At 35.9% G+C, this 72,089-nt stretch overlaps 3 long non-coding RNA genes across 7 annotated transcripts; all 3 read right to left on the minus strand.

The window, feature by feature from the left end:
• Positions 1-11,006: 11,006 nt before the first annotated feature.
• Positions 11,007-14,623, minus strand: LOC111019507 (uncharacterized). 2 transcript variants are annotated; one of them, XR_015789643.1, is made up of 4 exons: positions 14,424-14,623; positions 12,242-12,393; positions 12,074-12,171; positions 11,007-11,505 (listed from the first exon to the last, which is right to left on the minus strand). It is a non-coding gene; the product is annotated as an uncharacterized LOC111019507 (long non-coding RNA). The 2 variants fall into 2 exon arrangements; XR_002602553.2 differs by having other exon boundaries at positions 12,074-12,393.
• Positions 14,624-31,412: 16,789 nt separating this feature from the next.
• Positions 31,413-37,074, minus strand: LOC111019511 (uncharacterized). Of its 4 annotated transcripts, none has more exons than XR_015789635.1 (4): positions 33,903-37,074; positions 33,612-33,793; positions 33,486-33,520; positions 31,413-32,286 (listed from the first exon to the last, which is right to left on the minus strand). It is a non-coding gene; the product is annotated as an uncharacterized LOC111019511 (long non-coding RNA). The 4 variants fall into 4 exon arrangements; XR_015789636.1 differs by having other exon boundaries at positions 31,413-33,520; positions 33,903-36,546; positions 36,655-37,070; XR_015789633.1 differs by having other exon boundaries at positions 31,413-33,520.
• Positions 37,075-37,705: 631 nt separating this feature from the next.
• LOC148212369 (uncharacterized) lies at positions 37,706-55,165 on the minus strand. The gene is made up of 4 exons (XR_015789925.1): positions 54,973-55,165; positions 49,991-53,283; positions 49,550-49,880; positions 37,706-42,471 (listed from the first exon to the last, which is right to left on the minus strand). It is a non-coding gene; the product is annotated as an uncharacterized LOC148212369 (long non-coding RNA).
• Positions 55,166-72,089: the final 16,924 nt, after the last annotated feature.

Here is a 72,089-nt window from a genome sequence, read left to right on the forward strand (position 1 = left end):
TGTTTTAGGCAGGACACCGCACCGACGTCGAGGTTTCTGGTTTCAGGTCCGTTGGGTTTGAAGCAGGACTGTTCGTTTGTTAACCACGTGACCCTTTATCGAAATTCGCTGTCGATGTATATATATATATAACATCTATATCACTTGCATCATATATACTAATCTCAAAGATATATACAAATTATATCATGTGCATCATATTGATCTCAAATGTATACAAAAATTATACCATGTACATCATACATTATGAAATATATACACAAGTATAGATCACATAAGGTATATATTAGTCGTTAAATTTAATAATATAGAAAAACCTACGAGGCAAATTATGAATATAAACAAATTTGCCAAAGTGAGCATAGCTCAGCAGTAATTGACATATATTTCCAACCAAGAGATTGTGAGTTTGAACCCCTACCCCCACATGTACTAAAAAAATGAACATAAACACATTTTTCTTGTGAAACATAAAAAAGAATCATTTAATTGAGAGAATATGTTGAAATTATTTAGGAAGGGAAGTATGCCCATATAACGTCGAAAACCAAAGAAATCCTACTCGAATGGGAAAAACAAAAATTTAAACACAAACTGTCGGAAAAGAACGTCCAAAAAATCGAATTGGAAACACTAAATAAAGTAAAAAAAAATAACGTCAACGATGGTATTCGGTAATTGTCTAGAAAGAAATGATAAATAAATATAGTAATGATTATTTTTGAAAAATGAATGAATGATGATTTGTATATAAAATATAGAATCTAAAAAAGAATGATGTTTGTCGACAAAATAAATAGAAAAAAATGGGCTAATACGGAAATCCATGGAATTAATTTTCATTGTTCTATTAGGAAAGCTGAGTGAGCTCTTACCATATTAAGCCACCACTTGCATCAAATAAAAATGCAAATGTCCTCGTTCAAATACTCTATCTAGTCCTTTGTCCACCTTTTATGCTGCAAGGATGTATGAAGGGGGTAAACTGTAGACACCATATTTTGTCCGGACCATTTTTAATTTAACAAAAATATAAATATAACAAAAACTAACAAAATTAATAGTTGAAATTTCAAATTTCAAATTTAGAATTTAGAAATGAGATTTGAGGAAAGGGAAATAATTTTTAAAAAATATAAAATATATTTTCAAAATTTCTCTTCATACGTGTCTTCCGCTAACCTTCTTCCATTTATTTTTTCCTCTCATTCTCTCTCTTCACTCCCCGATTCTATGTAATTTTCTCCTTTCCTTCCAACAATTTCTCTCTCTCTCACACATTCCCTCTCCTCCCACCGATTGCTCTCTTTTATTCCTCTCTACATTCTACCTCACTCTCACTAATGTCTCACTTTTCCTCTCTAACCTCTCTCACACGTACAGTAATTAATTTTCATTTCGTCTCTCCAAATTTCTTTTTGTGTATATTAATTGATTGATTCTTCTTTTAAAGGGGGGAGGGTGAACACACAGGAGAATAACATAGATAATGAGAGATTCTTTACAAAATCTCTGCATTTTTTTTTGTTACCTTCACACACATAAGAGATTCTATTCAACATCTCTTTTCTACAATAATATTGTCCCTGCCACATTTTCTTTTTTTGCCCTACAACAGGCGATTTGAAATTTCTATTGCTATTTTTATTTGATATTGCTAAAATTTTATAGCAAACTGTTTGTGGCATTTTAAAAAAGAATTCTACATGATGTTCTCTTCCACCTTCCCATGATTCCTACTTTGAATATTAGTTTATTATTTCAAATTTATTTATTTATTAATTTCTTTAATTTAATTTGATAGTAATCGCATGACATGTTCACATATTAGTTGTTTGGTTTAATTTGATTAAAGGATTACTGTGTTTATCCTTATTTTTAGACGGCATGGGCAAACTAATTTATCTTTAACTTAGTGATTTTTTAGGAAGAGAAACTTATTTTATTATTAAAAATTGAGTAACTTGTAATTTTATTTCCATAAATCTATTGAATTTCCATGTATTAAAAAATTAAAATTAAAAGAATGAAAATGGGAATTAAACTAAGATGTTTTCTAAAGTTAAAAAGAAATGATGTAGATATCATGTAGAATAATAAAAATTAATAATAAATCTTTTTGATCTCTAGCTCCCATGCAAGTATATGGTTTTATTTGAAATAAGTAAATAATAATAATAATAATAATAATAAAATTATTTCTCAATAATAAATGCCTACTCAATTTTATATTATATATTATATGATTTCAACTTTTAATTAAATTTGTTAAATGAAATTAGAATTGAGTAAAATATGATTTATAGCTTATATGGCTTATTATTGTATGAAATGGTGGTTAAAAAAAAAAAAGAAGATAAGAAAACCTAAAAAACAAAATATTTATATTATGGTTTTATTCAATTTAATTACAATTAAATTTTGAAAAAATGGTCAAAAGATATTGCTTTCCAAAATAATATAATAATTAAAATGACTTTCTTTAATAATAATTTTATTTTAAGGACTAAACAGTGCACTTTCGTGGAGTTTCAGCTCCCGACAGGTGCATGAAAATTCTTAGTAGTGTGCGTTCGTGGAGTTCCAACTCTCATGTAGGTGCATTGAAATTATCATAGTTTTTCATAAAACTAAGTAGATTTTTTTAAAAAAAGAATTACAACGATGTCATGTAAATTTCTATGACGGCGTTGAAATTATATAATTTTGCAAATTCTTGAGGTAAAAGCTTTCTTTTATTTAAAAGATAACTTAAATATTATATTAAATTAATTATCCTAACACCACTCATTGTATCAAATAAATTTTTATAAAATATTTGGATAATTAACTAAAACATTGATCATGAGTGAACTTTGTCTAAGGCAGGTCCTGACTAGGATGAGGTATTTAATTTGCCTGGGAGGGAATACGTCAACCTAGGGACCTACCTAGGAATTGAATGAATCATTGTTGAGTTTTTATCCAAATAATATATTTTTAAAATAAAAACAAGTTCTATAATTAAATTCTTATTTGCCAAAATAAATGACATTTTTTATAATAAGATACTTGGATAATATAAGATAAAATACGGTAGCCGTTTTTTAAATGGGAGTTTTCTGGTGCTAATACATTCCCTACACACAAGCGACTCACGAACCTAACTTAGTTTATGCATATTAATTATTAAATATTATAATTAGGTGTCCAATCACAACTTCAATATGATTGGTGGCGACTCCGAAATTCATTATTTAAATAATAGCCTTAATAGAGAATGTGAACCGCACCGCGTCGCGATCACGTTGCGACACGGGTGTTGTAGGGTGCGAATATCTTCCCTACACTCAATCGACTCCCGAACCAAAAATATGTTTTCTGCAGATCGTTTTTATATCTATCTGACCAATCATACCTCGTGGATAGTTGATGGCGACTTCGAACCCTTATCTTGAAAGACAACGTTTAGGGGATGACGTCGGCCGCTCTACGTCGCGATAATGTTGCGACACTGCCAAAACTATGTTATTTGGTTTCATACCCTCTCTTTTAATAATTACTTCTTCTACACGTATTTTTTTATATTAATTGCTTCGTTTGAAAAACATCAGCATCCAAACTATTTTATATTATCTCTTAGATAAAGCCCAAAAGATAAGCTTCCATGAGATAACTCATCTTGGCATCTAAATACTTAGAAACTACTCTAGTTATAGCCCAAATGATGACATCTACAAGGAAACCACCCTAAGTAAAGCCCAAATTATGAACTACAAATAGATAGCTCACCACGATATTCAAACATGTATAGAATGCCATAGGTGAAATCAAAAGGTAGAGATGTCACGAGAGAACTCATCTCAACATCGAAACACTTAAAGACCACTTTAAGTGAAACCAAAATGATAAACTCCGATGAGAGAGCTCACTTTGACATCTAAATACTTATTAAGAACTCTAATTGAAGCCCAAACACTAAATGGTCACCTAGGTGGAATCCTAAAGGGCTCTTCACATAAGAGCTCACCTCAATATCCAATCATCTACTGATCACCCTATTTGAAGCCCAAAGGATGAGATATGAATAAAGAGCTCAACTTGACATCTAAGCACGTAAAATGCTAGGCTAAGCCCAAAGGGTGACCTCTCATGGAAGATTTGAACTTGTAATTTAAACCCTTAGGGTGTTCTTTGCGAAACCCAAAATATGAGTTAAAATAAAGAGTTTACTTTTTTATCTAAACACTTAGCCATCCTAAATGAAGCTGAAAGAATGAGCTCCTACAAAGAGTTAACCTCAATATCCAAATACAATGACACCACATAATGTGAAGCTCAATGGGGTTAGCTTTCTCATCTAATCACTTACATATCACCCTACTTGAAGCCCAAATGATGAAATTCGATGCGAGAGTTCAACTTGACATCTAAAAACTTAAGGCGATAGGCTAAGCCCAAATGGTGAGCTCTCATGATAGAGCTGGACTTGGAATTTAAACCCTTAAGGGATGTTTGGCCTACGAGTTCGGCATCGTTAACGTGGGTTTGTTAAGCCTAGTGTGTGGATGTTAAGGTGTTGTGTAGCTTGGGTTTGGGTAGCTTGTGTTTGGGGTGTAGGGTTGTGGACACTAAGTTTAGCTAGCCTGTGTTTCGGGTGCGTGTGTTAAGGTAGCCTGTGTTTAGGTTGTAGCCTAGCGGTTTCGCTAGGCTGTGTTTGGTGTGTAAGGATTGGCTAGATTTTTGTAGTTGTAGCTGTTTTTTCTTCTATTGTTTAGGGAGATGTTCAATGCTTGATGTAACCTAGTTTAATTTGTAGACAATTTTGTGGGAGATAATTAATCCATCTATTTTGAATTTTGTATTTCTTAGTTTTGTAGAAAGAAAAAAGGATTTTATACGATTTTTGTGTTCTCATACTTTTAAATCCATGTGAGATTAGTCTCAATTGACTCTCTCGTCTATCCCTACACACTCCCATCACTTTTTATTCTATTTCTCGATTTCACTTTTTCTTATAAAAATAATTATTGAAACAAATTTTTACAAGTTTTTAAAATTTTTATATTAAATATTTAAATATGTCTACTCATATATTTATATTAAATTTATTTCTTGTAGAAGGATGCTGGAAACTCAACATTTCCTCGATATCAACATTTTAAATCTTGCTTAAATATGTTTTATTATAACATAATTAATAACCTAAATAAGCCACAATTAAACTCTCAATTCAATGCTTGACATAATCTAGTTTAATTTGAAGACAATTTTGCGGGAGATAATTAATCTACCTATTTTGAATTTTGTATTTCTTAATTTTGTAGAAAGAAAAAAGGATTTTATAGGATTTCTATGTTCTCATACTTTTAAATGGATGTGAGATTAGTCTCAATTGACTCTCTCCTCTATCCCTACACACCCCCATTACTTTTTATTCTATTTCTCGATTTCACTTTTTCTTATTAAAATAATTATTGAAACAAATTTTACAAGTTTTTAAAATTCTTATATTAAATATTTAAATATTTCTACTCATATGTTTATATTAAATTTATTTCTTGTAGAAGAATGCTGGAAACTCAACATTTCTCTCGATATCAACATTTTAAATCTTGGTTAAATATGTTTTATTATAACTTAATTAATAACCTAAATAAGCCACAATTAAACTCTCAATTGCAAATTAAAATAATTTTCACCAATTTTTACGTATCCATGGTTTTTTATGGAAATTTAATTTATATAGATATTTCAATATAAATATTAGTCACATCATCTGCTAAAGGGTCTGTTTTGATAGAAGGGTTTGGAGTCCCCATCAACTATCCACAAGGTGTGATTAGTCACCTAAAAATTGCGTGCGAGGCAGGTGTTACCACTGTATGACACTCGTTCGAAAAAAGACTCTTCATAGTTGTTAATTCACACATCCCTTGCCATCGTTGCAACACCGAAAGATACAAACTTGATTGTTTTTAAAAACAAAAAGTATCTTTCAATTATTTTCTAAACCTTTATTTTAAAAACAAAATCTTATTTTCTTTAACACTTTCTATTTACTTTTTCTTAAAAACTTTAAAGACTTTCCTTAATACTTTTTCCCTTTTTAAAAACACTCAACTTCACCCATTGACAGAAGTTCATTTTAAATCTTTTACTCTTTAAAAGTAAAAGATAGCTGGAAAGGCACGTCGGATTTGCTGCACTGCTCGAATCTACTGCCCGTTCGTGCCATTCACGCTGAAGTTTGTGGTCACCAAAACTCTGCTGCCTTAGATCTGAGTTCGTGGTTGTCATTCCTGCCTAACTTTGTGTGCTGCCGTGGTTGCCAAAGATTTGCTGATCTTGCTGGAATGTTGATGCAATTGATTTGAATAGCATAGGAGAAACTTATGCAATTTTGAACCAGTGCTGAGATTGGAGGTTTGAAATTAGGTAAGATCTAGAGCTTGAGAATCCCTAAATTATAGAACTTCTTGTTATTGTTGTATTGTGGGTATTACGAAATAAAGGGTCCTTCGAGATTTATGGGTTTTCTTGATAGTAAGAAGTGAGAACATTTGTTATTTTTGGCTAAGATGAAGGATGGCTTAGGATAATCAGTTATGTGGGGAATCTGTGAGTTTGTTATTTGGGTTTCCAATGGAAATTTGTAAGATAAATGATGAAGCAAGTTTTAAATGTTTACTGTGGCTATTGAGGAAGAAAGAGGAAATAGTAGGTTCAGTCTATGGGAATAGATGATAGAACACAATGCTGGAGAAAGGGGGCACATTGACTTAGAAAAGAAAAAGGAAAAAATGGAGAGGAGAGGAAGGAAGAAGGCGATGAAAAAGAAAAAAAGGGATAGTGGGGGTCCACCTTAAATGAGAAGGTTTTTGTGAATAAAAATAAATAAGAAAAGAAAAAAGAACGAATCGGTTACAAGAAAAATCGGCCATCACGTTGGAAATTGAAAGAAATATAAATTATTTGGTTATGGCCCAAGGTGTAAGTAATTTGACTGGGAAGAGAAGTGATTTTAATGATGAGAGACAATGAATTGTGAATTGAATATTTTGGATTTTTTGAAGATAAAAAGGTTTATAATGGAATTAAGTTTGCCTTGAATTTATGTTGGATTAAGTATGAACTGGTTCCATATTGGATTATCTTTTCACGTAAAACGAAAATTGGAAAAGTGTACAACCCAAGTTTATGACCCGGTTTGAAGGATTTGTGAGTGGTTTATTTTATGAAATGTTTTTAAGATACCTAATATTATAGAATTTCAAGAAATTATATATTACCTATGATTTAGAATTAAAGTAATTATGTTCCTTTGAGAATTTTAGAAATGTATTATGATTTACAGAAATGTTTTATGATATTAAAGAAATGTTTAAAGCTTATTAAAGGTATTTAGAAAGTGATTTCAGAAAATCATTTTAGAATTTCATGAAATGTATTTAGAAAGAAATATTTGAGAATTTGATTTGAGAAATTTTAAAAAAGCTCTTAGAAAGAAGAAAAGAAGAATTTTAGAACAGTTTATGAGATTTAAGAATTTTATACAGAAAAAAGTTTCCAAACCACCATGTTATTGTATATTCCAGGTGATTACTCGTATGCTATATGAATTTGTTTCTATAGTATACCTAGAAATAGAAAAGTCTTTGAGACCATTTTACTCCGTGCGTTGAGAGAATTATTTTGCTGTGTGATTGATATTACTACACGCTAGAATATGGGTACATGTGTGGTGTTGAGTTTTTCATAGCATGTTTTATGTTTGAAGAAGAATGTTTTACATATATTTTTTTAATGTGCTTTCAGAGCATATTGAGAAATTGGTGTAACCAAGTTGGAGGGGACACAGGGAAATGTCAGGGCCATTAAGGCCAAATCCGAATTCCAAATACTGGTCCGAATCTTGGGCTTGGAAGCTTTGCTTATTGGTTGTTCTAAAAGTAATGTTGCAAATTTATTATGAGAAAGTTCACTGAGTTTTTATGAAGTTTTTAACATTACTTCATTTTATAATGTTTCTAAGAGCTTGAATTCCAGTTGTCTATGAAAGAAGTTTTATGAGATTCTTTTCCTATTAACTTACCACTCACTGAGCTTCCCAACTCACACTTTATCCTATGTTTTTCCACCAAGTTGTATATGAGTTTGAAGGAGAAAGTAGATTAGCTTCTGCTACCTGAAGTAGTTCAAGAGTTGCATGACACTCTCTATGCAGTTGTGGTTTGTTTGGATCAAGTTTTATTTGTATCATTTTGTTGGAAAATAATGTTTCGAATGGATGTAAGAATGGTTGTTCTGTAAAGTTTATTATTTTATTGCACATCCATTCAGAGCTTGTTAGTCAAAGTTCAAGTACGAGTTAAGAAGAAAAAATTTACCATGGACTCCATAGTTAGTCGGGGTCTGTGGTCGGCGCGACTTGTTCTTGGACTAGTAGGTGCTTTGGGATAGGTCGTGTCAATTTGGTATCAGAGCATAAAGGTCATTCATTAGATGAGAAGTATATGTACTACATTATAGAAAGTTTGCATTAGATGAGAAGTATATGTATTACATTATAAAAAGTCATGCATCGAGGTGGCAGAATGCGTAAGTTTTAAGAATTTGAAACTCAGGGTACTGCTGGCAAGCAAAACATAAGGGACGAAGAAGAAGTTAGTAAAACCAGTCATAAGAAAAAGAGACCGTGAGGTTAAGAACATAACTGCAAAAGTTAATTGATGAGGGTTATATTTGTTTAGAAAAAGCAATTGTTGTAGTTGGTTATTTATGCAGGAAGTCTAATTGTTCAAGAATTTCGCATACTTCAATTAGTTCATCATTGTTGAGTAGGTTAAGACATTGGAATGCGTAAGTAAAAGTTGTTGATTATGGAGCTTTATTGACCCAATCCCAGATAAGATTTATTTTCACAAATAGAATTGTGGAAGCTCAACTAGGGTAATCGTTGATTAAGATAAAGAAAGATGTAAAAGTGGTCAGTAAACAGATTATATAGTGTTAAATGATGAAGTTTTGGTTATAGAGCACTCATATGTATCCAGTATTGGAAAAATAAAACAACATTATTGGTGGGTCAGCATAAAGAAAGTCGAACTCTGATTTGTTGGAATGTATTTAAAGAAAGTTAATGAGGTTATTAACTAGAGTAGGTACTGCAGAAAAGGTTACGATAAGTAAGGCAGGCTTCATTTGAGTCAGGAAAATGCAATCCCCCTTTCGTCTCGAGCTAACCAGTCACCACCAACCAAAAACCACTCATCCTTCCAATGCTTCACTGAGGAAGGATCCATGACAAGGACTTGGTTTCAGGAGCTAACATAGAAATGGAAGTTATCGTCAGGGCTATGCTTAAGGTGATATAGTGACATAAAGGTTGCAGCAGACAAAGGTTGATCACCCCTGAGATAAGACAACAAGATAAAACAACTGATTAATGTAGATCATCCATTAGGAACAATTTGGGAATGAGCTACTTGATTGAAAGCTAAAAGTTTTGAAGGAATAAAGGCACCGGTAAGCGGACTCCAAATTAGAACATGGCCGCATAAAAGATGACCTCTCCAGGGAAAGATCCATCAATACTTTCTCCCGGGTTTGGAAGATGAAGGCTAACTGAATCTGGAATGTGGTATTTCAGACGTAAACGACGCAAATCCCTTGTCGTAAGGGTAGAATTGTCAAACCAAGATGGACGGAAGGGCACAGACCCGAAGGAGGAATTTGATGACGACCCATCATCCGAGGAAGTCCACTCAAAATTAAGACCATCACCGGACGCCATGAGAATAAGGCAACTCAGAAAAGGGAGGATAAAACAGAAAATTTACCTTGAAGGACATGAGTGATTGAAATTGGAATGTGTTGGGGGGTTTATATAACCCCCGAATGAAAGAAGAGTGCTCGAACCAGTGGTCTTTAACCACTAGGCCGAGAACTGCTCGACTCGTCTCCCGGAGTGACTGTCGATCCGAGACCGGCTTGACACAATCTCTGAGAGACACGTGACCTTCACGATCACGGGTACGATTTGACACAACAAAAGAGTGAAGCCAAAAGCTACTTGACACGCTGCACGAGACACCCATGATCTCCTCGGTCAAGGGGAAGATTGACTGGCGTTTTGCTGAACGCACGCACTAAGCGTGGTAACAATTATATAGATACAAGCGCACACCTGTCAGAGTAATATAAAATGGATGGAGTATCCAAGTATCGATCCTCAAGGACTTCTAAATAATTTCCAAACTCTAAAGTTTTAAAGAATAGTGAATGTTGGAATGAGTGATTCTTGTAAAATGGGAAGTGGTCACAAATAATGGTTTTGGATTTGGGATTTGGACTTATAATGATAAAACCTAGCCCGAATTACTTCAAGTTAGCCAACAAAGAATCAAGGACATGCTAAGGACAATATGCATTTTACTTTAGAAACCAACGACTACGCTTCTCACTTGACTTATGTCTAAGCAAGTTCAATGTCCTAAGACATTCCTTAATATGTCTATTATGAGATATATCTTAGTTTTAGGATGGAAATAGTCGCAACCTCGGGTTAAGGTCCTATGTCTAGGCTACTTAAGCGGAACCCTTATGTCTAAGGCGCTCCTCTCCTCGGTTTAACCACTCAACAATGCAAATAAGCAACCTTTTCAGTATTGACTTGTTAAGACTTACAGTGGCCTTCTCTAAATCCTATCTTTTTGGGAAAACATGTTGAGCAATGAATGGAAAGCAAAAACACTACTTCTTAACAACCCTTTTTAGACATAAAAGGCTAACTATCCATAACCGGGCTAGAGACGGGAATTTAGAAAGACATATTGAAGAAAATACAGCAAGTAAAATGGTTGAATGTGGAATGCATGTGTGAAAAACAAAAGTTAACTAACGGAGAGTTTTTATCGGGATTGAGAGCTTCGCCCTTCTCTTTCAAGCAAGGGGGAGTGTCACGTGCTCTTTTCTCCAAAAACACAACTCTCTTAACTAAAAATAAAGTAAAGGCAAAGGGAAGATAAGCAAAGTGCTGGATTTTTATATATTTGAATAAGTAGAAAATAACTAAGTACAAATGGAAACAAAACAAAGCTCACTAAAGGAATGTAAAGTACTCGGGATTTAAAAACCAAAAGCAACTAATGAAAGCAACTCAAAAGTACTTAGAAAGCAACAAAGAAACACTAAAAATGATCAAGAGAAGGAAGCAAGGCTTGATGAATTTGGTGGAGAAGTTGCTGGAATTTATAGCTGTGCAGAATTGGTTAGGTAGGTCCTAAAACGATGGTGAATCACCCATTTCCAACTCCTTTGACTGACTAAATCGTGCTCAAACTGATAGTGGAACACTTCTTCTACACGTATGCATCGGTTGGAACCACCAAAACGCATTGGAAGACGCGTTTCATTAAGGGCAAAGTTGGAAGAAAACCAGTTTTTCTGCAGGCACGCTGGCGCCTCCCATGATGTTTTTTCGTCTTTTTGCTTCCTTTGATTAATTTCCACTCCCAAATGGTCCTAAAATGTCATAAATACAATATAAGCCAACCACAAACCATAATATATGAATTTTGCATGAATTGGAACTCAAACGACCAAGAAAAATCTGAAACAAAGCTGAAACATAGTAAAAACAGCATCTAAAACCTTCTTTTTACTGATGTAAACAAGCGTAATCAAAGATTTGACACAACAAATGACTAAAGCCAAAAGTCGGTCGGCACACTGCTCGAAGAACCTATGACCTTCTTGGTCAAAGGGCAAAAAATGAAGACCTCTTTTTGTTTTTGGTCTCGGGCTAAGAAACACATGGGAAACCATGAGTTGATGTGACAACACCTACACAGAAACCCATACTGTTTGACTCGGCGGTCGAGGAGGGTAAGTATTATTGTCAAAAATCTAACCAATATGGGATAGTTACATAATAATTGAGGCATGTTTTTCATAGGTTAACTATGTTTCAAACACTCTTACTCTCAAAGAGATAAAGATAAAAGTTAAAAAAGCATAACCTTGATAGTACGGGGCAACTATTATAGGAGGAAAAAAACGACAGGCAAACAGAGATGACGAAGTGGCGTACCCAAATTGGGCCAGGCCGAGTCTGGTTCGGCCCATGGGCCAAGCCCGACGCTCCCTATTCCCTCCGTCATCTGTTACAAGCCTTCTTTCCTCCGCCATCTGTTACAAGCCACGTGGTGAAGAAATCCTAGAAAAGCTCGAACGACTATAAGTAAAGAGGAAAGCAAACCCTAGAGGTAGGCAAAAACGAGACTAGCTACTTCACACTAAGTTGCTTCGTTAATTGAGCTGACTTTGGCATCGGAGCCCATGTGACTAAGGTCGCACCGGTTTAGACTAATCTGATTTTGTAGGTCCCTGATCATCGAGTTGTTGCAGATCCTGAGGCAATTTGAATTGGAATACAAAGCAAGTGTTAAATGTTTACTAGGGTTGTTGAGGAAGAAATAGAAAAATAGAAGGTTCAACCTATGAGAATAGATGATAGAACAAAATGCTGGTGAAGGAGGGCACATTGGCTAAGAAAAGAAATGGAAAAAAATACAGAGGAGAGTAAGAAAGAAGGCGATGATGAAGAAGAAAGAGGAGAGTGGGGTCCACCTTAAAATGAGAAGGTTTTTGTGATTAAAAATAAATAAGAAAACAAAAAAATGAATAGTTACCATGGGCAATCATGTTGGGAGTTTTTTTTTTTTTTTTTTGCAAAGAAGATAAATTGTTTGGTTATGGGCTCCACATGTAAGTAATTTAAATGGAAAGAGAAGTGATTTTAATGAATTTTGGATTGAATATTTTGAGTTATTTGAACATAAAACAGTTTATGATGGAATTAAGTTTGCGTTCAATTCATGTTAGATTAAGTATGAATTAATTCTGTATTGGATTATCTTTTTAGGTAAAGCAAAAATTGGAATAGGGTACAACCTAAGTTTACGATCCAATTTCAAGGATTTGTGATTGGTTTGTTTTATAAAATATTTTTAAGGTATCTATTATTATAGAATTTTAAGATTCAGAATGAAAGTAATTATGTTCTTTTGAAACTTTTAGAAATGTGTTATGATTTAGAAAAATGTTTTATGATTTTGAATAAATGTTTAAAGCTGATGAAAAGTATTTTAGAAAGAGATTTCAAAAAATGATTTTGGAATCTCATGAAATGTATTTAGAAAGAAATATTTGAGAAATTTAGAAAAACTCTTTGAAATAAGAAAATAAGAAGTTTATAATAGTTTACGAGATTTAAGAATTCTATGCAGAAATAAGTTTTCAAACGACCATATTATTGTATCCAGGTGATTACCCGTATGGTATATAAACGTGTTTTTATAGTATACCTAGAAATATAAATGTCTTTGGGACCATTTGACTCCACGTGTTGAGAGAATTATTCTACTGTGTGTATTGAGATTACTCTACGCCAGTAGACTCAAATAGAATATGGGTTCATGTGTGGTGTTGAGTTTTTCATAGCATGTTTTATGTTTGAAGAATAATGTTTTACATCTTTTTTTTAATGTGCTTTTAGGGTAGATTGAAAAGTTGGCGTAACTAGGTCGCAGGGGACAAAGGGGAATGTTGGGGCTATTAGGGCTTGTGTTCAGCGTGACTCGTTCTTGGACTAGTATGTGTTTTAGGACTGGTCATGTCAATTATCCTCGATATTTCTATCATTGTCAAGATAAATGTAAAATGTTGCATGATATTACATTCGTTCTTTCAAGTTATTAGGCAAGTTGTGTGCTACTGGAAAAAAAAATAAAGAGAATAAAAGTAGTGTTGCATAAGACAATTAGGAGAATTATCATTCGAGGAGCAGTCAATTAATGCTACTTCTCGATGATCGTTAGTACTAAATATGGGGTGTAAATTGGCGCCAATAGTAGTACATTGTGTTTATTGTCTTATGTGATTATCATGCAACTTATCATATTTGTTATCTTCATTTTGAACCTCTAATTTTTCTTTCATCTCACCCTTACCAACACCTCGTTACAACAATTATCGAAAAGCCCTTTCATTTTTGCATTCAATCCATCTTTGAGTGGGAAGATTTGATTCATTTGCAAGCCTATGGTAATAACAAGTTTTGATTTGATTTTGAGAGTAAAAATACCCTAAAAACACTTTGAGAGATTTGAGTGAAACTCCGTGAGGGTATTAAGTGTTTTGCATTTGATTTCACTGAGTTAATAAGATTCTTGGGTTTTCATAAATTATATCCTATCATTACTTATTCTATTGATTGTCATTTTGATTCATATCATAGATGTTGATGGAAAAAATACATACATGCGCAGCGGAAGTGAGCAAGAATCGAAATAACAATCTAGATGCATAATACAACCTAGGATTAAACATGCATGATCATACATTATGATGCTTAGAGATAAGTAGAGAAAAATACAAACCTTTGTAGCTTTTCAAAAATCTTCAAATAGCTCCAATGAAGGACCACCAAGAGATCTTCCTAGCTATTCTGAAGGCTTGGAATAGAGTGGTGAGACTCTTTTTAGAGAAGGAAAAAATTAGAGAAAAGTGGAGCTAAAAGAAGTTATGTAAGCTTTTTCAAAACACATCAAATGGCCAAAGGTTCCAAGAGTATTTGATGTTTGAACAAAAGCCTTCTTAAATAGGCAAATTACATGCAACTCTTGCATGTCAAAGTTCACCAAAAGCTTACAACACATATTCCACTCATGCATGGCATGACTAAGTGTCAAAATGCATGTCTAAGTTCACCAAAAGCTTACAACACACATTCCACTCATGCATGGCATGGCTAAGTGTCAAAATGCATGTTTAAGTTCACAAAAAACTTACAACACACATTCCACTTATGCATGCATGGCTAAGTCCCAAAAAGTGGATTTTTGAGATTATTTAAATGTTCCACTCAACAAGTTAGTGGAATTTTCCACCAACTTGGTTAAAAACATTATTTTAATCTACTTTAGTCAACCTTTGACTTTCTCTGGTCAAAGTCAACTATTTGACTTTTTCCAAAATCCGATGTTTGATGAAATCCATGCCTCTGATTATGAATCCACATTCATAATTTTAATATTTAAATCATATTTAAATATTTTGTCCAAATTTCTCAAATCGATATCATATATCAATTACTTAATCATATCTCATATGATTAACCTAATTCGTACGATTTGAATTATTCCTTCAAATTATTCCAAGTTTATTCCTATATGAGCTAGCCAGGGGACCTTATGGACCTACAGATCATGAGCTCCAACGATCTGAGATTAACCGGTTAAACTCTTTAACCTAGTTAACCAACAATCGTTAACTACGCGGTCACTCCACTAAAGCCCGTAGCTGCACTCTCCTCACTGTAGATATATTATGTCCATTTGATATAACCATGATCGGTAAGTCGACCCTTCACAGGTTGTTCGTAATTACAGCTGGGTCAAAATACCGCTTTACCCCTGTAATTACCTCTTGTTCCTTAAGTCCCACTAATCCTCTGATGAACAATGATTTGTAGTCCAACTATCAAATCAAAAAATCCCCTCAAACCTTTTGATGAGGGTGGCGCCAATTGTTCAAGACCTGGATTCAGCCCTTAAGAGAACAACCTCTCTACTATCCCAAAATTGGGTAGAAGTGAATTCCTTCTTGCACCCTATGTCCCTAGCTATCTACCGGGTCTTACCCCTGAAATGGGAGGCTTATTGAGCCAGCGCTGTTGAGCTGCTCTCACCCATGCAGATCTAAGGATAATCCCGAGTAAACAGAAGTTCATAGTTAGCTCAGGATTAAGATCGAGTTACCTAGGCCATCAAAGTTGAGATAGTCAGTTTCAAACAGTAAACGGTGTTATAAAGTAAAAGTGACTATCTCATGGTCCGGTCTTATGCAAACTCTTTGCACGGGACACCCTCACTCGCATGTCTTCACATGAACGAATTAGGATCACATCGTTTGTACTAGCTACAAAGTGGGCCGCATCCATAGTGTCCCCAGAATAAGGCGCCCAACCTTATTCCTATACTATAGACCATTTAGACTGTTAACTCAAACTTGATCCATATTTATGTCTCTTACATAGAGTTTGAGTCTCAGGTAACAGTCTAGGATCCTTTATTTTATTGGATTTAGATATAGTAAGAACATTTTATTGGATCAATAACTACTTATTGATTAAAACCTTCAATAACAACTTTATTGAATGATAAAAGTATATCTGTCATTTTCAAACTATGAGTTTTAGGACATAAAACCCAACAGATGTGTCATTGAATTTACTAGTATTATTAGATATTGCAAAAGATGAACGGGGATTAGAAAGGAGATTCGGTATGTTGAGTTATGATATATCTGGGGATAAACATGATTTAGGTGGGGGAGAATTTGATAAGATGAGATTTACACGCCCTTTAAATTTTATGTACTCTTCATGAGATCATTGGATATAAAATATTTATGTTTGCTTGAGAACAAGCAAAAAACTAAGTTTGGGGGTATTTCATAGCACACTTTGTGAGCTACATTTCATGAGATTTATATTAAAATTATTTGTTAGTTTACGTTTCTTCATGATAGATTTAAACACATAAGATTTTTTGCAGGAATAAAGTATCGTGAGGAAACGAGACATATTTGGATCAAAATGTGAGAAAAATCGGAATCAAAGTGACCAAGATGAAATAACAACAAGATTTTAAGCCAAAAACCCGAGGAAATAACGCCACAACGATAGGCCCAGAGCGACGCGGTGCTCTGAAGTTTAAATTTCACATTTTTTGAGTAGTGTAGCGCCACAACTCTATATATAGCACTATGGTACTACCGCGACAATTTTATATAAAATAGGAATTTGCAGACACTAAGATGGAGGAGTTTCGGAGAGATTTTTTTATAGTTTGCCTTTTTGGCGAAATTGGATGGCAAAGATACCATTGGATAGTTGAGAAAAGAGATTTTCAAGGCTCGTTATCGTGGAGGTCGCTTCGGGGACGGACGAGTGACACACCAAACTTAATTTCTTCTCCTTTGTCTTGATTTTTCTAGTTTTGTTATGGAATTCTCATTGTGATTTTATTGTTTTACATTGAATATGAGAAGCTAAACCACTTATCTTAGGGATTGATGTAGCCATTGAACTTTATGGATTGATTGTTTAGTTTCCTTGATTGAATGTTTATGAATAGTTCTTTTTATGCTTCTCTATGCTTAATGCCTTTAATCTACTGATCATAGATTGATTGATTTTAGACTTGAAACCTTACGCTAGGTGGTTTAGAGTTAGAACTATGATGCATAACTAAAGGGATTTTAAGATCAGGAGATTTAGAAATCCTCTAGAGGTCGTTAGAAGACCTGTTCAATAAATTCTTTATTTGTTATATAAACCAGATTGGGATATTGGTTTCCTAATTGGTAAGGATAATTAGCTTGTGCTCGGGAGAGGCAGTTGAGATTTGAGAGTTTTTGGCCTATAGTGTTGAATCTTGAGTAATTAAGTAGTTGGTTCATAGATTCATTAGGTGAAAGCAATTCCCTAAGACTTTTATCCTCATTGTTTTAATCTTTGTTATTGCATGTTTATTTATTTTGATTCTATTATCCCATTTATTTTGGTTCTCTAAATAAAATTGAGTGATTGTATATGTGGTACTTAAGTGAGCTAGAAATTCAATCTAGAGGATGATATCAATATTCATATACCAGCTATATTAAAACTTTACACGTACACTTGCGGTATGCAATTTCTACTACACCATGAGACACACTCTAAGTGAAGCTCAAAGGGTTAGTTCTCTCATCAAATTATTTATGGATCACCTTACTCAAAGTCCAAAGGATGAGATTCGACCAGAAAGCTCAAGTTGACATCTAAGCAGTTAGGACACCAAGTTAAGCCCAAAGGGTGAGCTCTCGTGAAAGACTTGCTTAACTTTGAATTTAAACCCTTATGGTGTTGTTTGTGAAACCCAAAAAATGAGTTCTAACTAATAGTTCACCCAATTATCTAAACATTTAAGAACCAGCCTGAATGAAGTTAAAATAATGAGCTCCCACGAGAGAGTTAACATCAGTATCGAAATATTATAAAACCCTAGTTGAAGCTTAAAAGGTTAGCTTTAATGAGATAGCTAACTCAGCATCCAAACACTTAAGGACTTCTTAGGTGATGACAAAATGATGAGTTCCCATGAAAAAGCTAACCTTGAAAAGCCAAATACTTTGGGGTAACTCTAGGTGTATCTCAAATGATAAGCTTACACGAGAGAGCTCACGTCAACATCCAAAGAGTAAAAAACAATCTTACGTGAAACTGAAATAAAGAGCTCACTTGGTCATCCAAACTCTTATGGAGCACGATATATGTGAAGGGATGTGAATCTCGGAGCGGAAGCGGACGGTTGTTCGTGAAATTTGAGAAACAAGATCAAAAAGTTCAAGATGAAAATACAGAGCAAAACCATTACCTTTCAAGAACTTTTCTTCAACGGTTTCCACCCGAACACCACCACCGAGTCTTCCTTGCTATCCTCTTGGGTTTCAAGAACACGCTTGTGGGAGCGTTTCGTTTGGAAGAAGAGGGGATCTTTTGGAGAGATCGATTGAGCGAGAAGAATGAGAGTTCTGGTTTTTTTTTTCGTTCTGTTCATCTGTCTTTTGCAGAACTGCAAAAGGAAGAACAAAAAGCAGTGACGTGGGGAGTTACCCCACGTCATTTAACTGCCCACTCCCTTGCAATTTTGCAGGGAGTTAATTATTAATTTATATATTAATATTATTAATTAATAATAATGAATAAATATATATATATAAATCAAATAAATAATTAACACTTAATTATTTATTATAAAATTAGAATCATATTCTAAAACATTTCTCTCGCATAACCTATAGTTGTAATGTAAATCTTATGCACACTATTTTCAACCTATAGTTTTAATATGAATCATATTCATATTAATTTTATTTGAATCTCATTCAAATAATTTCTCTCATAATATATAGTTTTAATTTAGAATTAACTATATGTTATAATGTATCAATATACATATAATCCCTTAAGAAATTTGAATAGTTCAAATTCTTCCAAAACTTTGATTCTCGTTTTACCCGTTATGAGCTAGTAAGGGGACCTAATGGACCTACAGATCCGAAGCTTCAACGATACGAGATTAATCGGTCAAACTTATTGACCGAGTTAATCAACATTCGTTAACTACAGGTCACTCCACTAAAGACCCGCAATTGCACTAATCAACATTCGTTAACTACAGGTCACTCCACTAAAGACCCGCAGTTGCACTCTTCTCACTGCAGAATGTTTTTGTGTCCATGAATATACGACCATAAATGACGAGTCAATCCTTCACGAGTGCTCGTAACTCAAGTTGGGTCAAATTACCATTTTACCCCTGAGTTACATCTTACTCATTAAATACCACTGCTCCTCTAATAAACGGCCCGGTTATGGTCCGACCAATAACCGGAAGTCCCTCTAGGGCCAATGAGAGGGTGGGGCCCCTTATTCAAGTCTCGGAGTCAGCATTTAAGAGAACACTCATCTACTCCCCTAAAGTCGGAGAGGAGTGAATTCCATCTTGTGAAGTTATGTTCCCAGCTCCCCACTCGGTCTCGTCCTCAAAATGGTAGGAATATTGAGTCGGCAACTCGGGCCACTCTCACCCATACAGATCAAAGGACGAGCCCTCACGGGCAGGAGTCCATAACTCACTCAGGATTGTGAATGAGTTGCCTCGTCATCCTGAGAAACAACAATCTATTAGTTAACGGTGTTACATCTAAAGATTGACTATTTCGTGGTCCGGTCTTATACAAACTCATTGTATAAGATACCCCCACTTGCATGTCTCCACACGAACGACCTGGATCGAGTCGTCTGTAACCTTTACAGAGTGGGCCGTATCCATAGTGTTGCCAGGATAAGGTACCCAGCCTTATCCATATAGTATAGACCATTTAGGTTGTATATCAGGGTATATCAAATATATACCTCGTATATCAGGGGTATATCAAATATATACCCAGTACATATACTGTCCCGGTTACACTAAAATAACCTCAAATGTTTGGTTTATTGGATTTTAGACACAATGCAATGCTATGAATTCAACAACAAATTTATTGAATAAAACTTTATTGAATATACATTTGTTTTTACACAAAATACAAACTACGATTTTAGGGCAACACACCCAACAATATGAATCTCCAAAGTATAATTCCTCATGAGATAGCTCACCTCGACACCAAAATACCTAGATACCACTCAAAGTGAAGACTAAATGATGAATTACCACGAGAGAGTTCACCTCAACATCTAAACACTATGTTACTACTTTATGTGAATGATGAGAGAACTCACGTCAATATAAAAATACTTTAGGACGACCCTAAGTGACGCTCAAATGATGATATCCCACGAGAGAGCCCACCTCGACATACAAATACTTAGGCACCATCGAAAGTGAAGCCCACCTCGACTATCATCTCCCATGGAAGAGCTGATCTCATTGTCCAAATAATTAAGGAGCACCTTAAGTGAGATTCATTTTGGGCTTTTCTTTTCAAATTATAAATTTTTTCACTCTCTAGACAAGGATGTTAGTGTTGGGATTTACGCTCTAAAGCATCAAATTAATAAATATATTACTATTTATTTAAAAAGAATTATTTAATTATTTTGATTATATACAATATTTATCAAATTTTATTAAAATACAAGGTTATAAATGTATTATTGAACATTATGTAGTTGACATACAAGAGGATCATGTCCAAATTATAACTTAAATTGTCTATAGTATATGGATAAGGTTTGGTGCCCTATCTTATTAATACTATTGATACAGCCCACTTTGTAAATGTTACAAATGATTTGATCGAAATCATACATGTGGAGACATGTGAGTAGGGGTATCATATACAATGAGTTTTCATAAGACTGGACTGTGAAATAATTAATATTTGTTTGTAAATCCGTTAAAAGATAATATAAGTATTTCATTGGATGATCATATGCAACTCGATCTTAATCCTAAGTGATTTATGAACTCTTGCTTGTGAGAGTGTGTCTTTTGATTTACATGGGTGAAAATGAATTTTGGAGTCGATTCAATAAGCCTACTATTTTACCAAATAGAGAGTTGGGAACATAATGTCACAAGATGAAATTCACTTATCGTATCAGTCCCCAACCTTTGTACCTGGGAACTTGACACTCACCCATTCTTTTTTCATAACATACAAACTGCAGTGAAAATGGTAGCAGAATACTGAAATTGCCGCCCTTGTTCCATTGTTGCTGTGCTGTTGCGGGGTGAGGTCACCAGAGAGCGGGTCGTTAGGGAGAGGCTATTGGAGAAGAAGATTGAGGAGTTGGGTCAATTGGAGCAAAACAAAAGGGAGATTGGGGTGGGCAAGGGGGGGTAAGCGGCCAACGTGAGGAGGACGAAGCAGAAATGGGTTTAGGTTTTTCTTTTTTTCTTTATCCAACCTTTTCACTTGATTTGTTAAAAAAAAAAAACAAAAAACCCAATTATCCAAATTATAAAAGGAAGTCCATGGGTTACAAGAAAACCAAAATTCTATTACCAACAAATCTGAATTTTACGATCTCCAACTATAACAAAAATAATACAATTAAATCTAACGACCCAAAACAAAGAGCTCAAATAATACACATCATTAATTATGATAAAACTCACAACAAAACCAAGACAACCCAAGATAAATAAAATAAAATAAAATAAATTCGGGACAAAATCTCAAGACTCGAGATTAATCTAACCTGAGTAACGCGGGACATTACAATGACATTTTATTCATTGAGAATAATGTAAGATTGTTATCTAATACAAACAATTGACTACTTAACCAATTCAAAATGAATGATTTGGATTATCTCAATATGTCCTCAAAGATCCAAATATGAATTTTTATGACAAAATATTAGTTTGTCTCGAAGATCTCATTATTAATGGTAATGTACTATTAAGATTATGAGTTATTACATATAAGTAAAAGTTTTCTAAGACACCTTAAACGTTGAGGACATGAGATTAATGGAGACTGTTTAGTGTATTCACGAGACCTAACATTTAATATATAACAAAGTTGATTAGCATATATCAGTTCAATCAATGGTATGACCATTGAATAGCAAGTTAATAAATTTCTCAAGTATTTATGGATAATGAGAAATTGTATATGAAGCTATAGATTGGATCCCCATGAGATACACTGATAATGATAAAGATTTAAGGTAATCTAGCTATGTCAAAGTCATTATCACTCTAGGTGGTAGAGCAATAGTAAAGGCTAAAATGTATTTGCTTATGAAGCAACAAAAGTCCTTATTTGTTTGGAAGGTGTTCCAAACATGATTAAGTTCATCATAATTATTATGATAATAGTGATATAATCATTAATCTAAAAAAACTTACATATCACCCATATATAGGGAATGATATAGAGAGAACATGTCATGTTGGCCACAGTTATTTAAGTGACAATTGTGTTGATCTATTTAGTAAGACTCTCTAGGCTAAAGTGTTTAAGGGTCCCCTAGAATATCTACGAATACGAGTCATGTCTTATCTTCTTTAGGGCAAGTGGAAGAATATATTGGGTATGAAGTATGCCAATTTAGGAAATCTTTAGCCATTTTTCTTAACTGTAACATGTATGTAGCCATTTTTAATGATTTCCCTATTATATATGGACAAAAAAGGCCCACGAGACTTAACAATTGTTCCAAGAGCTAGGCTCCAAAGATATGTCTCTCTAAATAATTTATGCATGAATCAAGACTCAGGAGTCGAGAGGACAAATGGAGCATGACTCTAAAATTGACACCTTAGCACTAGGTAGACAAGTCGAGGTTGACGTGGGTGCCACAATATGTGATGTAAGTTAATTATTTTTAAGTTATTTATTTGCTTAAATAGGCTTACTGCCTTCAATTGTAAAACATTGATTATAGAACACTAAATAAAAAAACAAGCTAACTTTTTCCTTCTATAGTTCCTCAAAACCTATTCCATTACAACTTCGAAGATCCAAAAAAGCCATTAATTTTCTCATCATCTTTTTATATATAATAGGTAAATTAATTTTTTTTGTTAAAATACTATTATAATTATGTACTCTTAGTTGGGTTCATTTTGGTCCACACTCTTTGAAAGTGTCCGTTTTCGTCTCTATATTTTAAAAAAGTGTTAATCTTTTTCCCAACCTTTAAACTACGAATAAACCAAATGCCAAATGCCAAAAAAAAAAAAAAAAGACAAGACATATCTCATTTTAAGGTATTTAATCTAACCACTTATTTTTGCCATTAAAATTAACACATAATCTTTTACTCAACTTAAGAAGAAAGTCATATCATCAATATGTTACTATGTTAATAGTTTAAACAAAAATAAACACTTTTTTAAAGTATATTCATCAAAATGAACACTCTCAATATACAATGACCAAAATAATTAGCGCAACCTAAAAATGTAGGGACCAAAATAGTATTTTAACCAAGAAAATTTAAACTGTTATGATATCAAAAGGTTAATTTTTGGCGGAAAATATCAATGATTATCATATTTCTAAATATTTTTCTTTTGCTTTTTGAATACTAACAAGATTTGTAGATGATAATTCAAACCCCAAAACTTTTTAATCTAGGATATATGTCCTAACCAATTGAACTATACTTAAGTTTACACAATGTTTAGAACTTTACAAAGGGGTTATAAAATTGAGTTTGAACATTAACATATTATTTAACTTTATAAAGGGATTATCTTCATGGAAGGATGCAATTCAATTTTTTATTTTTTTTTATACATCAAGGGTAAAGTTGAAAATTTTAAAAAAATTAGGGACAAATTAAAAAAAATCATGTATGTTAGGGAATTATTTGATATAGTTAGCCTTTTAAATAACAAAACCAAGTGATTTCACTACAATAATTTCAAGTTTTTACAACGAGTTCTATGGCAACGAAATGATAATTCGTCGCCCAAAGGAGACTTTTGGCAACAAAACTAGAATTTGTCGCCGAAAGAACCAGTTTCAGCGACGAAATACATTTTTGTCGGTGAAAGTTGACACCTTGGGCGACGAAATCAGTATTCTTCATCGAAGGTATCAACTTTCAACGACAAACTCTATTTTCGTGGCCGAAGGTATCAACTTTCAGCAACGAAAACATATTTCATCGACGAAGGTATCAACTTTCAACGACAAATTCTAGCTTTGTCGCCGAAAGGTGCTACTTTCAGCGACGAACCCTATATTCGTCACCTAAAGTCCAAAATTGGAGATTAAAAAGAGGACTTTTGGCGACGAATCTAGATATCATCGCCAAAAGTGGAACCTTTCAGCAATGACTTCTAGAAGTCGTCGTCGAAAGCTGAACTTTAGCAACGAATTTAAAATTCGTCTCCAAAGGTGGGCGGGAATTTCCCCGCCCATTTTTCCGCTCATTTATCCTTGGTTTTCAGCGACGCTGTTTGGGGGCCTTTGACGACGAAATTTAAGTCGCTACCGAAAGTCCCCTAAAATCCCCAAATCACAATCTGTTTCATTTCATCCCCATTTCAGAACCCACCCCCCCCCCCTCGCGCATCGTTCGCTCCGCCAGCCTCATTCCGTCTGTTGCTGCCGCCCGACGTCGCCTCCTATCACCCGCCGCCGCCCGAGGAAGCCTTGTTCTGTCCGTGCCTCGTATTTGCCACAACCACTTGACATTTTTGTCTACCACGACCGCCACCTCGCTCCCCTTTGAGGTATATTTTCTTTCTCCCTCTGTTTTTTTTGTATAAAATTTAGTTTAAAGTTGTTAATTTATTTTTTGTTATAGTTTTATGGCTTATACACATGCATGTAAATGATATTGCGTTTGTGTTTTGAGTATGTGGAATTAGTTAAGATTTGTTCCCTGAGGTTGTGGAATTAGTTGAGAGTTGTTTTTGAGTTTGTGGAATTATAATTAGTTTGAAGTTGTTGTTTGAGTTTGTGGAATTAGTTGAGAGTTGTTTTTTAGTTTGTGAAATTATAATTAGTTAGACGTTGTTTGAGTTTGTGGAATTAGTTGGGAGTTGTTTTTGAGTTTCTGATCGGAATTATAATTAGTTGGAATTTTTTATTTGAATTTGTGAAATTAGTTGGGAGTTGTTTTTGAGTTTTCGAAATTATAATTAGTTGTAAGTTGTTTTTGAGTTTGTGGAATTGTAATTAGTTGTAAGTTGTTAGTTGGGTTTGTGGAATTTGTTGGGAGTTTTTTTTTTTTTTTTTAGTTTGTGAAATTATAATTATTGGAAGTTGTTGTTTGAGTTTGTGGAATTAGTTGGAAGTTTTTTTTTTTTTCTGAGTTTGTGAAATTATAATTAGTTGGAAGTTGTTGTTTGAGTTTGTCGAATTAGTTGGAAGTTGTTTTTTGAGTTTGTGGAATTATAATTATTTGTAAGTTGTTGTTTGAGTTTGTGGAATTAGTTGGGAGTTGTTTTTGAGTTTGTGGAATTATAATTAGTTGTAAGTTGTTGTTCGAGTTTGTGGAATTAGTTGGGAGTTTTTTTAAAGTTTGTGAAATTATAATAAGTTGGAAGTCTTTGAGTTTGTGGAATTAGTTGGGAGTTTTTTTTTAGTTTCTGGAATTATAATTAGTTGGAAGTTTTTGTTTGAGTTTGTGGAATTAGTTGGGATTTGTTTTTAAGTTTGTGGAATTATAATTAGTTGTAAGTTGTTGTTTTAGTTTGTGGAATTAGTTGGGAGTTTTTTTAAAGTTTGTGGAATTATAGTGAGTTGTAAGTTGTTGTTTGAGTTTGTGGAATTAGTTGGGAGTTTTTTTTTTTTTTGGTTGAGTTTGTGAAATTGTAATTAGGTGGAACTTGTTGTTTGAGTTTGTGGAATTATAATTAGTTGTAAGTTTGTGAAATTTATAATTAGTTGGGATTTTGTAAAATTATAATTAGTTGAGAGTTGTTCTTTGAGTTTGTATTTTTGAAACTTTATTTTGTTAATAGAGAGAGATGAACTCGAGAAATCTTGAAAGTGGGCGTGTGAGGGAAAATTTGAGAATTCTTTTTGTGCGCAAGAATTTGAGAATTTATTTTTATTTTATGCGTTGTTGTTAGGTTTCAATTTACAAGCTTGACTTTGAGATATATCATATTGTTTCCCGAAGCTCACTATAACTTGTGCTGAAGGTATTTTTGTTAATTAATTTGTAAGTAGTTTCATTTTGACTTAAGTTTTTTTGAATGTGAACGTTCTAATGTTGCTTGTTTAATTTACTTTATTGGTTTGATAATTAAGTATTAGCTATTTTAGTTTCGAGCATGTTGGTGTGTTGTGAACTCGTTAATTAAGTTGTGAATGTTATTTTGGTTCTGAGCATGTTGATTTTGTTCTGAATTCGTTAGTTTTGTTGTGATCATGCTGATGATGGTTTAGCTTTTAAAAAGCTTTATAAAAGATATGCAAAAGATAGAAAGATCTAGGTGAGTCCTCTAGTATATAGTAGTTCCTTCCTTAATGACTATATCTTAGGGATATATCCAAGCTCTCAATAATACTTTCAAAATATCCTTAGGTTGATGACAAAATAAATCTAATATTTTGTCTGGTTATTTTAGGAATTGGCATTGTTGTTTATCTGGTTATTTTAGAAATCGACATTGGCTATTTATACTGAATTGGAGGTTCTTTAAAGAGTATTATTATTAACAATGAATAAGGACTGGATTAAAGTTAGAGATAGATTCTCGCCCGAGTATGTAGACGGAGTAAAACAGTTCATAGAATTGACAAAACTTCACGTCAATAAAACAGGAAAAACAAGATGTCCATGTAGATATTGTATGAATATGAACTGCCATTCAGTTGATGGAATAGAAGGAATCCTTGTATCAAAGAGAACGTCGTCAAAACGCCCGAGGCCTAGAGGCCGGCCCAGGCCCAGCCCAAGCCTGATCCAAGCCCGATCCAAGGTCAACGTTTGATCGGCCCGACCCAATCCAATCCTTCTATTAATTGGATTGGATATGGATATTCATTTTTTAATTTGGACCGGCCCGTGGGCCGACCCGTTTGAGCCGGCCCAAAAGCCCGATCTAATATTTATTAATATTTATATTATATAATATTAATATATTTATTTATTATAAAAAATAAATTAGATATGGTAGGCTAACATGTAGGAAGTAGGATCTTTTGTTTCTCCCTCTTAAATAAGTACATATTACGAAAAGACTCTACCACTTTCCAATATCTCATTTAAATCATTGTTTTGAAACATATTACGAGGAAACTCTCCAACTTCCCAAATTCAAAATTTAAAATTACTTTAAACATATCTAATATTTAGGTTGTAATTTTTAAAATTTTTTAATACAAAATTTTCTTATAAATATCAACCTTCTTTTTTTTTTCTTCACTCAAATTCTAATTCTAATTCTCAATCTCAAATTCTCTCAAGTTTCAATTCAGAGTGTTTAAATTTTCAATTTCTCTTGTATTTTACCTCCGTTCATCTAAAATTTTTTCAAATATTCCAATATTCTGTTTCAAGTTAAAAAAAAAAAGATTTCATATCTTCGACTTTCGAGACTTGTTTGCTTAACTATTTCCTAAATCTTCTCTCATTTACAGTATTTTTTTTAAATGGCTCATAGCCATATTCATGAAAACAATCTTCCTCTCACCATTGCCAATGATGATGAAGCTGAATTTATTGAAGGTGTCGGCTCACAATCTTGAAGTACAGACGCAACTACTACAAGTGTAAGTGTTGAAGTTGTTCAACGAAATACAGGTAAGAGAGCAGCATCTTCTGTTAGAGAATATTTTGAAAAGGTAGGAAAAAAGTTAGATAACGGAAAAATAGAATTGAGACAAAAGTGCAAAACTTGTGGTAATTTTTTTTCAAAAGATGGTCCTAGTCATCTTATTAGGCACATGAGACCTTGTAGTAAAAAACACAATGTAGATATTGGAAAATACATGCAATTAGGTAAAGATCAATTATGTAATTTAACTAATTTTTCTTATAATAAGGAATATGCTAGATCTGAATTAGTAGATTACATGATTAGAGCAGAACTCCCTTTTACTTTTATAGATAATCATGATTTTACTGGTACTATTCAGAGATCGTTTAACCCACAATATGAAGATTTTTCGACTTCTACTGCAAAAAGAGATGTTATGAAAAAAGTTTTGGCCAAAAAAGGTGTTTTAAAAACTTATTTTTCTAATTTTAAGAGACGAATTTGTTTGACATCTTATATGTGGACTTCTTGTCATCAACAGAGCTATCTTTGTTTAACTGCACATTAAATTGATGCTGATTGGAAATTATGCAAACAAATTATATCATTTAAAATGGTTGAGTCTCCTCATACTGGTTATATAATAGGAAATGTCATATTAGAATCTCTCAAAGAATGAAATATTGTTGATCAAGTTTTATCTTTAACTCTAGATAATGCTGATAATGCTAGTAATAATGATATAGCTACCTCATTTTTAAGTCATTATTTGAAATCACCACTAGGCATTAATTTTCGTATTCGTTGTTGTGCCCATGTTTTAAATTTAATTGTACAAGATGGTTTGTCGATTCTTTTTTATTCTATTTCAAAGTTAAGATCTTTAGTTCGTAATATTAATAGTTCTCAATTTAGACATGAATTATATTTTAAATGTTGTAAACAATTAAACAAAAAGAGAAGAAATATTAGAATTGATTTACCTCATAGATGGAATTCAACATTTGAAATGTTGAAAGTGGCAGTAGCATATAAAGAAGTTTTAGATTTGTATTGTATTGAATTGCAGTTCTCGTCATGTTAATATTGTACAACTTACTGAGCTTGATTGGAGATATTCATCAGTTGTTCGAGATTTTTTAAATGTTTTTGATACTTCGACAAAATATTTTTGTTCGGTATATTCTTCTAGTATTTGTCAAGTTATACCAAATTTACTTAATATTTGCTTTATGTTTAAGAATTATTCAAATGTAGACTTGTTTAAATCTGTGATTGAAAAAATGAAAGAAAAGTTTAATAAATAGTTTGATGATTTGCATATTACGTTTTTGCTTGGAATGTTTTTTGATCCTAGATATAAAAATCATTTTTTTGATACTTATTTAGATTTGTTGTTCGATAGTAATACTGATAAAATTAATGATACTATAAATTCATTTAATTCTAAATTATATGAGATATATCATTTTTATAAGAAAACGGTAAATAATTCTACTGTTACTGTTGGTGCATCTTCTTCTTCATCTACATATTCAATAAATCTAATAATTTCTCAACATCACATTTAAATGTTGCCATGATACTTTCTAAAAAGAAGAAAATTGATTCTTCAAAAAATTTTGAAGCTCTTGATTTAAAAAATTATATGCATTTACCCACAATATCTATGGATACTATTGAACATTTTAATATTTTGGATTGGTGGAAATTATATGAAAATACTTATCCCCTACTCTCTCTTATGGCACGGGATATACTAACAATTCCTGCTTCGACTGTAGCATCAGAATCAGCTTTTAGTGCAGGTGGTCGAGTTATATCAGACACTAGAAGCAGCTTATCACCTTCAACCGTTGAAGCATTAATATGTCTAAAAGACTGGGGTCTAGCGAAGAAAAGAATGCACGAAGAAGAAAATATTAAAAAAGTGGCTGAAGAAATGGAAAAGTTGAAATCATCGGTGTTGGAATTTAAGGACAATAGTTGTTCCGAAGAATTATTTTTTTTTAATATTAGATTCCATTCTATTTATTTATTTTATTTGAGAAAATGCACATGATTAGCAAATGAATAGGTGCCAACCTAGTTGGGATGTCCTCATATTGTAGTGATGCAATAATTCTCAAAACAAAATATAAATAAACAAATAATAAAACCATCTATTATTTTTTTTTGTGATTATTTTTGTAGTTTTGTTTAGATAGGTTTATATTAATAAAGTTAAAAATTATAAATTTAATTTTTAAAAATAAAAAATATAATTTTTAAAAATAAGACAACTTAAAATTGTAACATATGACATAATAAAATTTATGAGTAAGATTATAAAAATAACAAAAAAAAGTACCAAAAATTATATAATAACACATATTCTAGAATTTAAAAATAAAAGACATAGTTTGGAAATTATTTAAATTTTATAATAACACATATTCTATAATAACACATATTCTAGAACATGCCATTTCTTCCTTGAATCAGGCCAACAGCCTTCTGGAGGGTACCCAACGTGAGTTGGAAACGGAGAAGAGAAAATCTTGGGACGAGCTGGCTAACCTACAGAGGAGACTTGACGAGGCCAATGCTCGGCTCTCTAACTCTGAATTTTGGCCAGTGAATTCAAGAAAACTCAGGAGTACGTCGACCTGCAAAACTCTGCCATGGAGTGCGGTGTTTCCTGGTCTCTTCTCCATGTTTCTACTCAGCACCCTGACATTGACTTTTCCTTCCTTCCAGAGCGTTTTAGAGTCGAGCGTGACGCTCCTGACGACATGGATGACGACGACGACGAGTAATAGGGTAGCTTGACCGAGTTGCTTTACTATGTTTAGCGTCCGGTTGACTTTTATGTGCTTTGTTGCTACATTGCTTGTATTTCTTTTTGGAATTATCAATTAACCCTCTTACCAATCACTTATTGGCTTACGGCTCTAACTCTGATGGAGTTTTGTTGCTTTCATTTCCGTAGGTTTCTAACCCATTGGCCATAGCCAATGGTTTTATACCTGCTGTCGTCTTTGACTTTTTACTCCATCTCATGTTTTAACCGTGCTAGATCAATCGACCCGCTTCTGGTTTGGCCGTGTTGAGATTGTTTAATTGTTCTTTCCAAATGTGTCGATTAAAGTAGATTCGTGCCCCATCGCACGTGGTCGGCGTCGAGTGGTGGTCGGACCCGAGCCTTACTCAGTCGAAAATAAGACCTATTGACAAAAATAAGCTACCAAATGGTTATCTCATAGTTCAAAATTGCTGTTTAATGTAGATTTGTGTCCCATCACACTTGGTCAGCGTCGAGCAGTGGTCAGCCCTGAGCCCTGCTCGGCCTATTCGGCTAGAGCTGGTTTTACCGTCGTCGAGTAGAGTTGGATTTACCAAGCTTACGTCGCCGAGTAGTCGGTACCTATTGCCCTACTCTTAAGGTAGTGTATTGTCGATATCTTTTGAGAGTACGCTTATAGACGAGGCAAGGTGTTTTATCAAAGTCGCTTGGCATCTCGTTTTGGATTTAGAAGACATAGTTGATAGAGAACCAAACAAATGGATACTTTATTGAAAAAAAGAAACAATAATCAGAAATCTTGCTAAAAGTAGAGAAACAAAAACAACCACACTTGAAGGAAAAAAGGAAAGATCAACAACCCCCTTTAGTAGAAGTCCTGTCGTTGCCCCTCATTGAGGTATAGTAGCATTCCCGCGACACTCGTTGCTCTCCTTTAATCTCTCCTACTCCACCCGGTGTTGGGAACTTCATGGACTGGTGGTATGTGGATGGTATCGCTTTGAGCATATGCATTGTCGGTCTTCCCAATATTGCGTTGTAGGAGGATGTGTAGTCAACAACCAAAAAGTCCACCATCTTGGTGACACTTTTCGACCCACTTCCGAACGTTACAGGCAACTCTATCCTCCCCTCGGGAATGACCTGTTCCCCTCCAAATCCTACCAACGGTGCTGGGCTGCTCTTAAGCACCTTTTCTCCTAAATCCATGGCTTTGTAGGCTGTCCAGGAGATGTAACGCCCCAGGATGTTATATACCATCCTAGGTAATGCTAAATAATCCACCTGTCTAGCCTTAACTCTAAACACGAGATAACCAACTCCCTGGGAAATAATTTAAATAAAATAAAGCTTCGACTCCCATAATTCCACCAAAAATATCAATTTTATAAACTGTCGAAACTTCGCTCTCCATGGGCAATTTAAAAAAAAAAAAATCTCATATCCGCCTCAGTGGCTAAAATTCTTAAATAAATAAAACAATCGTACACTTAAACTCCAACGACAACAGTGACGCGTTTAACAATAACATCCATAAAAAAAAATAAAAGTAGTTCTAAAGAAAACAAAATCGCTCCTCGGGTCCACACCTAGCAATAAAATAAATCCCAACGCTACTCGTACCAAACGACCCTTCCCTCTATCCTCACTAACTCGACTAGTGATCCCTCCTCCGTCAAGCCCCCTCCACGTCATCACCATGGTCAACCCTGTTCACACCTGAAAACAAATAAGGATAAAAGGGGGGGTGAGTACATAAGGTACTCCGTAAGTAGCCCTTCCTAACTAACACAAAAATCATGCTCACAGTCACGGCATATAAAATAAAACGATAGCAAGACAATTAAATAGACAGCGAGAGATAAAAAAACAATAACTTGACATTTACATACAACAGCCATGCGTCGGAACTACCAAGACTACAACCATATGATTCACTAGCCCTTGTCCCACAGTACTAAACCTCCCTCTACAACCCCCTTTGATACTCCCCGTTTAATTTCTCGAGGCATGACGGCTCTTGACATTTATTCCCAAGATACTGCCCCCCCTCCTTTTACAGTACTTGATGTTCGACCTTGCCATTAATTCCCAAGGCCTAGCACCACTACTTCGCAAGCACCACTCTACTTTAGTCCTTCAAGCCTAACTCCTCGAGTCGCATTGGCCCTTGACATTTATCCCCAAGGCCTCAATAGTCCTCTACAGAAACTTGATGTTCGGCATTGCCATTTATTCCCAAGGCCTGAACTGTGCACCGGTCCTTGCCGTTTATCCCCAAGGTACCGATGACTTCCCAGCGTATTGGTCCTTGACATTTATCCCCAAGACCCCAATATTCATTTACAGAAATTTGACGTTCGGCCTTGTCATTTATTCCCAAGGCAACTACTCAAGGCTTTGAACCCCCAAGCGATTTATATGCATTTTCAGATCAGACCACCCATAGTTTAACGAACTGCCAACCCGTCCCTTAACCCTTCACCCTTCACCACTCCCACTATCCCTCCCAAGACCACCTACAAGTATATTTCCCACATTCCAATTCACTACACAGTTCACAAGCATGCTTTTCTTTGTAATAAACAAGTCACCACCCAACAGCTCACAACTAAAACAATAATAACTAATTATCAGTTTAACAACGCGAGCATTTCGTTTACAACATGTTTGCAAAACGTCATGAGCCAGTTACTTTTAACCACAACAATTCAGAATCTACTAGTCACCTCCAACAATAAGAATAGAAAGCATGTTTCCTCATAAGTGTTCAATAATAGAAAGACGGCAACAAAATCACTAGAAGTTCACAAATCAAAACTAACAATCCCTACATGCACAATTAAATTATTTTAACTAAAAATCAGCATCCCGTTAACGCTAAATAACGCACGCACTCGCCCCCTGGTGCTACTTACTCAACCACGTCCTTAAGTTTGCGTCGAACTCACACCTAAGCACAAAAATGGAAAAAAATACAGCAATATAAATATACTGTTCAACCTTCGAAAACAACTCTAAGAGGGTTCAAAGGGTCTCATTACCGCAAAACGACTTCGTGTAGGTGTGGGTAAATTAGATCTAGCTTGCAAAGGGGTGGGTAGCGTAAATCGGGCTTCGAACGGATGAAGATAATCGCCGAACACCACCCAAAACACTGCTATCCACGTTTTTTTACAGCAGCGAAAAACGCCCAAAACGACCTTCAACGGCTTCGATTTGATATCTGTTACTACAAAACAATTTCGCTTAGGTGTGGGTATTCCCAATCGATTTCGTTTAGGTGTGGGTAATCCAAATCTAACTTCGAACAAGGGTGGGTCAAAGAAAATTACCGGGCTTCTCGGATCTAAGCTATTCGAGTCGTTGGAGTTTGTCGGATCGAGGGAAAACACCGCGAACAGCCACCACGCGCCGCCGCCGCACCTGCTGCTGCCCGAGACCACGCGCCGCCGCCTGTTGCTGCCCGATGCCCGCGCCAGCTGCTGCCCGACGCCGCCTGCTGCTATCCGAGCCCGACGCTACTGCTGACGTGCTGCTGTCCCGACGCCGCACCTGCTGCTCTGATGCCGCCGCTCTTCGTCGCGTCGCCTGAATGGAGCTGCTCGCCGGAGAAGAAGAATCCGAGTGGGGGGGGGGGGGTGGCCGGCGGCTTCAACAAGAGAAGGAAAGGGAGGAAGAAGAAGAGGAAAAAGAACAAGGGCTAGGGTTATTTGTTTTAAACTTTTAACTCCTTTGGGCTTGGGTTCTTTTCCTTTTGTTTAAGGCCCACTTACCCAATCACTCCTTATTAAAACAAGCCAATAATATAATTTCGTAATTGGCCCAATGGCCCAAAACAAGTGTCACATAACGGAATCCGTACTAAACCATAATTTGATAAATAACTACACGCGACTAATTCACCACTAATTCTATAGCAATACACAATAATCGAGATGCCACACTTAAATTAAATAAAGATAACTGATGAATCAAACAAAATAAAATGAAATAAATAAATAAATCTATTTTGTTATAAAAATTTCCCGGAACTCGAGGCAAGCTAACCTGAGTAACGCGGGGCGTTACAGGAGATGATATCCGCCGAGCTGCCCCCATCCACCAAAATTCGATGTACTTTCACATTTGCTATCTTCAAAGTGATAACCAGTGCATCGTTATGAGGGTGGAGGAGGTGGGTCGCCTCGTCCTCTTAAAACTCGGTCGTCACTGATCGGTCCGTAATATATGCATGGTAGACCTCATTTTATCTGAGGCTCGCCCTAGCTTCTCGCACATCTGCCTTTCTTTTTCTCCCAGATTCTCTCTCTATTGGGCCTCCCATTATAGTTCAAATCTCTCGAGCAGGGGACTTGTCGTTTTCACCGTTTTGTGTCGCTTTAGAGTCCTCTACATACTCTTTGAGGTAGCCCCTTCGGATTAGCCCTTCCACCTCTTCCTTGAGATCAAAACAGTCCTGAGTTGCATGGCCGTGATCCCGGTGGAAAAGGCAATATCGGCCTTTACTTCGTTTAGTTGACGTGGCCTTCATCCTCTCCCGCCACTTAAGCAACCTTTGGTCTTTGATCTCCATCAGCACTTACTCGAGTGGAACGGTGGTCGGGGTATACTTTTCAAAATTTTGGGGTGGATCATTCTGGCTACTCCGATCCCTCTTCTCCCATCTCGACCCCTGTGGTTTATCTCCCGACCTCTCCCTCTTTTGGTCGGTTCGCTTTCCGTCTGGCTCCCTTTTTGAGTAAAAGAACTCACCAGCGCTCATGTACCTCTGAGCTCGGCTCAGCGCCTCCGAGAAGGTACTCGATGTCTTCTTTCCGAACGAAAATGACAAATGCTCATCCCTGACGCCGGACATGAAGGCCAGTAGAGATACAGCGTCTGTAAGGCCTTCTACCTGCAGCTTTTCCTCGTTGAACCGAGCTACATAATAGTGTAGACTCTCTGTCATCCTCTGTTTAATAGTTAAAAGATAAGCCACGAGTCGGCTCCAACACCGTCCCCCTACAAACTGGGTCACGAATGCTCTAGCCAGGCTTTTGAAACTCGAGATTGACCCTCGTTTTAATTGTCGGAACCATATTCTGGCTGACCCGTTTAATGTAGTCCAGAACACCCCGCACCTGACCGCCTCTGACACCCCGTAGATATCCATTCATTCCCAATAAGCATCTAGATGGTCCACTGGGTCGGTCATCCCGTCGAATTGTTTCACTATGGGTAGCTTGAATTTTGGAGGGACCTTCTCTTTCATGATCTCCTCTGTGAATGGTGAGTCAGCTTGATCCAGTAGTTCTTCGAGGTCGAAACCCTTCTCCTTTTGGTTCTGTCGCTTCTCTGAAGACTCTGGCTGATCTGTCGGTTTGCCTTTATCGAGGCCTATCGGCTCAGAGTTTCGGTTATCCTGGTTGCTCTTACCCCCGTTTGGTGTCGGGTATTTATGTTACTTTTTGATCTTCAAGGAGTCGAAAATCTAGGTTCGTCGCCTGGTATTTCCACCTATCCACAACTTGCTCCCTGCACTATTTGTTGATTCCTCAGTCTCGCTTTGCGTCGTGCCCTTCCCATTTCTCGGGTCTCTGACAAGGGGTACCTCGTCGGGCTCTTGTTGCTCGAATTGTCGAAGGACTTGGGTCATGCATTGCAACATGCCCTCTACCTTGTTTTCCAAGACCTCGAACTGCTTTTGGAGTGGCACAGGGGTCGTTATTGCATGCGCCTCGGGTAACCCCTCCTGACGTTCCGGGTTTGACTGGCTGGTCCCATCCTCGGATCCTTCGACCTGGGGGTCGTCCAAGTTCAACCTCCTCTTGGCAGAGCAGTTATCATCAGAGCGTCGTGGACTCCTTTCTGGTGTCATGTTGCTCGACTGGATGCTTTAAATCGTTCCCACAGACGGTGCCAATTGTTTATGCGTGGATTTCGGTCTTCCGGTTCTCCTCCTCGCACACACCAAACTTGATGATTTAGGACTAATACCTGCAAAACCAAATCGAACTAAACCAGTGTGACTCCAGTCACATGGGCTCCGATGCCTAAGTTAGCAAGAGAATAATGTGAATGTGGTCAACTTTTAGATGCCCTTACCTCTAGGGTTGGATCGCTACTTATAGCTGTGAAGTAGTTCCAGAACTTTCTGTAGCTAACCCTAATTCACAGTTGCAGAGCCTGGGCGAAATCTTTGATCGAAGATGGGGATTTGTTGGCAGAGCTGTGGGCCGAGCCTGGCTCGGGGCCAAGCACGGGTCAGGACCGAGCCCATCATGGCCTAGTGGGCTCCCCTCCGATCGTGACCTGTAGCTTGACTATCGATTCTTGTTGCATAACAATAAGAAAACAAAATAAAAACAAAAAAGATTTTAAAGTTTTATGTTTTCATTGTGTTATTTTTAATTTGAAATTTAAAAAATGCAAAATTACATTAAAAAGATAATTTCTTTTTGATAAATATACTATTTCATATCATAAACTAATTTCATTTTGTTAAAGTTTAAATATGAAATATGAAATATCTTATAAATTATATAACATTGTGAACTAATAATAGCATAAAATTTATAGCATATATGTTAATAAATTAATTAATACTATTTTAGATTAACTAAATTTTTAGTTTGGAACTACCACTGGTATATAAATATATTAAACAATTTAAACAAATTTGAAAAATGAGATTCAATTTTTTGAATCTTATTTTTATCTCTAATATTTTTTCACTATAATTTTTTATTTTTTATTATTATTGTTATATATATATATATTTTGTTTTAACATATATTTTCATCTCAACTGTATTTTTTTCACAAATTCTTTTTTCTAAATCTTTTTATTTATCTATCAAAAATTTTTCTTTAAAAAGTTTATTTTCATTAATCTAAACTTGTATTTTGATGACTCTACAATAGAGATGACAAAATTGCTGCAAAGTCGAATTCCCCCCTTCAATTATAGAAAATGCATGTCTTAACCTCGTCTCCAATTCCATTATTTAAATAATTAATATATATTTTATTAACATATTCATTAAATTGTGAATAAAATATTAAATCTTGTTAAAACTATTTATTTATACTATTAAATAATAATTCTAAAAATAATTAACATATATTTATTACACTTTTTTTTAATTATAAACCTAATTAAAATTAATTACAAGACCAGCAATTTTTTTGTGCAAATATCCCATCCTCCAATAAGGATTGTTTAAACTATATCTCCATTTCCCCAATGACGGTGGCGGAGACCGTTGATTAAAAATTTTTACGAGCACGAGAATGGGAAAAGTGCATATTGAATGCTGCCCCTCACCATTGTCATCTCGATAAAATAATTTTATCTCTCTCATATATATTTATAATTTTCTATCTTTTTAAAAATAGAAAATTAAAAAATTTATCATACATATCTGTTTTTCTGTTTTTTAAAAAAAAAATTATCAAAATGTTTATCAGGTATGGAGAATTTTCTGTTGATTTTCTCAAAACATAAACAGCATAACAAAAAACAAAAGTTGTTATCCATAGAAGCATCAAGATGTATAGATTAACAAAAGTTTAATAATATACCTAAAACGGAACGATTATTCAAGAAATTGTTAGATCGAGAACTCACGTGGTCCTACAAAAACAACATAGGTATAGGTTATTGCGTTTTTTAGATTAATTTATTAAATCTCATAATCTCATCAAAATTTCCCCAAATCTATTTGAATACTTTCTCCCTTTTTTGTCTCTCCGTACAACTTCTCACTCACTTCTTTTTGTAACCTATTTTTTTTTTTTTCTAATTTCTTCATCTCCATTTTCTTTTTAAACTTGATGCAACTAACTGTATCCAATGAAAAATGAATCTCCACAAATATTTATCTACAATTTAAAGGTTGACACACACATATATAATGTAATTTTTATTTTCATAGTTTTAAATGATTTTCGAAAAGTTGCGTAAATTTCATAACATTTCTCTTCTATTGTTTCGTTATCTGCCTTACTATCTTCTAATTCTAGATGGAGGCTTTCTATAGTTTGTTGTTTTGGGAGATTGGATTAAAGTTGTTAAATTTATTTTTCTCCCTTAACCAATACGACTACATCAAGTTGAGAGAAAAAATGGAGAAAAGTTGTTCAACTAATCTAAAAAAAGAATGCAAAAGATTTGGGATTTAATAAAATAATTAAAAAGAAGCAACACTTGTCTTGTTTTTATAGGGTCACTTGAGTATAAAGAGCACAATGCTCCTCAATGTTAAGGAGCGAAAGTTTTTTCCATAAATTTTTATGAAAGCATTTTAAAATAGCTTGAAACCTTAGCTAAATTGAAGTTGCTATCCAGGAGAAAAATACATTAGTACAACCACTTAGATAAAAAAAGATATTTCGAACTGAAGCTCAAAGCGTCGGAATTTATAAAAGTTTTTTAAAAAGTTCAATGCATGGGCAAAAACTTCAATGAAGGCATTATTGATTATTGAAAATATTACAGGTGGATAACTGAAGCAAAATTATAAACCTAGAACAAACAATTCAAATAACAAAAAACTTCAATGTTAGGGAGCAGGTACTACACAACTGAAATTAAGAACCACAAATTGCAAAATAAATAACAGAATAGCAAAGCTAACTTCTAAGACAGCCTAAAACAAAAGCCAAATGAGTAACGAAGTAGAAAAATAGCGGATTGATTCTACTGAAACGGTCAAAATGAGAACATTACCAAATCGAGTGAAGCAAGCTACATACTTGCCAAATCAATAATCGAGTGACTTGAGACCTGACCACCCTCCCTCGACATTTACTCTATGAGAAGAAACAGAGTTTGCGTTAAGTTGGGATTGGGTTCAAATTTGTTTAGAAACTGAGACTAAAATGGTTGTGAAGTTTCTCCTCAATGGGACCAAAAGAAAAAATCAATATGGATTTTGTTGATCATCTAAGATGTAAATGCACGAACTCAAGCTTTGAAATTAGACTAAAGTGCTTAGTTAGATGCTTTCAGCTTTTCTAAACTTCCAAGAAAAGAGGTAAATGATGATATTTTATGTTATAATTATGTGAAAGTTTAACATAAAAAACATTGTACCGACAAAGATATCAAAGACAACCCAAAGACCTATGCATGATTTCAACTTACATAATTTTGTTACAATTGCACGCTTTTCTAAAAATGGGTGGGGCAAGGATGCCTACCTTTAAGGACTTGATTGAAGTTTGCCCTTATTCTCTTAATCTCAAACCAAAAATAATTGATATTGGAGAGAAGTGTTAACTAAAGTAGTTGGCCAATTTTGAGAGGCTCTTAGTAATTTTTACGTTTAAGAGAATGGGGTTAAGAGGAATACATCAAAAGGAGCTTTTGGCCTAGTTTATAAGAGTTGACATGGATTAGTTTTGAAAGGCCATACTTTGAAGATGAGATTTATATGTGTACATGTAAGAAAGATAAGCATACAAAAATGAATTTAATTACTAGAGCTGGCAGAGAATATTGAGTTATCAAACCTGACCTTACCTAATAAAAAGAACTTCTTTCAACCCCTCTCTCTTTCACACAATTATTTTTTTTGGTCACAGTACATCGTCAAAGGAAACAAGAATGCAAATTTCATTAGTGTAATGTAACTAGAAAATTTTATATACAAGCACGAAAACAAAAACAAGACTATTAACCATAATATGTATATTTATATTCCATTTAGCGTAATGTAACTATCAGATTTATCATACACAACTACACATGGACTGATTCAAATATAATACATGGGCTATCAAGAACTAGTCTCTAATGGAAGTCCAAAAACATTTTTTCCAAACAGACCACTAAAAGGTAGAACTAATGTTTAGGAATAAAAGTAGACAAAATGTTTTTTTGCTTGAGATGCAGGAAATGTAAGCCTAATAGTGAAAAGGATGATGGCGATAGATAAGCACTAGATAGTTCTATTAGAGCAAAATGAGGAAGAACAAGAAATAGAAAAAGATGTTGTTGTGTTATGAACCCACTACCTTGAAAGCGTTTTTTGAACCCACCCGTCTGACTGGACAGATGGCGGCGGCGGCACTCATGTGGCCACTCATGTGGGGAAGTGTCTTGTGCTCACCTACTACATCATTTATAAGCCCACTAAAAGACCTCCCATTATAAACCCTTTTCGAACTCCAAAATCTTTCCATGTGGAACAACACCAAAAGCACCTCCCCATGAAACAATTTTTGTTTTTAAAAGCCATCTTTCTCTTTTGACATTCCTAACAGTTCCCCATGAATGACAAAAAAAGGGAAAAAAATTGAAGAATTTATAAGCAAAATGTGGAGTTTGTAAGAACTGCAAACAAAGTTCCACATTGGCTAGGGAAAGGGGTGATCCATGGTATATAAGAGAGGACAATTATCTCCATTAATATGAGGCCTTTTGGGTGAAACGAAAAGCAAAGCCGTGAGGGCTATGCTTAAAATGGATAATATCATATCAATGTGGAGATACAGTAAGCCTGATAGTCATTATAGAACTTGTACTAAGCTCAAATGAAGAATTTATAGACAAAACGAGCTGGAAAGAAAAATACATGTAGGGGATGATGTGGCAGATTATTATATTATATTAAAAAAGAGAAAAAAAAGAACGTTGGAGTGGGAGAGCTGTTAGAGAGAAAAAATATATATGTATATAATTTTATATTTCAATTAAATTTCCACTTTTGATCTTTAATCATTAACATCCAATGGACCAAATCTAAATATGATTTCAAATTTCTGTCCCACTGTTTTCCTCCTTATTTAAACCTTTCATTCTCTCAAATTTTAACAACAGCAACTTTCTCCCCAATTTTCTATTCAGTTTCTACGTTGTTAATCTCTTTCCAAAACTTCAACATTTTGTTCTAAATTCTTGATGGAGATTTTATTTGAGAGATATTTGTGCTTCTATTTTTATTTTCTGTTAGCCATTTTAGGGCTTTTATTTTGTAAGAATTTTTCTTACAAAATTGTGAGCGAAAATTTGTGTATACACTCCTTGAGAGAGTTTGTAAGTTTCTTCTTAAATTTTCAAATCTTGTAAGGGTTGCTCTTGAGCCCGAAAAAGATCATTATACCGGTTTGATCTTGAACCGTGGAAAGGATCGGGTTTCTTCTTGCTCCTGGAAAAAGAAGATCACTTTGTATCGGTTTGACTCCTACCATGGAAAGAGTCAAGTTTCTTAGTGGAACACCCAAGAGGAGCTTGGGAAGTGGAGTAGGCCGGTGTTGCCGAACCACTATAAAATTTTCGGTGTCATTTTCTCTAACCCTGTAACGCCCCAAGTCCCTCAGGTTAGTTAGTCTCGAATCAGGAGATTTTCATTTAATTTTTAAATTAAACCTTAATTAAATTTATATATATCAGGCTCCGTGTGGTTGGTTTTATCTTAAGTTGGGATGAGTTTCTTTTTCTCTTGGGCTTGGTTATGTTGGGCTTTTTGGGTTGGTTTGGTTTTAAAACAAAGGAAAAGAAAAAATTAACAAGAAGAAAAAAAAAACACACTAGGTTTCCATCTCTTTCTTCCTCCCCTTGCCCTAGCGGCTCCCCCCCAACCTACCTTCCTTCTCCGGCGACACAAACGGCGCACGGTGGCGGCGTTCCTCAAATCGGTAGCGACGACACCTGCAACACGCCACTCACGAACCCGACAACACCCACACGGCGGTGCGGCCTGTTCTCTGATGGCATTTTCCTTCGAACCAACGACTTTTTGAACACCCACGACACCTCCTCTCTTCTTCGGTGTACCCCAGCAGCATACGACACTCCAAGATCAAGACCCGACGAGTTTCGCGTCGAATCCAGTGAACCCGCGTTGGCGTGACCTTTGATTAGTGACGGTTTGTGGAAGTTCTCTTCTTCCCACAGCAGCGCGGCGACGTTTTGTTCCTGTTCACGGTGGTTCAAACTGGGTGCGTCAGTTTTCTACATTTTTGGAAATATCTCGGTATTACGGTGTCAACCAGCAATCATAGCAACTTAGTTTGAGAGACCCATACCCTTGTGACAACAACAACGGTTGTTGGGGCGTTTTCTGTGCATTGTTGCTACTATAAAAAGGAAAAACAGCATAGTTTTTGGTGTTTGGCGATTACCCACATCCGTTCAAAGCCCGATTTAGGCTACCCACACCTTGGCAAGCTAGATCTAAGTTACCCACACCTATACGAAGTCGATTTTGTGGTAATGAGTCATTTGAACCCTCTTAGAATTGATTTCGAAGGCTGAATAGTATATGTAACTTGCTGTTTTTTTTCTGTTTTAGTGCCTAGGTGTGAGATCGACGCAAAACTTAGGGGCGCGGTTGTGGGTAAGTAGACAAGGGGCGTGTGCGTGCGTTAATGTGTGTTAGTTGGTTTCTATTGTGCTGTTTTGTGATGCTTAATATTGATTTTGATACGCTATTGTGCTAGGTAACTCTCGTTTGTGTTAATCTGTATGTTTGGTGTAGTGTTGAATATTCGTCGGTGATAATGGTGGAATTTTGCCTTGCTAAACTGCTGAGAATTATTGTGGGATGATGTATGTTTACAAAGGATGCACGTTAAAATAGAATTATTGTGATTATGCTTTCTTAGGATGTGGGCGTGCTTGTATAGTTTATATAAATGTTCATTTATGATGTGAGCGTGCTGGTTGAGCATATATAAACGTTTCTTTATGTTGCGAGCATGCTGGTGTGAGTAATATTATTTTCTTATGAGATGTGGGTGTAATCGAAGCATATTTTCGGACCCTGTTCGCAGGCTAGGGGTTGATGTGGAGTTGGTTATGATAAGGAACGTTGGATTCTTGGAGAAAGTGAATGGGTGAGTGTCAGGGCCTCGGGTATAAATGGTCGGGGGCTGATACGTCAGTAATTGAGTATCGAGGCCTCGGGTAAAAATGGTCGAGGGTCGATGCGAGGAGTCTTTTAGAAGGAAAACTATTGGGGCCTTGGGTAGAAATGGTCAAGGGCCGATAGATGGTGAAGTCATCGGGGCCTTGGGTAAAAATGGTCGAGGGCCGATGCAGTAGTGTCGGGGCTCTGGGTAAAAATGGTCAGGGGCCGACTCTACTCGAAAGAGTTAGCTGTGGAAGGCTAGGATAGCTGTGATAAGCGTAGAGGTACTTGAGATGTTAGGGAGACTCGAGGTTGGTAACTAATTTGTTTATGGTCGTGGTTGTCACCGAATCTTATAGAGTGTGTCTATGTTTGATTGCATAATGTGATGAAGAGCATGACTATGAACGTTTCATGGTTTTGTGTGAGCATCATGTTTGTGTGTTGTTGGTGAGGGCCACTTACGGAGTATATCTTATATACTCACCCCCCCTCTACAATTATTGTTTCAGGCGAAGGATTCGTTGGTGACCATGGTGATGAGATGGAGGAGACATGACGAGCAAGGACCATAGGCTGCGTAGTTACTTTTGCTTAGCTTAGGTTTAGATGGTTAAGACCTTATGGTTTGGTCAATAAACTATTTGTTCTTATTTGAATAATTGGGAGGTTCCCACTCGTTGTTTACTTTATTTCGGAACAGGTGTTTATTTTAGTTTTATACCATTCATTGAGTTTTGCCTAGTTGGAATAATAAAGTTGCCTCATGAGGTTGTCCACGGATGATGTTTGATTGATATTCTATAGAGTTGATTCATTGGTAAATTGATGAGAGTTGAAGCTTTATTTTATATAATTATTTCACAGGGAGTTGTCATCTCGTGTTTGGTGTTAAGTTTAGACAGGTGGGTAGTTAACGTGACCTAGAAGTGTGTGGGAAGTTCTGGGGCGTTACAATTGGTATCAGAGCGGAGTTGTTCCTGTAGACTGTCCTAGAATCTAGGTCGATAGTGTATGGTCCTTGTCAGTCTCCTCGTCATCACCAGGTACCTTTCCTAATTCAGTTTGTTCGATCATGAATGCTTTACATTGCTTATGGTTGAGATATCATTGTTGTTTGATATTAGATAAGTTAGCATGTTTCCTTGGTTCATTATATAGACTTGCTTGAACTTTGCACTTGTGTTGTGCCCCGGTTAGGGCGATAATGACATTGGTGCTCTTTTCTTTTAGACAATGGCTTTCCGGCCGAACACGAGAGCTCACAACTATGAGGATCCGAATCCTAGGGGTGAGGGAGCAGCAGATCCAAATGTTCCCCCGGCAGTTCCTGGAGGGGTAGCGCCCCCGGTCCCTCAAGCAGTTCCTCCGGGAGTTCTCCAGGTGAATCCCCAGGTGGCGTTGCTAGCTGAGGCATTGCAAGTACTACTAGATAATGCAAATGGAGCCGGTGGAGTTCAAGTGCAGCAGCCTCGCCGGGCACAAATTCCGCAAGATGAGGTCCAGTTTATCAGGGATTTCAAACGCTTTGGGCCACCCGTTTTCAATGGGGTGAGTGAGAGGCCTACTGCGGCCGAGGAATGGGTCAGGGAGCTGGAAGCCCTTTATGTGTATTTGGGATGCTCCGACGATTTCAAGGTTTGGGGAGCAGTTTTTATGCTTCGGGGAGAAGCAGTAAATTGGTGGGAGTCGGTGGCGGCAGCGGAGGATCACGCCAACGTACCCGTCACGTGGGCAAGATTTAAAGACATACTTTATGAGTACTATTTCCCCGTGACTGTCAGAAATGAAAAACGGGCAGAGTTTCTATGTCTCACTCAAGGGAGCCTAACCGTGGCCCAATACGAAAGGAAGTTCACTGAGCTGTCCCGTTTTGGAATGCAATATATTCCTACTGAGCAATTAAAGATTGACAAGTTCATTGACGGTTTGCGTAGGGAGATCAAGGGGCTACTTGTTCTCAAGGAACCAACTACATACGCAGCGGCAGTCAGGTGTGCGTTGGTTATGGACAAATGTCTCGAGGAGCCTCAGTCTCAGCAGGTAATGGGTTCCAGCTCGGGCGTCAAGAGGAAATTTGCATCGTTCTCCTCCGGTCAATCCTCAAGAGGACACCAGCACCATGTGCAAAGGCAGAGTGCTCCTCCGGTGTGCCCCTCTTGTAAGAAGAACCATGCTGGGCCATGTTGGTTGGGAAAAAGAATATGTTTCAGGTGCCAGAAGGAAGGACATTTCGCAAGGGAGTGTCCGATGACCGGCTCGAATACCCAAGCGTTAGGCCAGAAGACCCCTACGGCAGCTGCAGCTCAAGGTGGAACCCAGAGGGCGCGCGTCTTCGCTCTCACCAGGGGGGATGTTGAGCATGCTGAGGCGATGGTCACAGGTACTTTCTCTTTGTGAGTCTTGAGTTGTGTGTATATGCTTGTGCTTTATGGCATGCGTGTTACTTTTGCAGGGACTATTTTAGTGCTTAGTATGCCTGCTTACACATTATTTGACTCTGGATCTAGTCATTCTTTCATTGCTTCTACCTTTGTTCGACATGCGGACCTAGAGCTAGAATCGTTAGGCTTTTTGTTGTCGGTATCCACACCGTCAGGATCTGTGTTGGTCACTAGTCAAGTGGTGAAAGGAGGCCAGCTCTCTTTTGATGGTCAGACCTTGGAGGTAAAGTTAATTCAACTGGATATGAGGGATTTCGATGTGATATTAGGCATGGATTGGTTAGCTGCTAACCGGGCTAATATTAATTGCTCGAAGAAGGAAGTTAGTTTTCGCTTGCCCTCCGGACAAAACTTTACCTTTAAATGAGTTAAGGCCGGGATCCCAAGGGTGGTGTCGGCATTGAAGGCCAGCTATCTTCTCCAGCGTGGTGCTTGGGCCTATTTGGCTAGTGTTGTGGATGCAAGGAAGGTTGTGCCAAACATTGAGGTGGTTTGTGTGGTTAATGAGTTCACTGACGTGTTCCCTGAGGACCTCCCCGGCTTGCCTCCGTTTCGCAAAGTGGACTTTTGTATAGAGTTGCTGCCAGGGACGGCCCCTATCTCGAAAGCACCATATCGAATGGCTCCAGCAGAGTTGAAAGAGCTGAAGTTACAGTTGGAAGAATTACTCGACAAGGGTTTCATCCGCCCAAGCGTGTCCCTTTGGGGTGCGCCCGTGCTCTTTGTTAAGAAGAAAGACGGTTCTATGCGACTTTGTATAGACTACAGGGAACTAAACAAAGTGACGGTTAAGAATAAGTATCCCCTACCACGCATTGATGACCTTTTTGATCAGCTTCAGGTAGCGAAAGTGTTCTCAAAGATAGACTTGCGTTCGGGGTACCACCAGTTAAGTTAAAGGAGGCCGACATTCCAAAGACAGCGTTCAGAACGAGGTATGGGCACTATGAGTTTATCGTGATGTCTTTTGGACTCACAAATGCTCCGGCAGCCTTTATGGATCTAATGAATCAGGTTGTTAGGGATTTTTTAGATTCATTTATTATTGTGTTTATCGATGACATCCTGATTTACTCCAAGACTGAGGAGTGTCACGAGTAGCATCTTAGGCAGGTTTTGACTACACTACGAGAAAATAAGTTGTATGCAAAGTTTTCAAAGTGTGAGTTTTGGCTGGACAAAGTGGCTTTCCTAGGTCACATAGTCACCAAGGATGGTATTGCAGTAGACCCCGCCAAGGTAGAGGTTGTTAGCAATTGGCCAAGACCTAGTTCAGTTACAGAGATTCGTAGTTTCCTCGGCTTTGCTGGTTACTACAGGAAGTTCATCCAGAATTTCTCTCGTTTAGCGGCACCGTTGACGCAGTTGACTCGTAAGAATGCTACCTTCACTTGGAGCAGCTAGTGTGAGGAGGCTTTTCAAGAACTAAAGAAGCGTTTGGTGTCTGCACCGGTGTTAACTGTCCCCGATGGAACGAGAGGTTTGGTGGTGTACAGTGACGCCTCACGAAAGGGCTTTGGATGTGTTCTGATGCAACATGAGAAGGTTATAGCTTATGCTTCTCGACAGCTGAAGGTGCATGAGCTTAACTACCCCACTCATGACTTAGAGCTAGCAGCAGTGGTTTTCGCCTTAAAGTTATGGAGGCACTACCTTTACGAAGAAAGAATTCAGGTCTTCACTGATCATCAGAGTTTGAAGTACCTTTTCACTCAGAAGGAGCTTAACTTAAGACAGAGACGGTGGCTAGAGTTGGTGAAGGACTATGATTGTGAGATTAGTTACCATCCGAGTAAAGCGAACGTTGTGGCCGATGCTCTTAGTAGAAAGGCGGCAAGTGTGGCATCTTTAGTAGCGGCCTGCAGTCCAATGCACAGCGAGTTGGAACGCTTGGAGGTGGAGCTGACAGTGGATGATGTCTCAGCGTTGTTGGCTTGACTCTCAGTGGAACCTAGCCTGAGACAGAGGATCATTGTTGCCCAAAAAGAAGATCCTAGCTTGGCCAAAGGCTTTAGTATGGTGGGCCATGGAGATTTCACTCTTTCGGGTGAGGCAGCCTTGCTTTTTCGCGGAAGGTTGTGTGTGCCAAAAGACTATTCTTTGAGGAAGGAATTACTGGGAGAGGCACACAATGCTTTGTACTCGGTTCATCCAGGAAGCACCAAGATGTATCAAGACCTCAAGAAACATTATTGGTGGCATAACATGAAGAGGGACATAGCTTAGTTTGTTAGCAAGTGTTTGACAAGCCAGCAGGTGAAGGCTTCAAGACAGAGACCTGCTGGATTACTGCAACCTTTGAGCATACCAGTTTGGAAGTGGGACGATGTGGCGATGGACTTCATTACAGGACTACCAAGGACGGTTAAGGGATTTACTGTGATATGGGTAGTTGTAGATCGTTTGACCAAGTCTGCTCATTTTATTCCCGGCAAGGCCACGTATACAGTAGAAAAGTGGGCGAAACTATATTTACAGGAAATTGTCAACCTCCATGGTATACCTGTATCCATAGTGTTCGATCGCGACCCGCGTTTCACCTCGACTTTTTGGCGGAGTTTACACAAGTCCCTTGGCACTAAGTTGGACTTTAGCACAGCGTTTCATCCCCAAACTGATGGTCAAACAGAGCGTTTGAACCAGGTTTTAGAGGACATGCTCAGAGCTTGCATTTTAGACTTTAGTGGCGGTTGGGACAAGTATCTCTACCTAATAGAGTTCGCTTATAATAACAGTTTTCAGGCCACGATTGGGATGGCTCCATACGAGGCACTTTATGGGAAGAAGTGTCGGTCTCCGGTTAATTGGGACGAAGTCGGAGAAAGAGTCCTCTTGGGACCGGATTTGGTGCAGGTGACTAACAGTGCCATTCAAAAGATCAGGGGAAGGATGCAAATTGCTTAGAGCCGTCAGAAGAGTTATGCAGACATCAGGCGTAAGGAACTCAAGTTCGTGGTAGGTGAGCGGGTGTTTCTTCGTGTGGCACCCGTGAAGGGAATTTTACGTTTTGGGGAGAAGGGGAAGCTCAGTGCAAAGTTCATTGGGCCTTTTGAGATTTTGGAACGTATCGGCCCAATTGTGTATAGGTTGGCTTTGCCACCATCGTTGGCTGCGGTTCACAATGTGTTTCACGTGTCCATGCTGAGGAGGTACATTCAGGACCCTTCGCACGTTTTGGATCCTGAACCATTACAACTAGATGAGTCTTTGTGCTACGAAGAGGTACCTGTCAAAATTTTGGCAAAAGAAACCAAGTTGTTAAGGAATCGGACGATTCACTTGGTTAAAGTTTTGTGGAGAAACCACCAAGTGCAAGAAGCTACTTCGGAATGGGAGGACGATATCAAGGCGAGGTACCCTGAACTGCTGGAACAGTCAACTTTCGGGGACGAAAGTTTTTGAAGGAGGGAAGTCTGTAACGCCCCGAGTCCCTCAGGTTAGTTAGTCTCGAATCAGGAGATTTTCATTTAATTTTTAAATTAAACCTTAATTAAATTTATATATATCGGGTTCTGTGTGGTTGGTTTTATCTTAAGTTGGGATGGGTTTCTTTTTCTCTTGGGCTTGGTTATGTTTGGCTTTTTATGTTGGTTTGGTTTTAAAACAAAGGAAAAGAAAAAATTAACAAGAAGAAAAAAAAAACACACTAGGTTTCCATCTCTTTCTTCCTCCCCTTGCTCTAGCCGCCCCCCCAACCTACCTTCCTTCTCCAGCGACACCAACAGCGCACGGTGGCGGCGTTCCTCAAATCGGTAGCGACGACACCTGCAACACGCCACTCACGAACCCGACAACACCCACACGGCGGCGCGACCTGTTCTCTGATGGCATTTTCCTTCGAACCGACGGCTTTTTGAACACCCACGTCACCTTCTCTCTTCTCCGGTGTACCCCAGCAGCATACGGCACTCCAAGATCAAGACCCGACGAGTTTCGCGTCGAATCCAGTGAACCCGCGTCGGTGTGACCTTCGATTAGTGAGGTTTGCCGAAGTTCTCTTCTTCCCACAGCAGCGCGGCGACGTTTTGTTCCTGTTCATGGTGGTTCAAACTGGGTGCGTCAGTTTTCTACATTTTGGGAAATATCTCGGTATTACGGTGTCAACCAGCAATCATAGCAACTTAGTTTGAGAGACTCATACCCTTGTGACAAGAACAGCGGTTGTTGGGGCGTTTTCTGTGCATTGTTGCTGCTGTAAAAAGGCAAAACATCATAGTTTTTGGTGTTTGGCGATTACCCACATCCGTTCGAAGCCTGATTTAGGCTACCCACACCTTGGCAAGCTAGATCTAAGTTACCCACACCTATACGAAGTCGATTTTGTGGTAATGAGTCATTTGAACCCTTTTAGAATTGATTTCGAAGGCTGAATAGTATATGTAACTTGCTGTTTTTTTTTTCTGTTTTAGTGCCTAGCTGTGAGATCGACGCAAAACTTAGGGGCGCGGTTGTGGGTAAGTAGACAAGGGGCGTGTGCGTGCGTTAATGTGTGTTAGTTGGTTTCTATTGTGCTGTTTTGTGATGCTTAATATTGATTTTGATACGCTATTGTGCTAGGTAACTCTCGTTTGTGTTAATCTGTATGTTTGGTGTAGTGTTGAATATTCGTCGGTGATAATGGTGGAATTTTGCCTTGCTAAACTGCTGAGAATTATTGTGGGATGATGTATGTTTACAAAGGATGCACGTTAAAATAGAATTATTGTGATTATGCTTTCTTAGGATGTGGGCGTGCTTGTATAGTTTATATAAATGTTCATTTATGATGTGAGCGTGCTGGTTGAGCATATATAAACGTTTCTTTATGTTGCGAGCATGCTGGTGTGAGTAATATTATTTTCTTATGAGATGTGGGTGTAATAGAAGCATATTTTCGGACCCTGTTCGCAGGCTAGGGGTTGATGTGGAGTTGGTTATGATAAGGAACGTTGGATTCTTGGAGAAAGTGAATGGGTGAGTGTCAGGGCCTCGGGTATAAATGGTCGGGGGCTGATACGTCAGTAATTGAGTATCGAGGCCTCGGGTAAAAATGGTCAAGGGTCGATGCGAGGAGTCTTTTAGAAGGAAAACTATTGGGGCCTTGGGTAGAAATGGTCAAGGGCCGATAGATGGTGAAGTCATCGGGGCCTTGGGTAAAAATGGTCGAGGGCCGATGCAGTAGTATCGGGGCTCTGGGTAAAAATGGTCAGGGGCCGACTCTACTCGAAAGAGTTAGCTGTGGAAGGCTAGGATAGCTGTGATAAGCGTAGAGGTACTTGAGATGTTAGGGAGACTCGAGGTTGGTAACTAATTTGTTTATGGTCGTGGTTGTCACCGAATCTTATAGAGTGTGTCTATGTTTGATTGCATAATGTGATGAAGAGCATGACCATGAACGTTTCATGATTTTGTGTGAGCATGATGTTTGTGTGTTGTTGGTGAGGGCTACTTACGGAGTATATCTTATATACTCACCCCCCCTCTACAATTATTGTTTCAGGCGAAGGATTCGTTGGTGATCATGGTGATGAGACGGAAGAGACATGACGAGCGAGGACCATAGGCTGCATAGTTACTTTTGCTTAGCTTAGGTTTAGATGGTTAAGACCTTATGGTTTGGTCAATAAACTATTTGTTCTTATTTGAATAATTGGGAGGTTCCCACTCGTTGTCTACTTTATTTCGGAACAGGTGTTTATTTTAGTTTTATACCATTCATTGAGTTTTGCCTAGTTGGAATAATAAAGTTGCCTCATGAGGTTGTCCACGGATGATGTTTGATTGATATTCTATAGAGTTGATTCATTGGTAAATTGATGAGAGTTGAAGCTTTATTTTATATAATTATTTCATAGGGAATTGTCATCTCGTGTTTGGTGTTAAGTTTAGACAGGTGGGTAGCTAACGTGACCTAGAAGTGTGTGGGAAGTTCTGGGGCGTTACAAACCCTCTCTTATTTAATTTATGCAATTAATTTAAATTTTTATAAATTGCATGAAATTAATTGTTAGAATTTATTATTCATGTTTTATGTGCAATATTTATATTAAAATTAATTAGGGTGCTTGAAATTTTATTTCTAATTTATGTTAAAACTATTTATTCTTAAAAAGTTTACATATTTGTTTAATTTGAGCCTATCGTAGTAAAAGGTTTATAAAGTTTAATTAAACCTTATTCACCCCCTCCAGGGTTGTCATACCGATCCAACAAAGGCATGTGCCCTATCAAGTCGGGGTAGATTGATAAGAAGCCTATCACAGTTGGGTAGACAGACAGGAAGAGTGGGGTATCTTTGTTCGAGAGGAGGATATTGAAGGTGGCCCTAGGTGTTTCCATAAGGTGGTCTGTGTAGAAAGTGCTTTATCTGGACGTGCTGGATAGAAGCAGACTCCCATTCCCAACTAGGAGTAGATGAGTGCATGACTATTCGATACAATATACAAGTGACACTTTGTTGGGTTTGTAAGGAGTGCAAACAAAGTCCCATATTGGCTAGGGAAGGGGGTGATCCATTGTATATAAGAGATGACAATTATCTCCATTGGTATGAGTTCTTTTGGGTGAAACCAAAAGCAATGCCGTGAAGGCTATGTCCAAAGCGGACAATATCATACCATTGTGAAGATACATGGGATACTCGAGGTACCGTTGTCCTTAACAAAAGAGTGAGACAACAAGCTAATTAATGAAAGCGAATTACCTCTTGAACTTTAAAAAGTTGTGGTTGAGACCCTCACAACACATTTTAATACTTAATTTCGAGTCCGCGATATATAACAGGTACTTTTAAAGGTCACACACATAGAACCTTGGGTCACGTGAAAGCTCTAGAAAGAGAACCTTAACTCTTTCATAGAAGGCAGCCCCACCTTCACAATCACGTTAGTACTTCATCAAGTTTATCAAAGATAAACCACTAAAAAAATAAGCTATAAAGACTTTGTAAATAATCCATCAAGTTTATCGATAGATCACCCAAATAAAAGGCTATGGATTTACATAAATCATGAATAATCCATCTAATCCACACATAGACCACCCAACAAAGGCTATGGATTCATAAATTATGTATCCTGGCTTTAATCCCACACATACCGAGGACTCAAGAATTACTCTCCTTGCTAGGCCTTTAGTAACAGGATCTACCAAGTTTCTCTCGGACCTTACATACTCAAAGGAGATTACTCCATCTTTTAGTAATTGTTTCAAGCTCCATGTCCCAAGCGTATATGCCTTCACTTGCCATTGTACATACTATTTTTGGCAATTCCTATGGCAGCTTGTGAGTCACAGGACACTGGTACAAATGTCCCCCACAATGGCACGTCTCCAAGAAGACTTCTAAGTCATTCAGTCTCTTGCCCTGCTAGCTCCAATGCTATGAACTCATATTTTATGGTGGAATGTGCTATGCAGGTCTATTTTGCCAACTTCATGATATAGCTCCTCTACCTAAAATAAACACATATTCGCTAATGGAGCCTCATCGTTATCAGTAACCCAATTTACATCACAATGATCTTCTAACATAGCAGGAAATCTGTTAAAATACAAACTATAATCCATGGTACCTCTCAAATACCTCAATAAATGATGAAGAGCATTTCAATGTTCTTTACCAGGATTATGTGTATATCTACTAAATCTGCTCACAACTTATGCTATCAAGTCTAGTGTAGTTCATTAAAAATATAATATTACCTATGATCTTTCCGTATTCAGATTGAGATACATTTTATTTTGCTTAAAACTTAGCTTGCATCATATGGTGTTCTAACAGGTGGTTTATGAAAGCAATTAAATTTCTTCAACATTTTTTTCAATATAGTGTGATTGACATAAGGAGAAACCATTATCATTTTTCTTACTTTAACATGGTTTACCACTGATATACGTATGATAACCATTAATTTACCACGTCAGAACATTTATATATTTGTGATATATACTTGATATGTCTCTAATTTACCATTGATATACAAATGATATACCACTGATATAACTATAATATCTACTTATATAACTTCTTATATATGATTATATGATTTACCACTAATATAACATTGATATATATTTAATGTGCTTCTAATTTACCACTGATATACCTCTGACATAACCATGATATCTATTGATGTAATTATGATACATGTGTGTTGATATAATACTATTATATCCACTATTTTTCATATGAAAGCAATGGTGCGAAAAAAAAAATTGAAATATAAAGTTAGAAATCTGATATACTTTATAAATTTAAAGAGTTGATATCCCTTATATTTAGTATCTAATTAATATTAATATAGAATAAATAGTAGTGATATAGTAATCAACATTATTGATAATATTAGTATATCAATCAAATTGCAATGGTAAACTATAATTTAAACAACTGATATACCACTAAAAATTAAACATTTTATATACCTTATATTTAGTATATCAGATGCAAATATATTTAGTATATCGTAAATTAGATCTACATCAGATATATATATTAGAGGTATAATACATACATCTGATAATGTATATCATAAATACATCTGATAACGTACATCAGAAGTACATCTGATGTATATCAGAAGTATATCAGAGGTATATCAGATGTATATCAGACATAGATTGGATGTATATCAGATACAGATATACATTGGATTTATATCAGACACAAAAATATTTTGGATGTATATCAGATATCATAAGGGTAAAATTGGAATAATAAAAATTCCGAAAATCAAAATTCAAATATTTTGCTATATTTGAAATTTTGAAAAGTTGGTGACATTTTTTGAAATAATTACCCTATAAATAATTAATTAATCTTATTAATGAATTAATTATTAATCTTATTAATTAATTAATTATTAATCTAATTAATAATTAATTAATTAATTATAATATATATTCAATAAATAAATAATTAACAATTAATTATTTATTACCAAAATAGAATCATACTCTAAAGCATTTCTCTCTCTTTTTTTTTTGATAAAATAAGAAGAAAACTGATGGAAAAAATACATACATGCGCAGCGGAAGTGAGCAAGAATCGAAATAACAATCTAGATGCATAATACAACCTAGGATTAAACATGCATGATCATACATTATGATGCTTAGAGATAAGTAGAGAAAAATACAAACCTTTGTAGCTTTTCAAAAATCTTCAAATAGCTCCAATAAAGCACCACCAAGAGATCTTCCTAGCTATTCTCAAGGCTTGGAATAGAGTGGTGGGACTCTTTTTAGAGAAGGAAAAAATTAGAGAAAAGTGGAGCTAAAAGGAGTTATGTAAGCTTTTTGAAAACACATCAAATGGCCAAAGGTTCCAAGAGATTTAGATGTTTGAACAAAAGCCTTCTTAAATAGGTAAATTACATGCAACTCTTGCATGTCAAAGTTCACCAAAAGCTTACAACACATATTTCACTCATGCATGGCATGACTAAGTGTCAAAATGCATGTCTAAGTTCACCAAAAGCTTACAACACACATTCCACTCATGCATGGCATGACTAAGTGTCAAAATGCATGTTTAAGTTCACAAAAAACTTACAACACACATTCCACTTATGCATGCATGGCTAAGTCTCAAAAAGTGGATTTTTGAGATTATTTAAATGTTCCACTCAACAAGTTAGTGGAATTTTCCACCAACTTGGTTAAAAACATTATTTTAATCTACTTTAGTCAACCTTTGACTTTCTCTGGTCAAAGTCAACTATTTGACTTTTTCCAAAATCCGATGTTTGATGAAATCCATGCCTCCGATTATGAATCCACATTCATAATTTTAATATTTAAATCATATTTAAATATTTTGTCCAAATTTCTCAAATCGATATCATATATCAATTACTTAATCATATCTCATATGATTAACCTAATTTGTACGATTTGAATTATTCCTTCAAATTATTCCAAGTTTATTCCTATATGAGCTAGCCAGGGGACCTTATGGACCTACAGATCATGAGCTCCAACGATCTGAGATTAACCGGTTAAACTCTTTAACCTAGTTAACCAACAATCGTTAACTACGCGGTCACTCCACTAAAGCCCGTAGCTGCACTCTCCTCACTGTAGATATATTATGTCCATTTGATATAACCATGATCGGTAAGTCGACCCTTCACAGGTTGTTCGTAATTACAGCTGGGTCAAAATACCGCTTTACCCCTGTAATTATCTCTTGTTCCTTAAGTCTCACTAATCCTCTGATGAACAATGATTTCTAGTCCAACTATCAAATCAAAAAATCTTCTCAAACCTTTTGATGAGGGTGGCGCCAATTGTTCAAGACCTGGATTCAGCCCTTAAGAGAACAACCTCTCTACTATCCCAAAATTGGGTAGAAGTGAATTCCTTCTTGCACCCTATGTCCCTAGCTATCTACCGGGTCTTACCCTTGAAATGGGAGGCTTATTGAGCCAGCGCTATTGAGCTGCTCTCACCCATGCAGATCTAAGGATAATCCCGAGTAAACAGAAGTTCATAGTTAGCTCAGGATTAAGATCGAGTTACCTAGGCCATCAAAGTTGAGATAGTCAGTTTCAAACAGTAAACGGTGTTATAAAGCAAAAGTGACTATCTCATGGTCCGGTCTTATGCAAACTCTTTGCACGGGACACCCCCACTCGCATGTCTTCACATGAACGAATTAGGATCACATCGTTTGTACTAGCTACAAAGTGGGCCGCATCCATAGTGTCCCCAGAATAAGGCGTCCAACCTTATTCCTATACTATAGACCATTTAGACTGTTAACTCAAACTTGATCCATATTTATGTCTCTTACATAGAGTTTGAGTCTCAGGTAACAGTCTAGGATCCTTTATTTTATTGGATTTAGATATAGTAAGAACATTTTATTGGATCAATAACTACTTATTGATTAAAACCTTCAATAACAACTTTATTGAATGATAAAAGTATATCTGTCATTTTCAAACTATGAGTTTTAGGACATAAAACCCAACAAAAACAACTTAACATAAAACAATTCCGAAAAAACTAAATTGTCCAGCCACGAGGAAGTTTGACAACTCCACTCTTCCCTCAAATCGTTTTCCATCGTTTGTCTGGCTAAACCATGGGCCACCTTATTTGCCTCTCGACTAATATGTCTCATTGAAACTATTTCCATATCTTCCATCATCTGCCAAATTTATTTTAAAAGTTAAATAATTTCAGTTTGATATTGACACTGTCTGTGAAGTAGATGAATCGCTTCGAGGGAGTTGGATTCCAAGTGAATTGGTCGACAGTGTTCTTGTCGAATCGCACACAATCCCTCGCAAATAGCCATCACCTATAGGGAAGTAATATTTCTTTTCGCTCTTATAATTCTACAGCCTGCTCTGATGACTTCTCCCTTCTCGTCTCTTAAAATCCAGCCAATCCCCCTGGTGTTTGTATCAGCTGGCCATGCTGCATTCGTATGTTGTAATGTACATCTTATGCACATTATTTTTAACATATAGTTTTAATATGAATAAAATTTATATTAATTTTTATTTTATTTTATTTTCATTCAAATAATTACTCTCATCATATATAGTTTTAATTTAGAATTAACGATATATTGTAATGTATCAACATACATAATTATAATCCCTTGATCAATTTGAGCATTTCAAATTCTTCAAAAAAAACTTGATCCTCGTTTTACCCGTTGTGAGCTAGCAACGGGACCTAATGGATCTATAGATTAGAAGCTCCAACGATACGAGAAAATCGGTCAAACTCATTAACCAAGTTAATCAATATTCATTAACTACGGGTCACTACACTAAAGATCCGCATCTGCAGTTTTCTCACTCCATAAGATTTTTGTGTCCATGGATATATGACCATTAATGGCAAATAAATCCTTCACGAGTGTTCGTAACTCTAGCTGAGTTACATCTTGCTCCTTTAATGATCTGTAATGCCCCGAGTTTTCGAGTTATTTTATTTTAAGATTTAAATTTTGCATTTAGATTTCTAATTGTGAGTTATAATTTTGGGTAAATTAGAATTAAGTATAATTTCGTTGGCTTAAGATAAATTAAGTACAAAACTTGTAGGATATTTTTAATTAAATCTTAAATTAAGGATTTTGGGAAATTTATTTTTTAATTTTTTGCTTTTAATATTGGGTTTTAAAGTTTAAGTTAATTATTTTATGTTGGATTGTTGTGGGTTTTACTTTATTTACTAAAGTGTAATTTTGGGCTTCTTGTTTTGGGCCATTAGCTTTACTTAGTTGGTCTCCTTTAAAATTGAGAATTTAGGTGTTTGGTTTTAAAACAAAGTTATTAAAAAGAAAATAAAACAAACACAAATAACCTGATAAATGAACTATTTCAATTATGCATGAGAACTCCTCTATTCAAGGTGAACCCCCACAACAATAACAAGAATAACCCCAATAATAAGATGATGAATCAACCCCAAGAAAGCTAAACAGATTTATGTCTGGTAAGATGAATCAAAGATCAAGAAGAAAAGAGAACTTGTTCCTATCTTCAAGATTTCGAACTCTCCACAACCTAATTGATCAAACTAGATTGAAAGTTATAGACATGCATTCTGAAACACAAAAATACAAAGAAAACTTAAAGCTTGAGTGAGATTAAACTCAATATGAAATTTTCCATTCATCAAATGTTGTATTTGAAAAGCAAATTTACATCCCTATTTATAGTAATTGAAAAGACACAACTATTGGCCTAAGTTGTCCAAATTCAACCACCACCCTTTCACATCCATACATGAACCTTATTAAACTAAAATACATGAATTTAAATGGTACATAATGCATTAATTATGATAATGAATTTGGATTTTCAGATTCATTAAGCTTCTTTAATGAAAAGGCGCATTCTCTTGCTTGAATAGATGCAACTTTTCACCAAGTGTGAACATAGCTTGGATATTCATATCGTTCTCCCATTCTTTGAAAGGATTCGTCCTCGAATCTAAAGGATCTCCTTGCATGGCACATTTGAAGTCATGTGCATTCCATAGCCTTGTACTACTTGGATCCCCCACGGCTTTGAATTTTTTGTCTTGGATGTGGTAGGAAGTGAAGTTGGAATGATGCTTCTTGTGCAGCCTCTTGGACTCATATGTCCCATGTGAACGAAATTGGCTCTTTTTAAAAGCAACTTTTGAATTTTTCTTTTCAATGAGAACTTTAACTTTCTACAAAAATTCAAAAGAAAATCTTGGTACACTTGGTTTAAGTGCACTCGTTAGAAAGCAACTTCGTTCTTTTACAAGCTCCTTTATATGTCTTTTTTAGAACAAAATAGTTCTAGCTTCAGAAACTCTCGTGATCGGATCCTTTTTCTCATTAGTACTTTTCTCTTGTTTCTCACTTTTTTCACCCTCCACGTTTGTTTTTGCTACTTCTATCTCAACAACTTTTTCAGAGCATAACTCCTTACAACCTTCGGTGGTCTCCTCGTCACACATAAAAACCTCATCATTTGAAAAATCTTCCTCTTTGGCATCATACATAACGCCCTCAACATTGTTCGAATCATCCTTTTGGAGATTTGGATGTTCTCTCTCATTTTGAATTTATTTGTCATCCTCTTGAGGCTTAGGAAAATCTTCCTCCATTTGAACGAATTGTGCAACTTGTCTCTCCTTGGCTTGGTCCCTCAATTTTAATTCTTGATTTAACTTTGAAATGTACTTCATGGATTTGAGCATTTTAGCAAAATTATCTCTCATAGACTTCCAAAACGGGTCCTCACTAACATGATTCTCACGACGTCTTCGCCTAAGCTCTATAAATAGAGGGAGTCACCTCTCATTTGAGGGATTCGAAAAAATCCATAAGCCTTAGAGATTCAGAGCCTTCGGAGCATTCAGAGTCATCTACTATCGGTCAGAGTGCAAGCATCCAGAACCGACAACACTCGAATAACGGAAGACTTGAAGACTACGAGACTTTGAAGAGTTCTAAATCTACTATTCGCCAAGTAACTGATTGAAGAACTTTATAAGTCACAAGCCGAAGACCTCACGAGCTGAAGTACTTCATGAAGCTGTGAATTTCGTAAAGCAAGCCGAAGACTTCATCAAGCCACAAACATCGCCCAACATCAAGCTTCACAGCCGAAGACTTTAAAGATTCTTCAATACGCCATAAGCTGGAGACACAAACTCATTGATTCGAGATTAAGCTCACAAGCCCTCGAATTGAAGTTCACGTCTTAGATAATTAATTAGAGGATGATAATTACAGATTGCAACACTATATTCATTCAATACAAATCAAGTTCATTAATTCGAGTTATTTCTTAATGAATTTCTCGTCGAACAAATTGGCACGTCCAGTGGGACCTCTCTACCTCTCATCTCTTTCTCAACTAAAAAGAAGTGATGGCATTCAAGGAAACTTCATCGAGGAATGTTGCTTCAAACGACTCTTACTTGGGTCCAACGACTTGCGATCGCGCCAAGGGAATGATGGATGCCCTGTTCAATTCAAGTTCGGAGAATGAATTTCCTCCTTCCTCTGCCCGTCACAAAGGAACATCTAATCCGAACATCATGTACTTTGTCATGATGGTTGATGCATCCACCATGGAAGAAAAAATAGCAGATATGGAGAAGAAACTCAACATGTTAACGAAGATGGTTGAAGAAAGGGACTATAAGATCGCTTCTGAACAGGATTGAAATTTATGATGACGCTGAATCAAGCCAAAATCTCGCTGCGAAAGTCAGCGACAAAAGAAAGAACGTCATGTAAGAAGAATGGTAGGAACATTTTATTTCCATTATTTTGTTGTCTTTCCAGCAACTCCAATATATAATCACAAATTCAATCAGAATTCAGTATGGTGGACCTTCTCAAGATTCTCTCATGTACTCCAAGCCATACACCAAGAGGATTGACAACTTGAGAATGTCGGTGGGATATCAGCCTCCAAAGTTCCAACAGTTTGATGGAAAGGGTAATCCTAAGCAACACATTGCTCATTTCATCGAAACATGTGAAAATGCTGGCACTCGAGGAGATCTACTAGTCAAACAATTCGTTCGGACGCTGAAGGGCAATGATTTTGATTAGTACGAAGATCTGGAGCCTGAATCCATCAACACATTTTCTTATAATAAACGCTTCATTAGAAAGAAAAAAGATGGACATAGATTGTTCAAGTAAGCAAGCAACAAAAATTAAATTCCTCTTCATTTGCAGGACAATGTACACATGATCTAATAACATGTATCTATGCTTACTGAAAAATAACTTGACACTGCCCACCACAATAGTAGAGACGATCTCTCCAGTTCCAACTCTGAGAGACATCTGTCCAATTCCAACTCTGAGAGACATCTCTCCGACCTCCAACTACCTCTAGGACATCTCTCCAGTTCAAACCCGAAGAAGAAGGTTTAGACTTTGTCCCAGAGGTCAAACCTCTGTGGAAGTTTTCGTTGGAGGTGACAACATTTGGCTCTCCCTCAGGTCCCTTGTTTTTCATGAGGGAGTCGTAAGTTTGGAGCTCGTTGAGTAGTGTGATCAGGTTGTATTATAGTTTATTCATCACAGCGTTGCTGCGAAACTAAAGGAAGCTCTTTGGAAGAGACTCTAAAAAAAAACTGACTTGGCTGGACTCATTGATGGTAGCGTCATTCATCTCTGCCACGTTGACGTGGACCATCATACCGATAACATGTTCCTGGACAGATGTTCCTTTTTTCATTAGTGAGTTGAAGATGAATTTGAAAGCTTCATGCATGACTTGTGAGGAAGGTTTTTCAAACATCTCACGCAATGAATCCACAATCTCGAGTGCAGTTATCATGGTCTCATACTTCTTCGCCAAAACATCAGCTTTCATGGTGTCAGGTCCAGGGGCCTCTGGACAAGCCTCCGTAAGACAAAGTAAAGATCATCTACTAGGAGTATGGTGTTAAGGTTTGTTTTCCACGTAGGATGGTTATCCCCAGTCAGTTTATCGACGCGAGAAGTGACATTAAAGACGTAGACATAATTGCTAAAAGAAACAAATTATTTACATTAGAACTTTGCAAAAAAAAAAAAAAAAACTCTTTAAACCAATCAAATTTAGCAAATTAAGAAATAATCAACCCTCACAATTAAATAATTTGCAATGATACTTCAATGATTTATAGCAACCGCCATCGAAGGGTAGTCAGTTATTCCTTTACTGAAATGAGACTATCTCAACCAAGCACGATAACTCTTTACCCCTAAAATGATTAGTTACCATTTCATTTGGTCCATAAATCATTAACTAATTTATAATTTATTGTAAGTATAGCCCTTTCATTTTAGACCCTAAAATTTCGCCCCGACGCGCCTACCGAAGGTAGGATAATACCGTTGCAAAAACTTTGAAACCCTATCCAATTCTGGTGTTTGTCATAGCATTGATCTCATGCAAATACCTTCCGAAGGGAGGATGAACCCAGGGCACCACGAGGCCGAGCATGAAACCCTTGGTTTGCAAACTAATGAAGGAGACCGTAGGAAGTGTTGTCACATGAGGTCGAGCATGAACGTCAATAACTATTAGTTTACAAAAATAATGATAAATAAAAATAATAATTTTATTTTTAGAATCATAAAGGCTCAAACTTGGATCATGAATGTCAATACCTGAGACTAATGCCATTGTGCCACCACCCAAAATACAGAATTAGGTTTCTCTTTAATAAATAAATCTTTTATTTTCAAACTTTATTTTAAGACTTTATTTAAGCAAAATCTCTTATTTTGAAAATCAAACATTTTTACTCCTTTGCAATTTGAAATTCATTTTATTTTACAATAAAATTTATTTAAAAAAATCTTTTAATTTTTTTTTAATTTTAAAACAAAGTCTTATTTCATTTTGAAACCTTACACTTACTTTTCTAAAAATGAAAATATACTTTTAAGACTTTCCTTAAAACAACTTTTTTCTTTTTAAAACTTTTATAATTTAAAGATATTTATTTTAATATCAAAACAAAATCTTTAACCCTTCTTCAAAAAGAAACTTAATAAAAAAAAACTAAAAAAAGTTTTTATTTAAAATTCAATTTTTTATCGCCTTGCAATTTAAAATCAAATTTATTTTAAAAAATCTTTTACTCTTTTTTATTTTTAAAGAAATTTATTTAGAAAAACTTTACTTTTGAAATTTAAAGAATAACTTTTTTATTTTATTTTAACTTAAAAAAAAGTTTAAACTTAAAACAATTTTTTTTACATCTCATATCGATTTATCAATAAAAAATCTTCTTATTTTAAAAATAAATTTCATTTATCAAAATATTTTATTTTATTTTCTGAAAACTTAAAAAATAAACTTTATTGAAAACAAACTTTATTTAAAATGCTTTCTCTTTTTTTTTTTAACAAAAAAAATCTCACTTTCTTTTACTTAAAAAAACATATTCTTTTATTTAAAAACTTTTCTATTGAGACATTTGATTTTATTCTTGGAAGAATTGTTGCAAAAGATATATTTTTTCCCATTTACTCGCTTAAATCATGTTAACTGTCGCTTGTTCGTGGAGGTCGTTAGAGGTCTTGTCCTTCACGTTGGAGTTGGGCTGTGCAATTCCTGCTGTGGAGCTTGCAGATCTGGACGGAGTTGTCCTCAGGAGTTGTTGTTTGTCGGGGTCGTGCGCCACCTTGCCGGAGTGGTTCGGTTGCGGAATGTTGTGCTGCTGTGGTACCGCTCGGGTCGATCGCAGAAGCTTCGAGTGATGGATGTTGTGAAGGGGTTTTGAGAGGAAGAAAAGGTATGAGAAGATGGTGATGGCGAGAATAAAGGAGAAGAAGATGAATATGAGGTGGGGTTGAAGAGAGACAAAAAAATGAAAAAAAAATTAATAAAAAAAAAGAAATGAAAATGGGTGTTTAAGAAAGGAAAAGTCATTTTATAGAGGGGAAACTTTTTCACTTCCCCATCTTTTCTTTTATTATTATTATTATTTTTTTGCTTCCTCCATTTTTCCTCTTCAATAACTTTGGTGAGAGATGGAGTTGGATGTGAACTTGAGTGGATGGCGAATTTCTAGAGATGAAAAAGATTTTTGGGTCGGTAAACAGAGGTAAGTGGGCTTTAAACAAAGGCTTTCTTTTAAGTGGGCTTTAAACAAAGACTTTCTTTCTTCTCCCTCCATCCTTTGTTTTCCTCCTTAAATATATAAAATGGTAATGGTAATAAATGGAAAGTCAAAAAATAGTAAAAAGACATTTAATTTTAAGCCCACGAGAACAACAAAAAATAGTCCCAAAATTGTCAAATTTCACACCGAAAACACATGCAAAACTTCCTAATATATAAAGATGTACACGGGGCAAAAAAAAATATTTATACCCAACTTACTTACCTATAAAGGGAATATCCACATAATGGAGTGAGATTCATTCAAGGTCACCAGAACAAAAGGTCTGAACGTCAGGGGTCGAACTAACATGAGCCACAGGATTGTGATGGTACAAGATTGATAAAAAGAGTATGGAGGTGGATGGTGGCTGGAGAAGGAATTGAAAGAGAAAATGTGGCTAATGTGAAGGGTACATGAGGAGAGAATGAGTTATTGGGTCGAAGAGAGGGATTTTACTACAATAACTTATAGTAAAATAAGAATTTCAACCTTCATTTCTTCCACCATGTGTTTAATGTGGGGTAGCATTAACCCAAAATCAAATTCAAATTCGAATTTCAAATCCGATGATTATTCTAGAATATTTTATTTTTTATATTTTTAATGATAGGCATAAATAGATTTTTTTCAATTTATTTTTTTAAGAAAAATAAAATTGAGTCGGACCAAATACGGTGTCTATAATCGCGACTTCTCAATTCACAGTTCATTTCCAACCTTTCTCTATTGAAGAACCATATACTGAGAATTTTGCCAACACTATATATAGAACAAAGAAAATTCACCTATTAACAAAGAAAGATAATATGTTATGTCTCGCCAATACCCTTTAGTTGAGATGACTTTTATTTCCATGTAAGATATTTTCTTTCTTCATACAAATAACAATCATAATTGTGTCGATGGGAAGGATTTTTTCTTTAGAGACAAGAAAATATAATTCCTATAATGTCAAAGATTTTGTCATATGTAAAGAACTTACCGTACGAACTATCAACAAGTATTAAGCTCTCAAACTCTCTCTCTCTCTTTGGAGAATTACTCACGACGCTTTATTTGTGTACTCCTATCAAATCACCCATCTATCTCTATTTATAGTACATGGTATGACAAAGGCTAAAAGAGATAGAAAAAATAAAAACGATCCAAACTAAATTGGACAATGATAACTTGGAAATGACCTTTTTCCTAGATGGAAAGGAATAAAACATGTTCTCCTTGGGTTGGCTCCATTATCTCAACATAGAATTCTTGGCATATGGTATTTCAATATGCTCGTGGTAAATTCCAAGAGTGACACAAATATAAAATCTTATGTCTATGTTGTCTGGAGCGGCTGCTAAGATATCAATAATACTTCTATAGTTACCCAATCCATCAAAAGCTACAATAGTGTTAAAAGCAATGGAATGAACAAGTACTAAAAATAACGCCAAATAATCACCCAATAAACTTGTAACTGTTGGGTTTTGGCAAAATATTGAAATTGAAGTTGTCCCACATTGGAAGAATACAAGGATGGTCTCCATGTGTTAGAAGTTGTCCCACATCGGAAAAGTACAAGGAGAAGATGTGTTCCAACTACTATAAAAAGTGCTCATGGGCTTGGGTTTTTATCATCCCAATTGAAATACTTTACGCCTGGTATAACAGCTTTAATTAACTGAGCGGTATTTGCTTTGAAGGAGTGTTTTGTGTAATTGGGGTCGGTGAGAGAAATCTGTGTGATTGTAATAATATTTCACATAGTGGATTTTCCCTTTTTCCACGTTAATTCTTGTGTTCTTTTTATTTTATTGCTTTCTTTAAATTTCTCAGTTATATTATGCTTATTCCTGCGGTAGAAGTAAGAGATTTTTTCCCATCAAATGGTATCAGAGCTTTAGGTTTGTAGTCCACAGCATTGTCTGCAGTTCCACATCAGAAAAGATTTCTTGAAACAAGCTACGGTTTTGTGAATAGTGTGGATCGTACATTATTTGCAGATTCACTAGGAGTGTGAAGAAGATATGTCATTCTTTATGAATCCTGTGAAGATTGACGTGGAGAAATTTGATGGAAGGATCAGCTTCAGCTTGTGGCAAGTGCAAGTCAAGTATGTGCTTATACAATCTGGGTTACACAAGGCATTGAAGGGAAGACCGAGTGAAGGTGCTTCTGAACAGCTAAGTGGTGATGGTGGTCCAATGAAGTCTAGCGATGGTTCCAACAGAGGTTCTAAGAAGTCTAGCATGAGTGATGAAGATTTGAAGAAAATGGATTTGAGAGCTGCAAGCGTAATACGAATAGGTTTGGCTAAGAATATTCTTGCGAATGTGCATGGAATTTCGACAGAAGAACTTTGGGAGAAGCTCGAAGCGTTGTATCAGGCAAAGGGTATCTCAAATCGGTTGTACCTGAAGGAGCAGTTTCACACGCTGCGAATGGAGGAAGGTGCAAAAATTTCAGATCATCTGAGTAATCTCAATAGCACATCTTTGAGCTGAACGCGATCGAAGTGAAGATAGATGACCAAGATAAAGCACGCAGGCTCATCTTATCAGTTCCACCTTCTTATGAACACATGAAGCCGATCTTGATGTATGAGAAGGATACTTTGAATTTTGCCGAGGTTACTAGTAAACTCTTGTCAGAGGAAAGAAGGCTGAAGAGTGAAGGGCGTACTTCACATGAAGATTCGACACTGGTAGCTTGCAATTAGAAGAAGAAGAAAGACTCCGTAGAAAAGAAAGCTTGTTGTTGGGGATGCAGACAGTCTAGGCACATGAAGAAAGATTGTCCCAACATAGCCGGTTCGTCAAAGGACTCTGGGCGAGATGCTAACAGTGTTTCTCTCATCAGGGGAAACGATGATCAATTCCTTTGAAGAGAGAGAGAATTCATCATCATGGTATGTTTGCTTTACCACGATAGAGGATGTGATGTTAGTGGTCCACAAGTTTACAAATGGGCATTGACTTAGTGGTTATACAAGGTGTGTGTGGTGGAAGTTATGTAGATGGTTGAAGAACTTCCAGGCGAGCCAAGTAGGTGGAAGTTGCACCATAAATCCCAACAAGATTTACCGATATGTGACGATGAAAAAAAAATCTTGTAAGGCGACATTCCAAGTGATCTACTTTTATGGTGGAATAGGCTATAGTTCTCTGAATTGAGAATTATGATTGTCGGTGAAGACAATGAGTGCAGTAGAAGCTGTGAACTTTTTCAATATCTTGCCAAGGTGGAATTTGTTGGGTTTTGTCAAAATATTGAAATTGAAGTTGTCCCACATTGGAAGAATACAAGGATGGTCTCAATGTGTTAGAAGTTGTCCCAGATAGGAAAAGTACAAGGAGGAGGTGTGTTCCAACTACTATAAAAAGAACTCATGGGCTTGGGTTTTAATCATCTAAATTGAAATACTTTAAGCCTAGTATACCAGCTCTAGTTAACTGAGCGCTATTTGCTTTGAATGAGTGTTTTGTGTAATTGGGGTCGATGAGAGAAATCTGTATGATTGTAATAATTTTTCACATAGTGGATTTTCCTTTGTGGGCCGTGGTTTTTTCTCCAGTTTGGAGTTTTTCCACGTTAATTCTTGTGTTTCTTTATTTTATTGTTTTCTTTAAATTTCTCAGTTATATTCTGCTTATTCCTGTGGTAGAAGTAAGAGATTTTTTCCCATCAGTAACGCCTCGAGTTCTTGGGATATTTCTATTTTAAAATTTAATATGGACCTTTGGATTTCTCCCTATTTGAATAATTTAAATTCTTTGATTTTTCTACATTCTAATTTTGGGTAAATTAGAATTTAAGTTAAATGCGGTTGGATTAAGATAAGTTAAGATTTCAAATTTTTTAAAGAAATTTTTTATTAAATCTGAATTGAAAGTTTTGGAGATATAATTTTCCCTTTTAGATTTTATTATTGGGTTTTAAATTAAATTAATGTATTACTTTAATTATGTCCTAAATCCTAAGTTTATTATGGGTTCTTTAAATTGGAAAAGTATTAAGAAAACTCTATTTATTCGATCACAAAGTCCTTTGTGACATCATAATTATGTTTGGTAAAAGAAAGGGGGAAAATAAAGGAAAACAAAAAGAAACCATAGGTTTCCTCTTTTCATTTTCTCCCTTTCCCTCTTTGTAGTTGCCACCCCCACCCCCTTGCTTCTTATTCTTCTAAAGCGGCCACCCACCATCTCTGATCAGACCACAAATGTCCCTCATTCAGCAACCTCACCGCACGGCGGCACAACAATGCAAGCAACGACGCAACCTATAGAATAGTGGCACGATTTTGTTCCAGCGGTGGCAATGCTTTTCTTAAACAAAATGGTGTTGTGGCATAGTCCACGACATCCCTTTGTTTGTCCCATGTATGAAAATCCTACAGCGACAGTGTTCCACCCATGAGTCCCCTCCAGCGAGCAAGAACCCTCAAGTTGGCAGCCATATCCCCACATCCAGATCCGTAATGCGTTGTCTAGATTCGTGATGTTTTCTTCGTTCCAGCGACGTTAAATCCCTACCCACACCCGTTCGAAGGTCGATTTGTGATACACACCCCTATTCGAACCCAAATTAGTGTTACCCACCCCCTTCGGCATTAATTTGACGTCGATCCACCCCTATTCGAACGCAAATTAGTGTTACCCACCCCATCCCGACGTCGGACCAGCAAGCCCAAACTCCTTCAATATCGTTTTTATAGTTCGAACCTGTTAAGAAGTGACCCAACCATAACCTAAGTGATTCGACTCTCGGTATAAGTAGTTCTTACTTAGAGGGATGTTTGTTGTGTGCTTATGTATGATTTCCACGTTTTAATTTGTGTGCTTTATCTCTTAGTGCTTGTTGGATATTGTTGCTCAATGTTTCTCTACGAATGTTGGACCTTTTGGATGACTATGATTAGGTTCTAGCTATGTATAATTATTTTATGCTCTGTTATTACTATAATCACTGTAAAGCATGCTGTTATTAAATTATTATGTTGTGGAAGCATATTGTTATTATTGTTCCTTTGTTGGAATTGTGATTGTGGTTTAGGAAGCATGCTGAATGATTGTTAGACGTTTAGTGTATTGGTCATGGCTTAGAAGCACATAGGACTTTAGTGAGAGTTTGGTTCGGTTATGAAGTGAATGAGTGAGTATTAGGGCCAGAGGGCTAATATGTCACTAGTTGGGTCATTAGTAGAAATTCCGCTTTTAGTGACGTTTAAAAAACGTCACGAAACTCTTTAGTGACGTTTTTACGACGTCACCTATGCCCCATCACGAAAGGTATTCGTGACGTTTTAATAAACGTCACAAAAAGTGGAATTCTTAACGGTTAAAAAATGTCGCGAAAAAAAGAGGGTTTTGTGATGGTTTTAAAACGTCACAAAAAAGGATGTTTAGCTAATACCCCAAGTTAAGATGACTTTTATTCCCATACTAAGAAATTTTCTTTCTTTAGATAATAACAGTCATAATTGTGCAAATTAAAAGGATTTTTTCTTTGGAGAAAAGGAAATATATTTCCTATAATGTCAAAAATTGTCACTCTTTTGAGAATTACTCACGAGGCTGTATTTCTGCACACCAATCAAATGACATGTATATCTCTATTTTTAATAGATGATATGACAAAAATTAAAAATGACATGATAAATAAAAAAGACTCCAACTAAATTGGATAAAAATAAATTGGAAAAGTCCTTTCCCTATACGAAATGGAATCAAAGATCTCCTCCTTGGTTTCGCTGCTTTATCTCAACATAAACTTTGTTGCATACGGTATTTCAATATGATAGTAGTAAATTCTAGGGGTGACATGAATATAAATTCTTATGTATATGTTGTCTGGAGCAGCTTCTATGCATCACTAATGCTTTTATAGTTATCTGAGCATGAAAAGTAATGGAATGAACAAGTACTAAAAAGAACGCAAATGACCATCCAATAAGCTGCACAAATAATGTCATATTCTTCGAATAAATTTGAAAAAACAAACAAAGACAAAGAAACTAATGGAATGTGGGGATGAAAAGATTGATAACAAGAAATTCTCTCGAGCTAATGCAAATGAACAAAGGATCTCATAACATCCATTTATAAAGCTGGGATCAAGTTGTCGCACCTTTCCAATTCACACTTCAACTTCCTCATTCATACTCCACTCCCAACCTTTTTCTATTAAAGAACCATATACTGAGAATTTGAGCAATACTATATATAGAACAAACAAATATCAACCTATTAACAAAGAAATATAATATGTTGTATTTAGCTATTACCTTCGAGTTGAGATGCCATTACTACAAAAATTAGTTTAGACTATGGTCATATGGTTGTACTCTATTTTAATTGACCATGTTGTTCGACCGTAGTATGTGGGTACTATAGTCTATACTATAGATTACAGCTAACATCAGTCGTGGTCTATAATATTATAGACCACGGTTGACGTTAGCGGTAGTCTATAGTATAAACTATGACTGACATTATCCATAGACTAGTATAGACTATGGCTAACTTCAAACGTAGTCTATAATAGTATAGAATACGTCTGACGTTAGCTGTAGTCTATAATACTATAGACTACGACCAACGTTAGTCGTGGTCTATACTTAATTTTGTATATATATATTTATATTTATATTAAATATCATTATATTGATATTATTGAAATAACACAATAATCTTAATGTTATATAAAGAAATTTTCAATTGACAAAACTATGTTAAAAATAATAAAACTTACGCAAACTCCTATATTAAATAAAAGAAAGGTAAGTTTACACGGTATAAGAGTATACTAGTCAAGCTAATAACTAAATCTATTACACATTATGTCATGCATGGATGTACTTTTGAACAATTTGCCCCCACACTTCGTCGATCACGATTTGGGTATATGTCTTTTTTCTACTAAACTGCAAGATGGAAGGAACAAGAGAGAAGAAATATAAATATAATTAGCATCTAAAATTTAAGCAACTTCATACTAATAAAACAATTATACGTTCATATTATATCAACTCTCAGTCTATTGTTCCATCACAATATCCGTCATATATTTTATCACATAATATCTACACTGAACAGGTTCAAGTGACAAGAACTTTATAAATAACATGTATTAAGATGACAATAAAATTTAATGAATGAAAATCAACTTTATTATAACGAAAAAGAGAATACTTACTCTAATGAGAGGTTTCTACTGGAGAATTTTTTTTTCCCAACAAACCCTATTTCATATCTAAATAGCTTTATTGTCATATTTTCTAAAAATAAAACATACTGATATGAGCACAATAATATATTACATTAAATTTAAGTTATATAATCGAAAGTTAAAATACTTATATGTTAAAACTGTTTTGTATAACGATATCGGCATATAAAAATAATATTATAAGTACTCAATCATATTTGCACAAAAAAAAATAATATTATACCAAACAAATAAGTTTCATTTCAAAAATCTAAACTATAAAATGATATGTAAACTTAAAAGAAAATTAAAAGGAGACTGAAACAGAGTGAAATCCATAAATTCATGCCGCTTAATTTGAACCATTAACAAGAAAATTAAGGTACAAATTGGTAGTCAAGCTAAATGGGGTAGTTTCCACCTTTTTATCATGCCCTTCGTGGAACGTCCTTCCAAAGCAGACAAAAGTTTCAATATTTTTGAACACCTTCATCGACCATACTTTCACACCTTCATCAACCTCATTACACGAAATCATATATGTAACTGTTAAAAGGATAATTCTTAAACTATCTTCGTACGTTCCTATCAATCTATTGGAATAATCTTCACAACAAAAAGCAGGAAACAAGCAAACTAAAATTGGATGAAAAACTCCATAATATTTTTTTAGAAAAAAAGGAAACTAACCGAGTCAATCTCTTTGTTTCATCTCACTAAGAGGATAGGCCTATAAGTTTTGAGAAGATTAGACCTTTCTTCCCTTTAGTAACAAGTCAGAGAAAAATGTATGCATTCTTTGACGCAATGAATTTCCAAATCAATTTAGCAAGAAAAATCAAATGAGAAAATTAAATTTTATCTTCAGGAAAAGGAACAAGGACAAGACCCCGCTCGTAAGATATAGATCAAAGCCTCTAGATATCCCATTAATT

Source organism: Momordica charantia (genome assembly GCF_013281855.1).
Source record: "Momordica charantia cultivar OHB3-1 chromosome 3 unlocalized genomic scaffold, Mcharantia_2.0 BLBB01000003.1, whole genome shotgun sequence".
In the NCBI taxonomy this organism is placed as follows: Eukaryota; Viridiplantae; Streptophyta; class Magnoliopsida; order Cucurbitales; family Cucurbitaceae; genus Momordica; species Momordica charantia.